This window comes from Carettochelys insculpta, chromosome 1 (genome assembly GCF_033958435.1).
Source record: "Carettochelys insculpta isolate YL-2023 chromosome 1, ASM3395843v1, whole genome shotgun sequence".
Taxonomy (NCBI): Eukaryota; Metazoa; Chordata; order Testudines; family Carettochelyidae; genus Carettochelys; species Carettochelys insculpta.
The window spans coordinates 58,443,601-58,510,179 of NC_134137.1; the positions used below are offsets into that span (position 1 = coordinate 58,443,601).

A 66,579-nucleotide genomic window follows, 5' to 3' on the forward strand; every position below is an offset into this window, starting at 1 on the left:
AGCTACTTGGAGCAACAAGTGAGAGCTGAGTGACAGGCGGGGACCAAAGTGGACGGACTACCCCCGAAGGGGTACGACAAGTCCCTCCAACGGAGGTACTACACCTCCTTGTTCACCCCATACACCCCATGCAGAGTGGTGTTGTAATAAATTGAATGATCAGGGCACTGCCACAGTATTCCTCACAGTCATGAGGAGTAAGGAAAGTTGAAGGGAGAACTTTTCCCATCAACCTCCCACTGTCAATATGAGGTCTGTTCTGGTCTGGCTATGGTCTGAAGAAGTGGGTCTGTCCCACGAAAGCTCACCTAATAAACTATTTTGCTAGTCTTTAAAGTGCTACTTGACTGCTTTTTGTTTTGATAGTGTATAGACTAGCATGGCTTACTCTCTGTTACTATTTGACTAGCATGGTGCTTCTTAGCATAATATCAGAGTATGGGTTCAGCATGAACTCAGAAGAGTCAGGTACCAAATAACCTTCATTTCCTGTATCAGGTTAGTCTTCTGGAAGCATTGTTGTCGCACACATTCAGCCTAATGCTGCTTAACACGTAAGACCTAATTAGAGCTCAGGCCCCAGGGTTGCCAGATGACCGCAGCTCACTGAAAACACATTGGCATAGTGCTACTACACTGGTTCCACAGGGAGGTCAGTGAAAATAACCTGTGACTGGGTGATAGGAAGCTCCAAGACAGGGGTATAAACTTTTTGGAACAGGAAGAGCGTAAAAATCAGTCACTGACTCCTCCCAGGCTCTGTGCACAAGCAGCTCAGGAAGGCATGAGGGGAGGCAGTGCCCTAGGTACAAAAAGTGAGCCTGAAAGGTTGGCTGGGGGATGCACAGCTCTAGATCTGTATTCCTACTCAAGGTTCTATACCAGTGCACAAAGGATTCCTAGTAGGAGCTTAAGAGTTTGGAGTCTATACAATGACTGTTTCTTATCTGTACATAATTGGGCCATTATCTGTCTCCATGTGCCCCCAAGCTCTTCACTTCAAAGAAGTTTTGCCTTTTTATTTAACTTAAAGCACGTCATATTTGGTAATCTCATGCCTGCATGACCAATTAATTAACAAGTCTCAGGATACGGTCAGCCTAGGAACCATGTTTCTGAAGCCCACACTCTTCAAAAAGAACTAGCAACAAAGTGAGGCTTAAATTGTCACTCATCAAAAAGATAATGATGCATTGGCAGAGCTGTGTCATTTGATCACTAGGCCTTGTATTAGCCAAAGAAGTACTTAGAGGCACTATGTGTCAGCTTCAGCAAACAAAATGCAATTTAAGTCTCACAAATAGATTGTGCAGGAATGCACACCAACTAGTCAGGTCTGGAGCAATAAGGGGGTGGGGCGGAAAAATCATCTTGACCCAGTGTTTGATTTCACCCACATATCACTAATGCAGCCTTTGTTCTGTAGATTAGCAATCTTTACAGAGGTACCCTCTGAAAACTAGGGTGTGACAGTTAAACACCCAGAGTTACCAATGTGAAATTTTTTGGGTTAAATGTGTATCTTGCTGCCTCTTGCGTTTTGATTTCCATCAGAAACATCACTGACCAGTTGACTTTTTCCATTGTTTTTGTAAGTCATCGAGGAGTATTTGCTTTCATGAAAGCACTTCTCCAAAAGAAGGCAGAGTATACCTGGACACATTTCTACTAATAACTAGCTCTTGGAATGCATCCTGCAGCGGTAGATGTCAAAGTAATTTACAAAGGAGGCTTAGTATTGGGAGCCCCACTTTCCAGATAAGGAAATTGAGGCACAGAGGATAAAGTGACTTGCCTAAGTGACTTACCAGCAGACTAGTGGAAGAGCTGGAAATAGAACTGGCATCTCATGAGTCCCAGTGCGAAGCTTCACTTAGTACAGTGGTCGTGGCCACTTGTGGCTTGTCAGAGCAAGCTGCTGATGGCCCACCAGATGCTTTGCCTGAGCACCTGTGGGCATAGAGCCCCACAGCTTTCACTGGCCACAGTTAGTCGTTCCCAGCCAGAAGAGCTGCAAGCAGCCATGCCTGCAGATGCTCGGACAGACAAAACACCCTGCGGCCAACCAGTGGCTAAACCTGATGAATCACATCTGGTCCACGGGCCAGAAGTTTCTCCACCCCAATCTAGTAGAACATGTCCTTGCTTGTTTCTGAGAATGTCATGATTTCTAGTCTTGTGGACTATACCTCCTCCTACTCTAATTAAAACCAAGTCTTTCACACAAATGTCATAAGAAGCACACTGTCTTCTGAGAATATAGACACTTGGCTTGCAGACAAGCATTGTAAAACCCCAGTAGAGGAAATAGTCCTGTCCGACCAGATCAGGCAAGTAATGACAAAAGGGGCCATAGCGGGATTATCACAAACATACAGGGATAACCAACAGAGAGCTATTCTGTGAAGCTGATACTTGAATGTCTGTCTATATCCTTAGTCCAAACTCCGGCTATAAATATAAATGGGCATGTGACTTAAGAGCTGAATTGTCACAACCTTGTAAATCCTGTAGAACTAGTCTCTCTACCAGCCTAAAATTGTTTTAGGGAGGGAGGGAAATAAATCTTTCCATGAATATGTTGCGGGGGGTGGGGTGTAAATCAGCTGAACTTTTTCTGGCAAACAGTGAAGATTTGGCACCAGGGAAACCTTTTTTCTGGTGTTCATAGCAAACTGTTTGCAGCACGGATTGTTTTTGTTTTCCTCCACCCCCCAGAATTCATAGCACCCTTTAAAAATCAATTTAACACGCCCCCCACCCACAAACACTGGTCTGTATACCCTCAGTTACTCCTGCTGTATAGAGAATTCCATAGGCAGCTGCTATTTGGCTAGGTGGAAAAGGATTCCCAGACAGCCGCTGGCATTGGTTTTGGAACAAATCCTAGTTAGCATACTAACACAAGCAGTCCCCACTTGTTTCTGTATGGCTCATTAAGTATGTACAAAGAGTAGCTTTTGGCCCTTGGCCACCAGCAATTTCACTTAAAAACTTCCTTAAAGCCCCACTGAGTTCACATGAAAGCTTTTCTAAAGGGGCTATTTTGAGACCTTAGTATTAAGTGCTGTACCCCCAGCTCTGCTAGGAATGGATGCATGACAGCAACATCCACACTGCAAAGAATTGCATCTGTTCCTCCCGTTTACTCCACACCTGAAGCTATAATTACTAACTTACTACAGCTGTTTAATGTGAAGATGACCTCAAATAGTGGTAAGCCCTTATGAAGGACAATGGGTGCCTGCAGCTGATTGTTTAGTTGCCAAAGAACTTTTCTGGATGTAAACTCCCATACAAATAAAATGTAAGTGGTGCTTGAAAACAGTGCTCAGCAACCTTTAGTGCCTCATGGCTCTCTTCAGCACTCATTTCAAGGCACACCCAATGTAAATAACCCAATCTCCACATACTCCCTCAGAGCCTGGCACCCTCAGCATCCTGCTATAACCCAATCCCACCTCTCCTCCAGAGCCAGTCTCCCTCCATATCTCCCAGTTCCCACCCCCACCCCCACGCACACTCCAACTCGGTGCCAGTAACTCACCAGCGCCGGAGATGCTGATGTGCTACCTTGCACTACTCCCACCAAGCTCTGAGGCATACGCGCACGGTGGCAAACAGCGCTCGTGGCGCACGGCTCTGAGGAACAGACATGTTTAATAGCACAAACAGCCCCATGCAGCTCAAAAGCCACAAGCTGGCCACCCCTAATTTATTCAAATTAATTGTGATTTTTTTTCCCAAAATTTGACAGGTCACTAAGCACCACCTCGCAGGACACCAGTTGCAGAGCACTGCTTTAAACAAATTACAGATGTTTTGAGTCAATTTGTCAAACCACTACGTCATCACCTTTCAACTCCTTAAATTCACTTGTGCTGTGAGGCCTGCAAAACTCCTGACATTGGTTAGGCAGTTGATTTGCTATGATTGTGATTTACTTAAGAGAAAACGGAGGGGTGATTTAATAGCAGCTTTCAACTCCCTGAAGGGGAGCTCTAAAGAGCAGAGTGAGAAACTGTTCTCAGTGGTGTCAGATGGCAGAACAAGGAGTAATGGTCTGAAGTTACAGAGGGAAAGGTGTAGGTTAGATATTAGGAAAAACTACTTCACCAGGAGGGCAGTGAAGCATTGGAATGAGTTGCCTAGAGAGGTGGTGGATTCTCCATCCCTTGAGGTTTTTAAGTCTGAGCTTGACAAGTTCATGGCTGGGATGACTTAGTGGGGGTTGATCCTGCTTGAAGCAGGGGGCTGGACTAGATGACCTCCTGAGGTCCCTTCCAGGGCTATGATTGTGAAACTGTACTAAAGTGACTAATTCACTGCTCCTTTATGCTGTTCCTCCCCAAGTAAGGTATTTTTTTTTCTCTTAGACTAGGATTGTAAATTCTATGTGGGGCAGAGAGGCTGTCCTTTTTGTACATGCTCATACAGCTTTGAGCTCATCCTAAATAGTTGCATCCCTGTTCTCTCAGGAACCTATATATTTTCATACCAGTTGCATGAACACAATCTGTTGCACACTCAGGCCAAGCAACCTGCCCTACCTTTGCAGTGGTCTTCTATTCTTGGATCCTAAGGACCAGTTCAGAATTCTGGAGCTTTCAGAACAATTTAGTCCCATTTCATACGAGGTGGCCATTCATAGGATCCCTGATGATCTGTCTGTTTTCTGTATCCTGGGAAAAGGCTAACTTTTTTGCTGCATAACAAAATCCCCATCAGGAAGTAGGATTGGGGATCGTATGCTCCCTATTGGTCAAAAACTGGGACAGCCACCCTATCTGTTCTTTTCTAACATGACTCTCTTCACTACCTCATGCCCTTATCTGTCTGTCTACTTACTCAGACTATGTCTAGACGGCACCATAACCTCCAAATAAGTTTTGAGGCAATTTCAAAATAGGCTATTTTGGCATGTGGCACTGTCTAAACAGCATCACATCAAAATAAAGCCTTGTTGTGAAGCATCCCTGTACTCCTCATGCGATGAGTTTTACAGAGATGGTGGAATAGTGCCTCCCCATGCCTGTTATCTTGAGAACTCTTTTGAGAAAAGAGGTGCATTGCATAGATGCAGGCAACTATTTCAGGGTATCACCGTATCCAAAAATAGTGCCCACCGTGTAGACATAGCCTTAGTGAGTACCAACAAAAGAATCCTCACTAGATTTTATTTTAGACCTAGATTAACGGTGATTGGCCCTAAAGTGCAGCAGCCAGTAGACCTAGGTCTAAAATCACTGCTGCTTTAGAATAAAAAAGGAAATATTTTTTCTGATCTCTCGGAGGCTTGCAAAGCTATTCTTACAGGGACAGGAAGATTACTTGCTTCACAGTAGGAGAAGGTGGGGGAAAAGGGAAACTAAAACAAAAGGAAGCATTTGTAAAGTGCTTTGACGAATGGGATCCATCCTTTTTTTAAAAATAAAAAGGTAATCTACAGCAGTTATTTAACACTTGCTCTTTTAAATATGGGTCAAAAGTTTGTAAGACAAATAACGTGAGATCAAATGATGTAAAATAACATTAGCTTTCACAAAATATCAACCTCCATTTTATACTGGAAGCAGGTAGTTTGAGAGTCATGAGGATAAGATGGGGGGAAGATATTTTTTTTTCTTAGAATTGAGGATGAAGCTAAAATCAAGCTTATAGCAGAAAACAAGTCTGTACTTTAATTATGAAGAGACCAACCTTACTCTGGAATGCCACAGGGGAGTTAGATGCCTTTACTGCAATGTAAGCCTGGGTTTGTGGGACTCAAGTCTGCAGGTTCAGTGCTTTGAAGGCTGCATTTGAGCATTCACACTGATTGGTGACTCTGGTTTTGGAATTTCTAGGTCCAGGTCTCTCAATGGTGCTCATGCATCTCCACTCTGCTGTGAGGACTCAGATCAAACCTGCTTAGCTCAGGCTTGCGAGAGGCCTCCCCAGCTGTAGATGTTCTAGCTCTTTATTCATGGTGCACTGTGAGAATTTCACTGGCCATTCCATGGCATTTCACAAGAAGCTGTCCCCGCCTGCCAATATACCCACCTGAGTCAACTTTTACAGCTGCATGATCCCGGAAACAGTAGCTAGCAATGTGGATGAGGCACGATTTGAATAACTTGTTCTGATCATGCTGTCACGCCTGTTTCAGTAAATAGGCAGAGCATAAGATGCTAGGGGACATCTCAGCAGTGTTTTCTGATCTACCAAAGGCCCCAAGTGCAGAAGGGTACGGACACGGCAGACTCCAGCTCGTGGATCTTGCTCACAGTTCTGTGTAGCCATGTGTGTTCTCTGTATGGACGGCCGCTTTTGAGCGAAGTCTCAAGCACTGATCAGTAGGATCATGTCATCAGGCATAACTATGATAAGAAGTAGCTGCGGAATTTGTTTGGAGTATTTTAATTGTTTCTGGAAACTTGTGAGCAGCTTATTCCAACCCTCCAGTACCAGGACCCATACTCCAGGCAGGCTGAGCTGATCCAGAAGCAGTTTGCTATAAGCAGCTGAGCTGGCAACCCCTGTGAGTGGCAGGTCCATTGAAAGCTGAATTGCCAGCAAACTGGTTATGTGGGGAGAGGCTTCTGAAGCAATGTCTCTGAAACAATTACCAGCTTTATGGGAATCCTTTCCATGCTGATCCAATGTGTCTATTTTTTTTTCCTTTATACCATCCCCTAATCTGAGACCCTGGCAAAAGGAGGTTTCGCCACTGTCTCAGCATGTATTTGGTGGATTGAAGGCTGTTACAGAATCATCTGGATTCCAGTGATACCATATTGACCACACTAACATGGCTTGCTCTCCTCTTCACCATGTTGGTGAAGCCAAGGGTGAGTCATTTCCTCAGGAGTGATTCCCTGCCGATAAGGAGCTGCTGAACTGGTATGCTCAGCCGGAAAATGTCACAACTGCAGGTGAAAAGCTTTTGAGTGGTTTGCTTGGTTTGTTTTATGTACAACTCAGTTATGTCTCATGTCTACCTTAATTTTTTTAAATGCACATTTGACATTTTGCTGGTAGGGACGTGGAAATAAACTACACTGAATTCAAAGACTATTTGTTAACTTGACTGTTACAAAAGGTCAGTGTGAAAAAACAGATGGACGAGTCCTCCTGAAAAGACCACCACAGAATTAAACAAAAATTCTTATCAAACATTGAAATCTGCACCAAAAACCTTCTCTACTTCTGTGTCTCCTATCTCCACACCCCAACCTCCCTCCCCCACCACTTTTTGCATGCACTTGTGAGTTGAGGATTGCCTGGGGTGCATTTGCCCCATACAACCCAGGTTCAGTCCTGATTGTAGGGGCCACCCCTCCCCTATGGAACAGTCCAATTTATTCCTGTCTGCAGGACATGGTAGCGTGAAGGGGAATCAGGCCATACTAATGAGGCAGGGGGTGCTGGGCAAGGGCTGGAGTCCCATCTTAGGAGAAGTTAACTCTAGCTCCAGCCCAGCCCACAGGAGCCCTGAACCTGCCAAAGTCCCAACCCACTCCCCATCTGCCTGAGGGAGTCCCAAACCAGCTACAGCCGTGCTGTGCGTCCCCTCCCCACACCCCTAAGTCCCCTGGGAGAATAGAGGCTTGGCACCAGAAGACACTTACTATACCCCATGCAGGTTTTGTGGAGGTTGAGGGAGTCGGGTATGTGCTACTCAGCTGCCAGGGTATGCCAGTAATCTCTCTGGAGATCCAATACATATCCTGGGTTTTAGGGCCTGGGCCCTGAATCACAGATTAGTATGTTGATGGGGGCAGAAGGAAGTTGTGCTTGAATCTGTGTCTGATTCCAGGTTTGCATTGCAATTTAGACATACGTTTAGAGTAATGGCTGCTTCCACCTGCCTTCCCCTGAGACTGAATGAATCTTAATAACTATACCCCAGTAAATATTTTAGAAAAATCATTACTCATATCTAAATAATTCTTTTGCAGAGTTTTAATATGTAATATTGGCCTTCTTAGGAACTGATAAGTAGCCAGGTATGAGTCAGTGAGCATATCTGGAAAAGCATAAAACACCAGACCCTTCATGCCGTGTGTGCATGAATTTTTGGGAGATCCAGATGCCAGAATGAATTGCAAGTAAAATAAGTTGATTTGGATCACATCAAACACTCAGAACACCTCCTTTGGGCTCCACTGACAGTGGTAAATATTTTGAAAGCTCACTTGCAGAACTCATTGAGCTGGGCTTTGGACATGTGGCAGAAGCTACTGAAATATGTTTACCATGAATTTACCACACTTACGGCATTTCCTTTTCCAAATAATCTCAGGTACTAGACAAAAGCAAATGTTAGCAAGTGATGGATTTTTAGTGTCAATGGCTGCATACAAGATAACTCCCTGGTATATTTCACTTATTTCCAGGCATGATAAGGTAATGAGATCTGCCACAAGAAGTCTAAGACAAACTATTAAATTATGAGACCAAAGACCAAAAATGGTATTAACACTAGAAATGAGGTCTAGTGCAAAAGGTACTGAGCTCTTGTTGAATACCTGGATGGGATACTTCATCTCCAGGTCTCTGTCTGCCATTAATCTTTTAAAGGTCTTGAAGGCAGGCATGGCCTTTCTCAAAGTCCATTTGTTTAACTTAGTATGGCAGTACCAGGTTCTTCTGAAGGTGTCAAGATGAGGTCAGCTTCAAGCCATTGCCTGGTATATCTGTCTTCAAACGAACATAATATAATAGCACCTGCTGGATTTCCGGTAAAAGGCATTTTCAGTATTGCATTCTCTCCCTGTTGTTTTAAATTAGCTGCACGTAAATGTGTTGTCTTAAAGTGGTCACCACCTGCAAGTCCCAGTGGTTAAAGGAACAAAACCCTACAATAATGCTTAACATATGTTGTCAGAGTAAATTAATATCACACTTCGTATTCTGCCTGCATATACTGTCAGATGCAGTTTGTATAGACCATACATTACACTAGCCGTGCTTCTGCTTGCATGGTTTTGAAAATGTGTACAGTGGTATCCAAGTCATTTATTGGTTCAGAAGTACTGTCAAAGCATGTTACTGGTTTCCTGATGTTTCCAGTAGAATAATTTTAATTACCATGTAAAATGTGCACTGTCTGGTAGTAACTAAAAGAGACCTGCTGTCACTCTGTCAAAGCACTTCTGTACCGTTGACTATGACAGGGGTCTACGCATAGACTTTGTGGCTAGAACAGTGTTTTGTTGTGATTTAATACATAGGCTGTTATAACCTATTTTCCACACTTTCTATTGAAATTCTTTTTGAATTGTACTTATATTTGCAATTAATTTTATCAAGTGCAGATCTCAATAGCAGATGAGACCTGGAGTGTCACAGGTCAAGCAGAAGCATTGAAGTTAGGGGTAGAAGGACCTAACGAGCTAATGATTCTCAACCTGTAATAAAAAGGCTCTCCCTGTATGACGTGAATCTTGAATAGGGCAGCCCTCACCTCCATGATGCAAGGTGGTGACCCGATATACTGCCTATCAGAACTCCATTTGATCTCTGACTATGGAAGGTTCCCCCCCAACCCTGTAAGCAGGATGTTTTTCATTTTTAATCTAACCATGTGCACCAGCAAACAAACCTGTGCGTGACCTATGGTGTTGATCTCAAAACTGATCATGCTTCCCTTGACTAGTCGCACCTCATCGCTGCCACCTGCTCCTGTGCTATTTCCCAGCCAACTAGTTGCTACTAATCAGCAGTTTTCCCTGGCTTCCTCAGTCTGAAACAGTGCAACAAGTGCAAATTCATCTGTCTTGACTGCTTCACTTCATTCATTATAGTAAACTACCGCTTTGCTTCAAAGTGAGTAAAGATATGTTGGGTTCTCTTGTGCAAAGCAGGAAGTGTTCCTAGACCACTCTCTTTCTTTCTTGATGGGCTCTAATTGCCCATAATTTTAATGTTTTGTCTCCTTTCACAAAGAATCTCACTCAGCCCATTCTTCCTCGTGTGGGAAACATATTAATGAAAGGAAGCACCTACAGTGCCTAGTACGATGAGATCTGGGTCCAAGACTGAAGTTCCTAAGTGCTTAAATAATATAATGGATAGCAGCACAGGCTTTGAAGCAGGTGGTGAAGTGACTTAAACTATCTCCCAGACATCTGGAATTTTATAAATAGGGAACCTCGGTATGAAATATCTCCATGCCAATGAGGAATATTGTTAGGTCATTTTGAGCAGCTGTCACGAAAGGTGGAGATTTCTGTAGTCTGTGAAGAATGTGAAAGAACAAGGAAATGTTTTCCTTTTGAGCATGATGGCTGGCTCTAGTACAATAAAATTCAAGTATTTATGGGGAAGCAATGCTCTGAAGCAGGAATGGCTTGTGCTAGTAGAAGCGTGGGTGGGAGAAGAGCTTTGTCTTACTCCTAGACACATCTAGCTTCCTCTGACTAACAGTACAAACAGGGTGGGAGCATAAGTAAAATTGCAAATATAAATATTAATCCCTAAACAATCTACATCTTTAACCCATGTATTAAATTAGCTCCAAATAGCTGGCTTGGAGATACAATTCACTCAGTTCAATTGACAAACACTTTAAAAGGACGTAGTGAGAGTTGTCATAAGGAACTAGCAGATCCTTATCTTAGTGGGTGGTGATTTCTAGTTAAGTACTATATCATCAAAATTACTTTGTCAGGATGTCTTTAGCCAGTTCCAGGTACTTAAGAGTTGCTTGGCTATGTGTGAAATTCTGGTTTCTTTCAATCAGAAGATATAATTTTTTTAAGGAGAAAGAGGGAAAATATTGACTATAGGGTAGCTAAGTACTGCCTCCTATGTGGTATGGATGGTGAAATGACAATTTGGCCCAATAGTTTTTAACCAAATTTCTATGACCAGAAGAATTTGTGAGTCTGTCTTTGCTCATTGTCTCTTCCTATACTCCATGGCTACCATTACACTAGCGAGTTTTGCCAGCAAAACCCCAGTTTTGTTGACAAACTAGTGGAGCATCCATGCACGAAAAGGGATTTGTCAACTGTATCGTGACAAAACCCAGCACATTCACCAACAACCTTCCGCCCCTCCCAGATGAGGAAGAGCACCTTTGACAGGTTCTGTCAACAAAACAAAGCTGTGTGGACACTCTGAGGACCCTTCTCTTGATAGACAGGGCATCCACAACAAAGGACAGCCCTGTCAGCTGTCCTTCCAGGTGCCTGTTTTGTCAAGAAAGTGGCTGGGCAGTCCAGCCTCTCTGTCAACATAGAAGGGTGCTCTTCCGATTGGCTTATGTGTGGGGCCACACTCTGTTGACTGAAGGTTTGTTGGGAAATCTCTTCCAACAGTAACTTCAGTAGACAGAGCGCTGTAGTATAACTTTAGCTCATGTGTCTTCTCCTATGTTTGGCTCTGTTTCCTTTCATCTCTTTCAACGTGGCTTGCCTCCAATGTAAGAGAAACTTCAAACACTACTTACACAGGGGCTTCTTTTCTTCCTTTTTTAATCTCCACCAGACCATCTTTTGTTTCTGATTGCCCCTCTTGGCTTTCTTCCCTGTACATTTGTCATTGGAGTATTTTCTCATCTTCTTTCATCTATGACCATTTTATTCCTTCATTTTGATTTACCAACCCCCACCCACCCTTTTCCTATTCCATCCTCCCACAGGAGCCAGAGCCACAAATTCTCTTTTGTTTAATTAACCAAAGCCTGGCTCTTGTGCTTGTTTTAAACTGGTCTCAGCCAGAAATTAGCTTCACTTCTGTTCTGGGCAGGGAGCACCTGATAAACCTGAATTGCTAGGAGGTTCTGCTTAAGCTGAAGTAGTCTGGTGATGATGTTATCTAGTGCTTACAGGTTCCATGTTCTTACAAACTTTTTACAAGAACACTACATCTACACTACCCTGGAAGATCAACCTGCTCAGGGTAAATCTTTCCGGGTTTGATTTCATATGTCTAGTATGGTCGCACAGAATCAAACTCTCAGGGGTTGCAGTCAACCCTTGTATGATGTGAGGAGTAAGAGAGGTCAATGGGAGAAACACTCCTATTGACCTTTCCCAGTAAGATGGCAGAGTTAGCCGAGTGTAGATATGACCATTCTAGCTACACAATTCCCATAGCTAGAATTGCTACTTTGCCTAGTGTAGATATAGGCTAAGTATTGTTCCCAGTAGTGCTCACACTTGACCCCCCCCCCAAGTGTGGGAAATGATGAATCAGCTTGGGTGAAGCTCACAAAAACATGGCCTATTAAATCTTTCTTGATAATCTTACTACAGTTCATGAAGGTTGGTTAGGAAAAGTATAAAGGCAAATGTTGCTCTGCAAACAGTGCTGCTTGAAGTAGAGCAGATTTGAGGCAAATTCTTTAGCTTGAGAGATGTCACCATCTAGTAGCTGTTTTTACTATTTGCTATGGATTCATCCACTTACTACCCTCAGCAGCTTTTTCCCAACCCCTCTCACTTCGTTCCCTGAAACTACTGCATCCTTCTTGGAAAGCCAGTGCTTGCTTACATTTCGGATGGAGATTTAATGCCATATTCAACTATAGTGCAGGTAGGTCCAGCTCCATTTAAGCTAATGGAATTGTACCAGGGGTATTTTTGATTGACAGAGACAAAGTCTAAGACCGGAAATTGAGGGGTAACTTCCAGTGATAAATGCCAGACTTGGAGTGATAGCTCAGTGGTTTGAGCGTTGACCTTGTAAACCCAGGGCTGTAAGCTCAGCCCTTGCAGGGGGCATTTTGAGGTCTAGGGCAAATAGATGTTTAAAAAACCTGTCAGAGCCAGTGCTTGGCCCTGCCAAGAGGGCAGGGGACTAGATTCAACAACCTCTGAAGGTCCCTTTCAGCTCTATGAGATAGGGATGCAATTTGGCTCATGCCACTATAGATCTGTCTCCCCTGATCTGCCTGTAGTAAGACAACAACTTGCATGTAGCCTAAAATACAGATGCTACTTGAAAAGCAAAAATTGGTTTTTTTTTTAGATCACTGAATACATATTATTCACAAGGAGGGTTTTTACTGCAAAATTTTGAGTTCAACCATATTAAACCAATGCTGCTTAAAAATAATGTTTTTTTTAAAATCATAGTCCACAATTTTTCAAAACCCGTAACCAAGGTGGTGGTGGTTGTTGTCGTTTTCATCATCAACCATCTTTCCCTGTCAAGTGCGGAGTGGCTTAGCTGGTATGGAGCTAATCTACAGAAATCTACTATATCATCTACCCATTCTATGTGGGGTCTGCATCTCCTGCTTGGACTGTCCATTATGCTGAATGCTAGGTCTTGATTTTTTTTGTTTGTTGTTCATTGGCATGGAACCCCTACAGGCCTCATGGAGGAGTTAACCATGGTTGTGGCCCTCCCAAAAGGAATTTTCTCAGAAAAACTAGGACAAGGCTAAAGTCTTCCAATCAAGAATGGACATGCAGGCAAAAATTCTTTGAAAATAAAAAATATGTATTTAGAAATGTGTAGTTAATTATATTCAATTCTATTTTCTCCCATTATTGTAAAGTTAAGAATGAAGAGGTGCTGGATTTAAAAGTAATGCAAAATACATTTTTCCAATCAAATTCCCTTTGATTCCTCTATAAGTTCTGTTTGCTTCAACTTGCAATGACTAAGGTAAGAGCACTGTTGGCTGGGCTGCACTGAGGAAGCTGTTGCTGAAGTGACCTTATTCTGCAGTTGCTGCTGCTTTGCAGGCAGTTTCTTTGCAGAGTTTTGTTGCTGTGACGCTGCTTCTTAGGTAGCTTCATCTGAACAGGCATCTTGCAGCTTCTGTTATCAACCAAGGTCCCAACCCCAGTACAGGATTTAGTTTGTCAGCTGTCCCCCTTAAATACTGGTGGCTCACCCAGGCTCAGCCAATCAGCTTCTAGATATTATCATATACTAGTATAACTCCACCCAGTTGCATGTTTCCCTGTGGACTGCCAGCTGTCAATCAAAAGAAGGCTTTTTTGCTGAGTCATTCTCCACTGGAAGTGGAATCTGCTGCTATACCACCAGAAGTGGAATTACAAAAGTATAGAAAATGAGGAAAAAAGGTATTGCTTAAAAAGTGGAAGTTTCATCCTAGTGGGGAAAAAAAATAGAAAAATGCATAAATTCTGTCAAATGAAGTGTAAAAATATAACTAGGAAGGCCAAATAGGGATTTGAAGAACAGCTAGCCAAAATCTTAAAGTAACAGCAAAAAAAAAATCATCAGATGCAGGAAGCCTGCTAAACAACCAGTGGAGCCACTGGATGAGCAAGATGCTAAAGGAGCACTCAAGGATGATAAGGTCATTGTGAAGAAACTAAACGCACTCTTTGCATCAGTCTTCAAGGCTGAGGATGTTAGGGAGATTCCCAAGTCTGAGCCACTCTTTTCAGGTGACAAATTGAGGAACTGCCCCAGACAGAAGTGTCATTAGAGGAGGTTTTGGAACAGATTGATAATCTAAAGAGTAGTAAGTCACCAGGACCAGATGACATTCACCCAAGAGCTCTGAAAAAACTCATATGTGAAATTGCAGAACTACGAGCTGTGGTTTGCTACCTATGCTTCCAAATCATCTTCTATACCAAATGACTGGAAAATAGCCAATGTAATGTTAGTCTTTAAAAAGGGGCTCTAAGGGTGATCCTGGCAATAATAGATTGGTAGGTCTAACATCAATACCAGGCAAACTAGTTGAAACAATAGTGAGGCATAACTTCCCTTTACGGAAACCATGTTGCCTGTTCACCAGATGTGTTCATCCATTTAACACTTCTGTTCTTTACTAATCTACCAGAATTCTTGTGGTGGGGAGATGTCAACAAGCATGTAGACAAGGGGGATCCAGTAGATATAGTGTACTTAGATTTCCAGAAAGCCTTTGACAAGGTCCCTCAAAGGCACTTAAATTGTCATGGGAGAAGAGGGAAGGTCCTCTCATGGATTGATGATCAGTTAAAAAGTAATAAAGGGTAGGAATAAATGGTCAGCCTTCAGAATGGAGAGGGGTAAGTAGTGGGGTCCTACGGGGGTCTTTACTGGGACTAGTCCTATTCAATAGATTCACAAATGATTTGGAGAAAGGGGTAAAGAGTGAGGAGCAACACCCTCACCCTTGGGGATGGCCTCCTCAGAACTTGCCCCATCTCCCTGTGAGCTGCTGGAGGAGCTCCCAGCCCAGGGTCTGCCAGGGTTCCTCCAGCCTGGTCTGGGTCCCCAGGGCTGGAATTGCTGATGTGGCTCCATCCCCTGCCAGCTCCCAGCGCAAGGATTCTTCTGGCTCCAGGGGTGCCAGAGTTCCCCTGGCCCCAGCCAGCTGACAGCCATGGCGCTGGCTGGGTCCCCTCACCACCGGGCCAGGGTTCCAATGGCTGGGGCTGTCAGCGGGGCTCTGCACACCAGTCTGCTCCCAGCCACAAGGCTGGCAGGGTCCACCACCTCCCCAGGCCAGATCCCACAGCTGCTCTCTATTTACTGAAATATTTTAACACCCAGCAACCTCCCTGTCCCAGGATTGCCAGCTATGACAGAGTTTCCTGTACTGTGATCATTCTTCAAAATTGCACAGAAAAAGTTCAGCAGTAAATTACTGGGACCTACAGGTCAGGGTAGGAAAATATAACCCCTGTGTCTGACATTCTGAATTATCACTCACTTTGAGCTGGAATAACATTAATATAATCTCACTTAATTATAGGACTCCCTTTTCTGTGCAGCTTTTTGGTGGTTTTTGTGTTTGGTCCAGATGTAGCATATTCTGTTAATTCTCTGGACTGAAAAAATACAAAACATTTATTGTTGGATAGCAATTAAATTACCATGTTAACCATTCACATTCACTTTATCAACCTCTAACCTTTTTTCTAAAATATAGTCTTATAAAACCCAGCTTTGTAGGAGTTATTTTCCCGACCCTCCCACTCTACACCTCTTGTAGCCTTCAAAGAAATTGCAAGCAAGTAATAGAATCATTTGGCAGTTTCATATATAACCTGTATCTCTTGCAATACTGCAACTTCTTTGATCTTCTGTTATTAAGCAGGTGTTTCAGTCAGAGTTAGCGTACAGCTAAATGACCAATTGCATTTTTAGAGTTAGTCTTGGATGTATGCATAATGTCTCAATGTCAGCAAATGCATGGTCTTGCAAATACCTTTACTTGGCTTTAAATTACTCAGCAAGAGAAAATGTCTAATGGGGGAAAGTCCCTCTAGTAATAGTGTTTTACGCAGAGGGGTCCTTTCCAGAGGATGAAGTAGGGTGGCTGCCCCATGGCCTTCACTTTTGGGGGACCCCATGGCAGTCACCCCAGCTGTCCTATGGACAGGATGGGGAAGGATTACCTGGGTCAGGGTAGGAGCACCAGCAGGGGTCACCTTGCCCAGTCACCCTCCTTCACCCACCATGCTGCACCAGTGGCACCCTGCTTTGCCTGGCTGCGCTGCACCTTCCAGGCTTGTTGAGCCACTTCTCTGCAGCAGCAGGAAATGGGCTCCACTCCCAGCCACCCATGGAGAAGTGGGGCTCGTTGGGCTGGGAGGGCGAGGTGCAGAAGAGCTGAGCAAGCTGCCACTTGTACTGCATGATGACTGCGGGGGGTGTGGGGGCGGAGGCTGCCACCACCACCATTGCCTTGGTAATCCCTGTAGATCAGGGGAGAGATCTGGGGGCAGGGTGGGAGCAGAGGAGGGGAAGAGTGGAGCCTGCAGTATGAGGGGAATGCCTGGGGCCCCGCACCTTGGAAGTGGAGGGGGTTGCCTTTGGCTCTATCCCATGCCTCAGGATGGCCCTGGTTTTAAGGGCTACCATGTATTATATAGTCCTAAATACTTGTTCTAAAGAGTAGAAGACTATGACTGGGTCTACACTTGCCCCTAATTTTGAAGGGGGCATGTTAATCAGAGCGGTGGGAGGTTACTAATGAAGTGCTGCGGTGAATACACAGCACTTCATTCGGCTAACTCTCCCCTCAGCATCTTCGAAGTGTCAAACTTCAAAGTGCCAGCGTGCGTGTACCCACAAGCACTTGTGGGGAGTGAAGGCACTGGGAAGTAGTGCAGGCACTTCAACGTGCCCGTGGCTACATGCAAGCCGGCACTTTGAAGTTTGACACTTGGAAGTTGCTGCAGGGGAGAACTAGCCTATGAAGTGCTGCATATTCACCGCAACACTTCATTAGTAATCTCCCATCGCCCTGATTAACATGTCCCCTTCGAAGTTGGGCGCAAGCGTGACGAGCCCTATCTCTTTATGAAACTACTGTCCAGAACAAAATTAGCTGCAGGCCTGTTCTTCTGGCCCTGTACTTTGTGAAGACCTCAAAGTGAATGCAAAATATCGTTCTGAGGTTGTGTCTACACAAGCCCCCTTCTTTGAAGAGGGCATGGTAATCAGCATGAGTGGAGAATTTGGGGAGTAAGGGCACTTCAAAGTTGCGTGGGTACTTCAAAGTTGCGTGGGCACTTCAAAGTTGCATGGGTAGCCATGGGCACTTTGAAGTTGCTGAAGTTGCTGCAGTGAGAATTAGCCTAATGAAGTGCTGCATATTCATCGCAGCACTTCATTAGTATTCTCCACTCAGGCTGATTACCATGCCCCCTACGAAGAAGGGGGCTAGTGTAGACACAGCCTGAGAGTTGTTATTGTCTTGTACCAACTCTGCACAGAGGTAGATGGATGGCTATCCAAGGTGCCAAGCAAGCAAGAAAAAACACTTCCACTACGTGAAGTTCAGAAATCTGACAGCACAAATGTTTTGCTTGTTTTCATTATGAACAAGTTAGAAACTGACTAATCTGAGCAAAACATGGAAAATGTCCATACACCACAAACGACATAACTGTGGTAATTTAGCTATAGTTGAATGCTGTTAAAAGCCAGAACTCAACAGGTTTACTGGACGGTCTCTTTAGATCTTGTAAAATGACAGGCAGCTTGGCGATCGCTTTTACCCCCTTTCCCCTCAGCTAACCCAGTAAACAAATGCAGGATAAGAGCATTACTTTCACTTCTGTGAGTCCCTGAGCATTAAAGCATGTTTCATTATTTCTTAACTAAGCTTTGATTTTAGTTATTAAAGCATGCGTCTATTAAATTATAGCTCTGATTTTCTGGGTGCAAAGTCCACAGAAGAGTGCCAGAAGCTCTGGGAAACTCTCCAACACTTAACTGTATGCAGCTTTTTTGGAATGGTCCCTTTGTGGGGATAGATAGGTAGGGGCCTGGATGTGAGAAACAGGGAGTATGATCTTCAAACCCTGCAGGGGGCACTGAAGCATAAAGAGCCAGACCCTGTGCACCAAGGGATATGGAGAGTTGCTGACATCGCTTTTCCTGATACTTGCAAAATAGTTTATTAGGTGAGCTTTCATGGGACAGACCCACTTCTTCAGACCATAGCCAGACCAGAACAGACTCAATATTTAAGACACAGAGAACCAAAAACTGTAAGCAAGGAGGACAAATCAGAAAAAGATAATCAAGGTGAGCAAATCAGAGGGTGGAGGGGTGGGGGGGAAGGTCAAGAATTAGACTGAGCCAAGTATGCAGACAAGCCCCTATAGTAACTCAGAAAGTTCCCATCACGATTTAAACCATGTGTTAATGTGCCAAATTTATATTCAAATTCAATATATTCAAAGGGGAAGTCAATGGACGTGATATACTTTGACTTTGATACAGACTAACACAACATTCTTGCCCATAAGCTAAGGAAGTATGGATTCGATACATGGACTGTAAGCTAGAAAACCAGCTTGATGGACAGGCCCAATGAGTAGTGATCAATGGATCAGTGTCTGGTTGACAATCGGTTTCAAGGGAGTGCCCCAAGGATCAGTTCTAGGGCCACTAGTGTTCAACATCTTTATTAATGACCTGAACGAGTGGATGGATTGCACCCTCAGCAAATCTGTAGAGGACACTAATGCAGGCGGTCAGGTAGACACATTGGAGGGTAGGGATAGGGTCCAGAGTGACCTACACAAATTGGAAGTTTGGTCCAACAGAAATTTGAGAAGGTTCAACAAGAAGTGCAGAGCACTGCACTTGGGATGGAAGAATCCCAAGCACTGTTACAGGCTGGGGACCGACTGGCTGAGTAGCAGTGCAGCAGAAAAGGACATCGGGATTACAGTGGATGAGAGGCTGGATATGAGTCAACAGTGTGCCCTTGTAGCCAAGAAGACCAAGTGCATATTGGGGTGCATTAGGAGACACATTTCCAGCAGATCTAGAGAAGATATTATTCCCCTCTACTCGACACTGGTGAGGCCATATCTGGAGTATTGCATCCAGGCAGGAGGCTGGACTAGATGACCTCCTGAGGTCCCTTCCAGCCCTTGAATTCTATTATATAGTTTCTCTGCTTCTTGCCCATGTGCATCTGGAGCTTTCTACCATCAGTTAGATGGCCTTCCACAGAGAAGTGGGTCTCATTGGTCTTGGAGGGTGGGGCACAAAAATGCTGATGAGGCTGCCACTCGTGCTGCATGGTGAGTATGGTGCATGTGTGGTGGGGTCACTGCCTCACTGCTTCTGCCTCTACCACTACTGTTCTGGTAATCTCTGACCCTGCTGGTCAGGCCTAGGATCTGGGGACAGGGTGAGGGGTAAAGCAGGGAAGGTGGTCCTGCTTGGGGCCCTGTACTTCAGCCTGGGGGAAGGGTTGGCTTGGACTGCACCCCACCCCTCATCGATGGCCCTGGTTTTTAGGGTTATCATGTATTGTACAGTCCTAAACACTTATTCTAAAAAGTTCAAGAATATATCTTTATGAAACTACTTCCTAGCTTAGAATAAAATCAGCCAGGTGCCTGTTTCTCTGTCACCGGACCTTGTGTAGTGCTCAGCAAAATGAATGCAACAAAATATAATTGAACTATGCTGTCCTTACAGGCCCTCTCAGTTTGGAAATACATTTATGACACCAGGTAGCTTGATAGCTCAAACCAAGTGAGTTTTTACAGGCATTGGGTGGAGTTAATGAAAACAAGTTTGTCAGAACCTTGAGTTGTGGAATGCCCGCAGGCAAAAAACTGACATCCCTAGTGTTTACAGCACTTATAAAAATGAGTGTCCAAATCGCCTGTGTATTCCCTTTATAGGGTTTAGCAGGCCAAGTCTGTATTGCTCATACATAATGACAAAATGTAGTCTCTTGCTACAACTGAAAGGGATTTTCCATAGTTGCAGGTAAAACAGCTCCCCAAATGGTGACTGCAGGGACAAAGGGAGAGTTCTTCCATTGACCTAATCTTGTCTACTGAGGGGATCAGTTTTACTGTGGTGCTCAGGGTGTGAGCGTGTTACTCCTTTGAGGGATAGTGACCTAGCTATCTGAATTACTAGGGTAGACTAGGCTACAATGACACAAAAGACTACACAGTGTAGCTGTGCAAAGCCTTCCAAGTTCAGTTTCAGGTACTTTGCAATGGTTCATAAACTTGGAAGTTAAAAAGGTTTGGGTTGGAAGTAACCCAGCTTTACTTTGCTCATCTCTCTCTCTTTGATTCAGTCAGTAAGATACAGGAACATGCGAGTACCTGAGGGGTAGCCTTGTTGCTCTGTAGCTGCAAAACCCACAAGAAGTCCTGTGGCACCTTATATAAAACTTGTTCAAACTCTCTTCCTTTCTAGAAGCCTGTAGTATCAATGGTGTTTAGAATAGCATTATGTCTCTTATGTGGATAGTCTATTGACCCTGAGGGAAACATGCTAGGCTCCAGAGTGTTAATGCTACAGGTTTCTAGAAAAGAATAGAGTCTTATATAAAGTGCCACAGGACTTCTTGTTGTTTTTGCAGGAACACACAAGTTCCTGATGATTCTCCGAGTTCACTTTTTCTTTGGAACCAAAAGATTGATGAGTTAAGGAGGGAAAGCACTGAGGCTGCATCTACACTATGAGAAATCTGAATGTATTAATATCAATTTTGTAATTCTGGAATTTATAAATTCAATTTTGACTATCCTCGCCTCCCCACAAGCATCCCACAAAGTCAACTTATTGCTGCCACTCTCAATCGGGACAGTTGCAGTAGTGCATAGTGGGAAACTATCTCACAGTTCCCTCATCCCCGTAGCATTCTGGATATGAGCACCGGTCTTTGACATCATCTTCCCATACTGCATTTTCCTCATTCCCCTCCTGGGCTGAGCAAACATCCATTTTCCCCACTGGAAGAAAGGAAAAGTAGAGCATCCACAGCAATGGCAAAAAAAGTGTACAGAAATGTCTTTCTTCTGTAACTGAATTTTCAACTGGCCATCCACTGAGTGTCCCCCCCCGCCCCCATGATTGCATCCAATCCCTGAAAATAACAAAGGGACCCAAAGAAGCTCGAAGAAAGAGAAACTAGGAAAGCTTCTGAAAAAGAGAGTTGCTGAGGGGAGGGTCTTTGGATTTCCAGTGCATTATAAGGCTTCTGTGCACAGGCTGTGTTCTCAACTGGCCATTCACCGAGTGTCCCCTGTGACAAAGTCCTGAGGTATTCTCTGTGGGTCCTGCGCTTTGTGGCAGTTAAAGAGATGGCTCAGAGGCTCACTGTTTCCCTTTTAGCTCTACCTCACCGTTTTCCCAGGGGCAGGGCACAGCCTGTTGAGACCTTCTTGTCATTGGCACAGTCATAAATGGGGGGAGGTTCCTCGTGGGTGTTGGGTCTCAGCCTGCCCCTTCCAAACTGCCCCAGAAGGCATGGGGTTGTCTGGGGGGAACCCAGTCCTCTGCCACTTGACCTGGGTTCTGGCCCAGTGACCCTAAGTAGCTGCTGCTGGAGGAGCTGTCTCCCTCAGCCAAAAGTACACCAGCCACTTTCCCAGCCACTTTCCCCAGTACCTTCTACCGGCAGCTGCAGCCCTTCCTTCTTTCAGGTTCTCTCCTTCCTGGTCCATCCCCTTTCTTCTTCCCCCCACCTTACCTGAGGGGAAGCCTTATAAAAAAGTTCCACGGGCCTTAAGTGGCTGCAGGTGCTTCATTAACCTCAGGAGTTGGGTTAACCTGCTGCTGCAGCCTGATCGTTGACAAGCCTCAGTCCTGGGGAAACATAAAGGCACTGGCACAACTGTCACACACTTGCCCTCCCTAAGGTCACTATAGTATGCTGCAGTCTGTGATCCCCCACACCTCTCTCCCATGATTGCAGCCGATCCCTGAAAATAACACAGGGACAGACTGTATTTGCCAAGTTAGTAGAGGATAGAAAAGTCCGGGAAAAAAGACTTTTGTCTTCCCTTGTCACTATACGGACATTGCCAACACGGGGGATGGCAGTGAAACATCGTACACTGAACTTATACCAGAAACAGGAATCTCAGCTGGCCCTCCCCACTGTGTTTTTTCGCGGTGGTCAAAGCATGAAGACAGATAGGAAATGTTAGAAAAATAATTTTGTAACAGAAATATCAAACTAGTAGGTGTCTGCAATGGACAGCAAGCCCCCACAAATATTTTTGGTTCCCCCTCCCTCAGTGGAATCAAGCCCCTTAATATCTGTATTCTGGTGACTAAGATATCAATGTGGTTTGAATTCAGCACACTGATCTCTTGGAAGTGACTACTTCTCATGCACTATCACTAGGATAATAGTTCTTTAAAGATTGGAAATTCCTGGATTATCTCACACAGGAAAAAACCCCAAAGTTTAGGCACAAATCAGTTGTTTCAATGACACATAAAAACAAAAATGTGCAAGTTCTCCTACTTTGTTTCTAAAGTTATACTCATTTAATGCCACATACTATTTTAACACTTAAAAACATTTTCAAAATGCTGAAGACAACTTAATTTTTACAATGTTTCCCAGTATTACATTCTTCTCAGTTTCTATTTTTAAAATGGTCTGTTGTCGTGTCAGGTACTATAATATTGCTATCTGTTTCCAATCCTCTGTTTTCTTAAATACCTGGAAAAATTCTACTAGTAGCCAGAATGCAAAACTCCAGATCTCATAATACTTTAAGGCTTTATGAAGCTACCTACGGCATACAGGAATCTGAGCTATCTGAACAAGTTTATAGTTGATCTGTATGAATAACTATAGACAATTCCTTCAACAGTTGATGATACACAGAGTTAAACATCTGTAGTTTTTTGGTTTTCCATGGTAACATACTGCATTTTTACATTATTTAAGATGCCACAGATCTGAGAAAGTTTTGACTATTACCTGTGCTATTTGGAAAATGCCAAAATAGATGGTGACAAGTGGTCATTGCTTTCGAGTCTGTCAACTGGATTTTTGTTTCCTGTACCTTTTTTCTCCACTAGAGCTGCGTCTACACGTGCACGCTACTTCGAAGTAGCGGCACCAACTTCGAAGTTAGGCGGCGAGACGTCGAAGTCGCTAACCTCATGAGGAGATAGGAATAGCGCCCAACTTCGACGTTCAACGTCGAAGTAGGGACCGTGTAGACGATCCGCGTCCAGCAACGTCGAAATTGCTGGGTCCTCCATGGCGGCCATCAGCTGGGGGGTTGAGAGATGCTCTCTCTCCAGCCCCTGCGGGGCTCTATGGTCACCGTGGGCAGCAGCCCTTAGCCCAGGGCTTCTGGCTGCTTCTGCGGCAGCTGGGGATCTATGCTGCAGGCACAGGGTCTGCAACCAGTTGTCAGCTCTGTGTATCTTGTGTTGTTTAGTGCAACTGTGTCTGGGAGGGGGCCCTTTAAGGGAGCGGCTTGCTGTTGAGTCCGCCCTGTGACCCTGTCTGCAGCTGTGCCTGGCATCCCTATTTCGATGTGTGCTACTTTGACGTGTAGACGTTCCCTTGCTGCGCCTATTTCGATGTTGGGCTGAGCAACGTCGAAGTTGAACATCAACGTTGCCGGCCCTGGAGGACGTGTAGACGTTATTCATCGAAATAGACTATTTTGATGTTGCAACATCGAAATAAGCTATTTCGATGTTGGCTGCACGTGTAGACGTAGCCTAGGAAAAACATTTGAGTACATACACAGTCAGCAAAAAGGCAATAATCAATATCAACACAACAGTCAATTAGTATTAATTTGGCTTAGCCCCTGAGTGACACCACTAGAAACCACTTGACACAGCACACAGGCAAGTTCAGGATTCACAGTGTTGTGGTATCACATGGATGTTGTATAGAAGGGCGTAAGTACAGTGTCAGTTGGGCTATATCTACACTAGAAGCATCTGTCTACAGAAGTTACTGTCAGAAGAGATGTTCTGACAAAACTGTCAACAGATCACGTCTACACATAAAAGTGAATCCATGTTTTGATCTGCTCTGTCAACAAAAAGGCCCCAGAGCATCTACATGGCTTTTTTGTTGATAGTTTCTGTTGACAAAACTCATTTTGTGTGTAGGAGCTCTGCCAGTTTTGTTGACAACCCCCCAGTTTTGTCTGCAAAACTCTCTAGTGTAGACGTAGCCTTACTGATTAATAGCTGCAGTCAAGCAGGATCAAGATTCAAAAAGATTCACCACCCCCTCAGCCCCGTTAGAGTAGTAAGTAAGCAGTGCATTGTTTCCATGGCCTCCTGCCTGCTTAAAATTTGCTTGCAAAACGTAGTGAATGTGAAACCCGTTCTTGCAAATGCCTGTTGGTGTATATGCATGCAAAAAAGGCTACCTGCGTTCACAAAACTTCATGTGGAAAATTATCCATTGCAACATGCATAAATAACTGCATTCATGAACAAATGTATATTTCATGGATACAAGTGTATATGTACAGTGTGACAGCTCACATTTTTGTTCCCATATATAACATTTGGATTGCAAAGTCTTCCAGGCAAAGCTATTAACTCTTCTGTCTTGTTATCTTAGTTTACTAATACAAGGGATGATTACTTGTGTTAAAGACAAGAGGTGATAAAAACAGCTATAACTAGAAACTTAATATCCTATTATATGCATAGGAACTTTGTAATTAAAATTGTATGCCTGAGTTACATACAATAAATATATGGCCTGTTTGCTTTGCAGCTCCAGAAGGTGGCCTCTCACACTGAATGAAAAGAGCATTGAAGTCAGAAGTGACTAGATTTCCACACAGAAGCTTCATTTAGCCAAACAAGCTGAAAGAAGATCATCCTAGCTCCTAAGTGTGGGTGGGCAGATACGAGTGTTTGACTGATTTTTTTTTCCTGTGTAATTTAGTCTGACTAAATAATTCCTAGATATGTATATGCAGAGGGGCCCAGTAATTTTGGCTGACCCTTTGGTTATGAATCACTGTGGTTTAAGCTTTCTTTTAGTTAGTGAATCCACAAGCAAACCGGATTTCTGCAAATACTGCTCACAAGTATTCATAGAGTGGAGATATACACACATGACAGAATTAGTAGTCTGTGGATCATCAACGCACTGCTGCTTTGACTTACTGTTATTCACACCTTGTTGTAAAACTTCTCTGACTGGAGCTTGCCTTTTTCTTTTTTTTTTTTCTTTCTTGAAGTCCTGGAGACCAGTTGTAGCAAGAACATCTCCCCCAGTTTCCATCCATCCCCTGCCACAGGTGCACCCATCCTCCAGCTGTTCAGGCTAGAGGAGAACTTCTTGCAGAGATGGGGCCATCAGAGCTGTTTGGGCTGGGGGAGAACTTTCTTGAGAGGTGGGGCCATTGGAGCTGCTCCTATTCTCTGTTTCTCCAGGTGAGCTTTGGAGAGGGTGGGGAAAGGGCACTGTCTTCACAGATTTTGTTGCATCTCAGCGATGATGTGCAGGGAAGAGGCAGATTTTCAAAGAGGGTTAAGAGTGTTGCCAAAATGACTTGGCCTAGAGGTTTCATACAGTGAGGATCAAGAGTAACTGGATGGGGTTGTGTGGCAGAGGGTTGGATAGTGATCATGAATGTCTGGATGTTGGAGCAGATAGCAAGCAAAGTCAGACAGTTTGATAGGACTGAAGGATAAGATTGGCCAAGAGGACTGTCCCTTCAAAAAGGATTCTAGTGCTTAGAGTGAGAGCTGTGTACATGTTGACTAGTTAATTTGGTGGTGAGAGGGATTAAGAGACTGAACTTCTTTCATCAGCTCATCTTCATTTTCTTCTCCTTTTAATAATTTCTCACTCACCTAGTCTATTGTGACTCTTTGGGGCAGTCATGAAGACCTCTCATTTGCTTGGCACTGCGCAATGGAGAAAATTTGAAGAGAATTAAGGATAATGAACACATCTGAATTTTAGGGTAGACTGTGCTGAAATTCATTGTACTGAAAATAGTCAAAAACTTTCCCAGCATATGGGTTCCCAACAGAAGTCATTATGAATAATAGATATGGCCCTACAAGGCATATCTATCAAGCTATTACTAGATGACTTCCTGAGGTCCCTTCCAGTTCTAGTATTCTATTGTTCTTATTTGTTAGAATATTCACAAAATTTCTAATATATACATCCACTAATTTCTTCCTCACATGGATGCTTCCAATGTCTTATGTAAACAGACCATAGATGGGGAAATGGAGAGGGGTGCCTCTGGTCCTGAAGTTGGTGTAGGTCTAGAGATGCTGGATTAACTTGGTCTGAGTATTAGATTAACAGTTCTTTGTAGCATGTGGTGCTAACTTCCAAATTAGTGTGATGAAAATTGGCGGCGGATTCCACTATCTACCCTGAAAATTTCTGCTGGTTGTGATTTAGCAGCTGTAGCATGCAAGAGAGGTAGGGAGGAAGGGATCTCTCTTTCTACCGCAGCTGTGGAAAAAAAGCAACCGCAGCCTCCACTCTACCCTCAGTTGTCTCTTTGCATCATTCAATACCATTAATCACTCCTCCACCACATCCTTTCTTTCCTCGGCTTCTTGTAAACCAACTTCTCCTCCTGTCACTTTGCTCTTTCAGCACTGCTTTCATGGCTCCTCATTCCACCAGAAACTCTGGTATCCTGCCAGTCTCCATGATCAGAGAAGAAGGGAGTCTCTAAAGTTTCTCTGGATGGCTTTGCCCATTGACACAACTCTTGCTGTGACAACTGCCTGTTCACCTTTTCTTCCTGTCTTCCCTATCTGAGCAGTGATCACTTTGGGCATTATTGTAAACCAAAGAAGCAATCTCTCTACTAACTTACCATGAATGTCTAACTTTTTGCACTCCTGCCCTCTACCTCCTAAGTCCTCTGCTATGGACAACACCACTATCATCTCAGCCTTAGTTTCACAACTCTTGAATTTCTTTGATTTCTTCTTTCTTCCTATACTTCTGACTATAGATAAGACTTGCAGTGTTATCCACTATGTCCTTGTCTTAGTCATCTTCAGCCTTGAATTTTGAAACTGTACCAGATTGACTGTATGAAATTCAAAATTGAAAAATTGCTTATTTTTGTTAATTTTCTGATATTTTCCTGCATTAAAAGAAAATTGCAACTCTTATGTGATAAAATTTAATTATATTTACATAAATTTTTTCTGTATATTTTTGAGCATTCTGTTCAGTCAGTTTTTAAAGTATAGGTTGAACCTCTCTAGTCTGGAACCATTGGGATGTGACCAGTGCCAAACGAGAGGACTTACAAACCACAGGAGGTCAGTATTGTCTAGCACCATTACCAACACTTCCACTGCTTACTGGGCTCTTAGAAGACACTTAGGGGCAAATTACAGCTAAATAACAGCACAGAACACTGAGTGAATGGGACTGGTGGCTGCAAACAACCGTTATGGGACTATTGGAAACCTGGCCACACCCATGACTAGTGGACATCTGGCTAACTGCCAGAACATGGATGTTGCCAGACAAGACAATGACAGACTAGAGAGACTCAGCCTGTACCTCAGTTACTGGGGTTTGTACAGCTCATCTTGAGAAGCCAACCCCATCCATTTACAAATCTCATTGACAGAAATAGTGAGACAAAGTCATGTTTAGCCTCCGTTTTCATAGTCTTAAATTCCTCCATTATTCGTCCCTTAAATGATCTCTGCTAACTCTTCTACTTTCTTGGCACTGGTATCACTCAGCTATTTCTTGCCTGTTATGCCCTCCCTTTAGTCTTTTCTTAGCCAAACTAAGCATAATTCTCAATATTTCCTAATGAAAATGATCAGTGGCAAGGACTGATTTATTGCTCATCTTTAACCTGCCTTCAATTTTTGTTTTTCTGATAATGTGATGCTCACAACTGAACTCTTCATTCCAGGATTTTATGACATTAAGTGCATCATTAGATATATATTTTGCCTACATTGTCTAATGCATTTCCATGGTAGGAATTGAAATGATGTGGTTAGAAGTCAGCGGGCTACCTTTTAGAAAGCAAAGCACTACCGGCATTCCATTCTGAAATGGGAATATGGTGAAAGTTTGCTGTAATATGTACAGTGCATCCTGTCTCTGTCTAAACTGACACTTATTAATTGTGTCATCAGCTGGTATACTTCTCAGTGCATTTTACAATTATTTCAGAACATGAGAGAAATGAGGATATAGTGAAATATAATATTGTCTATGTAGTCAATGTGGAGACCTTTCAGAAGAAATTAAAGGAGAGGCACTGCCAAATTAAACAAAAAATGCTTAAATACTAAGCTTTAGGAAAGTCAATCTAATGTAAATAGAAATATTTAAATTGTTAAAACATTTTTGCCTTGAACTTAATATTCCTCAGCAGTGTCTGCAACTCAAATATTGCAGTGTTCTGCTAGCGTACTGGGAACTAGAACATGAAATTGACTAAAAACAACAACATTGCTGTGAGCGCAGGGGACTGGACTTGATGACCTCTCAAGGTCCCTTCCAACTCTGTGAGACATGCATATGGTGGGGAGGGAGCTCAGTGGTTAGAGCATTGGCTTGCTAAACCCAGGGTTCTGAGCTCAGCCCTTGAGGGGGCCATTTAGGGGTCTGGGGCAAATAGATTTAAAAAAAAAATCCATGAGGGATGATAATAGATCTCGCTGGGAGTGCAGGGGAACGTACTTAGTAACCTCTTGAGGTCCCTTCCAGCTCTGTGAGGTATGAAAGTGTATATGAAAATACATAGACTGCTGTTGAAACTCTGTACAATGTGAAAGGTAATCAGGGAGGACACCATTAAAGAGTCAATAATTTGCCATTAAAATAACATGAGGAGGTATCCAACATTAAGGTTATGTCTCTGAGAGCTTGTACACTGCAGGGTGACAGCCCAGGGTACATTTTGACTTTCTTTTGCTGACTGCTATAAAGGATTAAAGTAAATAAAATATTTAAAATTATTCCAGTGTTTCTGAATAATACTGGCAAGAAATTCTTCTATTTTATAGAATCTTAACCTTACTGAGAGAGAACATTTAAATATCAGGCTCTTTATATTTTCTTAAAATCAGGCTAAAGTTGCTCATTTAAAAAAAATCCATAAAGACATAACTGTCTTGAAACTGTTGACCCCCATGCATGGTTCCTTCTAATTCCAAGAAAGCACTACATGAAAATGGAAAAAATTATCGCTGTCTGTGTTTGTATTACTCCATCTCCTTGGAGCTCCAGTCATGCACCAGAAGAAAAGAAAGGTCACTGCCCAAACACATGAGAAAAGAAAGGTCACTGTATCTGACTTTACAAGCCAAGTACAGAACCAGAGACAGCAGCCAGGGACATACAGACACTACTGGTCATCATGAGAGGCAGGAACATCAGACAACCAGCCTTTTATTTTCTGTATGCAAACAAGCACACAAAAAAACAGAAACTGACAGATATTTTGTTACCTCATATTTGGTAACCATGCAGAACACTTTTGTATGTTCACAGTACAATTGGCATTGGAGACCGTCCATATGATCTCTCAAATGAAGTGACAAAGCTTATAACTAGTGATGAAATGAAGCACCAGGATCCAAGATTGATAGGAGAGCTTGAAGCCTTGCAACATATTGACGTGATAGTCTAAGCACAAATTGAGACATTATCCAATTGCCACTATGGTGTTAGGCAACCAGAATGTGATTACAAGGGGTAAAGAAACCCTGCAAGGTCTGGCTTGAACGCATTGACAACTAACCAACTTCTGCACATCAAAGCGAAGATTTGAATTCTATGTATTCACATTTCCAGGAGCTCTTCCAGCCAATCCCAGACGCAGGCTCACAGTGCAATGGGTTTTGAGGCATGTCCTAAAATTTCAGTGGGAGTGTTTCCCATTATTTCAATGCACTTTGGATCAAGCTGATCGTGTTGGTCTCCCTCTGGGTTACATATAAATGTGACATTAAGGGTTATCTGAATGTTAATTGCCAGACAGGAGTCTGACATTTTTTGTTTGACACATTCGTATTGATTATTCACAAAACTTTTTTTCTTGGCTCTTTGGCACTTTGAAAATTAAATCATTAGTGTGGGCCTGTAGCGTACCCATACCTGTAAAATGTATAGACTGAACACACACTAAACTGTACATTGGATAACCTAACAAATCATTGGCATGTGCGTGCTTAACTCTTTCAGGTGCCTTTCTAAAAGCGTCATTATCTGTAAATATTACCATGGGCATTTGTGTGCCTATCCAAAGCAAAGCTTAATTTATGAGGAACCCTGCTGGTGACATGTAGGTCCATTGCCTTTGTGTACAAACCAGTGGTGAGGGAAGGAGCAATACACACAGAAACGTTCATCAAAGGTGGCCTTTGCCATTGTTATAAAGAAAAAAGTAAACTCTGAGAAGATTTCTGTTATAGTCTTCTATATGCATTAAAAAGTGGTTTTAAACTGATGTAATTTTTTCTGGTAGTTTACCAAAACATGATTGTGTGCTTGTGGATACTAAATGTTTGATAATTGTTGTCATTACACAAAAGAGGAGACTTCTCTAAATTATAAGAGTCCATGTGCTATGTGATTGCTTATCTACAGAGACTTCGGGCAAGCTCAAATACAATCATATCCAAAAGAATATTATGTCTTCCTCCAGGGATGTGCTTTGTCATCGAAACATCTTTGTGTTGTCATGCTGAGTAAGCAAGAAACACATACAGGTTTTGAACTACTCCCTTAAAAGATGGTTTTTTTACAGCCAGGTCAAATGATCCAGGCTTATGTGAGTTTTTTATTGTTGATTTTGATGATGTACATGTCTAGTGCAGATCTTATCTCACACTGTGGCACCACCACCGAACAAAAAACATCTTGTAGTTAATCTGTCCCATATTTACGAACGTGATAGATAACGTCCAGCCTGTCTGACAGGAGATACCAGGGACAAAACGACTCGAGGTTTACATAATTGATGCTTTGTACGTGTGTTCCTTCCAGAAATTCTCTGTGTGAGCTACTCAGACTGCAAAGGGCCGACCTGCATTTGCAATGGTAACAGAATAGTTAGTATTACAGTGGATGACCCTTATGACGAACTCACTGGAATGAAGTAAATGGTTTATCAAAGGTAAAAATAAAAAAGGAAAAAGGACAAAAGAAACCCACTTTCACACACATAGTTTAGAAATGTGAGCTACATGGAATTTTTTTAAAATGATACTTTATCTTGCTCATTCATCCACTGCCATGCCTAGCAAATGTAATGTATGACTGCTCTCCAGAGCCTCTTACAAGTCACATCCAGCTCAGTGGCTACCCATCCAGTTTCCTGTGTCTTCTGGCTCCCCAACATACAACCAGGACTCAAGCCAGGTAACAACCATCTTCTTGAGCTAGTTTGTTAGTACATTACTTAAGCACAGTCTTTCTCCAGCCTCTTAATGGGACACACACCACAGTCTTTTTCTCAGTGCAAACGATGCCCTCTCTTGAAGTCTGCTTTATACTGTCCACCACCAACACAAATCTCCTCCTTCTTGTCTACTGCTTCCAGCTCACTTCCCTTTAGAGCTGTGAAGATTCTTCTGGGTTTTTTCCACTGCCCAGCTATCTGCAAATGAATGGCAGGACCTAGTGATCAAACCCAAACTGTTTTACTCAAACTTCATTTTTCGTCATATCATTGGGTCTGCTCCTAGCAAGGAACAGCAAAAAGACCCTTTTTATTTTTCCAAAGTCAGTTACAAAATCAACACTTCAAGAGCCACAGTGCATGTGAATACAAGCCAGTCCTTAATAGTATCAAACCATATCTTTTGCAACCCCTGTTTTCAGAACAGTGCAAACACAATGATTTGTACGAGTTAGAACGTTTAAGTTCCTTTCACCCCTGGGTTGGAAAGCAAACAGGGAAAGGGAAAATACTGTGCCTGGGGATAGGCTCTTAAGCAGGAAGGAGCAATATTAGCATCAATGCTCCACAGCAGTGTTTCTCAACCTTTTTTTTTAATAAAGTACCCCTTTCAAAAAAAATTATAAGTACCCCCATCTCCCCAACTTTAACCCAATCTCTCCTCCTGAGCCAGGCATCCTCAGACGGCCCTCCCCCTCCCACCCCTATAATCCAATGCCGGCGACTCACTGGAGCCCCTGCCACCGTCACTATTGTCACGCGTTTCTCCCTTGAAGAGCTGGGTAGGGCATGTGCATGCAGTGGTGCATCGTGCTCCTGCAGCTCAGAGCATCTGATTGCACAAAGAGCTACATGCAGCTAAGGTGCACGTAACCCTGGGCTTCTCTCGCACCCTGGGGTCGGCAACCTGCCGACAGAGCAGAGCACAGAGCAGAACCCTGAGGCAGCTCTGTGGCCAGGCCTTGCCAGGGAGCTGCAGAGGAGTCAGTGGCCGCAGCGTCCGGAGTTGCAAATGACTTGTTAAAGAGCCACATGCAGCTCCAGGGCCACAGGCTGCCAACCCCGACCTATAACCTCCAACACAGTACCAGAGATGTATCCCCTTTGGCATTTAGCTTGTTGATTAAATTCTGATTAACGTGCACCATACAATGGAATCAGAGCGTTGGTATTTAGGAATGACTGGTTTTCTTATTTTGTCCGAATCCCTGGGGAAAAAAGTCTGTTAAGGCTAGCATGTAAAAGAATTGTTCTCTACCACATGGTGGTCCTTTTCTCTTAAAACCCTGTTAAAAAACTGAAGTCCACACAGTAAAATATAAGCTCTTTGTTGGCAAAAGAAACTTGTTTTAACGCATGATGTTGTCTAAGTATCCTAGTGAGTTTGTCTGATGTTAAGGGGGTTTTGCTGAATGAAATCAAACAGGAGAAGCTCTGAATTCTATATATAGTGTGAATAAAATAAAGTCCTTTCAACAGCCAAACTGCCTACGCACACCAGCAAACGTTAACCAATGCTGCATGTTACAGGCATTACAGAATGTGAAACTCAGCTGTTGATATCATGGGATATAAATTTTTGGCAAGGTGAGAGGCTTTCCAGGAGCACAATGAACTGCTCTGTCACTTGAACATTTGGGAAACTAGGAGATCTAAGAACCTACTCCCTACTATTTATAATCCTAGAAAGATCCCACAACTAAACCGTCAGTGCTGTCGCGTGTTCTCAGAGGGCTGAACATTTGTTGCTTGACGAAAGAATGGTCTGAACTTGCCCCATTATTACCATACTGTGCTGAAGCTGTTGATTATAATGGCACAAACTAAGGGCATCTAGAAAAGAGCTGTACAGAATTATTACGCTTTCCCTTTGCGGGAAAATTCCAAGCAGCAAGGGCCACAAAAATATCAGTCAGTCTTTAGAGTGAATACAGCTCCCAGTGAATCTGCATGGGTGTATTGGTGCAAGAACAGAGCCCTGAGGATCTGTATGCTTTTGTTTCTTTTAAATGTAGAGCCAGAAATCAGGCAGGAGGGACAAGGCAAACTTCCAGACAGAAAATCTACAGAGAGAGAGTGTGGTTTTAGGGGAAAGAGCAGATCTTATTCTAGTAAGTATCTTCTGTGTACTAGTGTTGCGTGATGGATTCTGTGTTTGTTTGTATTTTATGCATTCAGACATTGGCTGAAGGGGCAGAGCATGGGCACATACAAACAGACAACCACAGGAGCATGTCATCAGTGGGGTGGAGCTTGCAGCTGGAAGCTCCTCTACACCCACTCTCCTGACTGTTATGGCAGCTGGGGCCCTGGGATTTTTAGTCACTTGGGGCTGCCAGGCAGAGCTGGGGAATGTACAGGGAGGGAGCATGTGGGGACGGCAGGTGAAGCTGATGAAGAAGCCCAGCCCCAACCTTTGGTGGAGCAGAGGACTCCAGGCCAGGAATATTCCAGGTGCCTGGGCACCACTGGTACATATACTCATTACCTGTGGTTCCAGATGTCCTAGCTTGTCCCACTGTCCTGGCTGATGTTGCTGCCCAAATTTGTGAATGTTTCTACACTGGGGACAATATAACCCTCTATCCATACTGGTACTGATGAAGCATTGTTAAAGGCAATGATACTTGTCTTATTGAGGCTGACTTTCAGTTCAGTTTGCTGGCTGAATGCACTGAGTTGAGGTTTTAATGCAGAGATCATCTGTGAAATCCAGGCCTTGTGCAAGAGAAGCATGTAATCCTTTGACTAAGGCACACATGCTCCATGGGTGTTGGGTATTGTAGGCAGAGGAAGGCAATGCCTGTTCAAACTGCCTCATCTGGCATTGCCCGTGCTCTACCAGAGCCCCCCAGGCTTCCTCTCCCAGTCTGCTCTTGTGAGTGGAAGAGCCTGGGGAGACAGACTGGGTGCCAGGTGGCTGTGCCACACATCGACTTCCCAGAGCTCCAGAACTGGTGCTGGCTGCAGCCTTGCCACCCCGCCAGCTCCCTGGAGCTCCATGGCCTGGAATGCAGCAGCCCCACTGTGTTTGTGGAGGGGGCGGGCTGGATGGTGGCTATTGTAGGGGAGAGAGCAGAAGGAGCATGGCTGAGGGCAGGAGGTGTCTTGCACCCCCAAGCCATGGGTTGCTGTTCACAAGGAACTCAGGTGTGAGTTTCCATTTAACAGTAGGATTGTAATAGATTGAAAATACTGCGAATTTCATGGCATTTAGTGAAAAATGCCCCGAGGCACTTACCCTCTCATGGAAGCATTCTGAACTGCTGTTTGGAACATACCAGTTTTTGAAGGGTTAATTGTATATCAGTGGGGTCTTTCAAAAGATGCTTTGCTTACGGCATTTACCACCTGCTTCTCCATCGTTCACCTTCGGCCATGTGAAGTGATCGGAAATAAACAGTTTGTCAAAAGCAGAGGGATTTTATCATTTGCAGTTCAGACTGTACTCTGACCTATTGCAGCCATAGCATAAGGGGCGAATGTGAAGGTAGAAGGGAAACATATGAACGTATTTGGTGTTATGTTCACCCCACTTCTCCCCTAATCATTGTGAGTTATAGTCCCGTGTACATAGCTGAACTGCCCCATGCCCCTCCAACAGCTACCAACACCTGCCGCTTCTGTGATAAGGTCTGCGGCTCCAGAATCAGGCTGATCAGCCAGCAAGGGACTTACAAATAGGAGGGTGACATGAAGAAGTCTTACTTGTTATCGAGTGACTGCCAAAACGAAGCAGCAGCAGCTGAGGGGCAGTAACTGCATGAGCACCTTTTCCCTGGAGAGATTTAAGATTTGTCAGTCCAGAAAATGCACACAAAGGGTAAAATTAAACAGAATTCCCCCGTCCAACCCCCCCCTCAAAAAAAAGTGAGGCCGTACCCCCTTTTAGAGAGTTTTCTTTCATTCAATGGCCACAAGTTAAATTGATAACTAGCTTGTAGCATTTTTTCTAGTCTTTTAAAGGGGAGATTAATCTTAAAATCCAGTGAGTTCACATCTGAGCTATGTGCTGAAATATGTCTTGTTTGTGAGTTTAAGCCCTTGTCTATAATACCTAACTCTATTATGGACTCAGGCCAAATGTAATGCCTGGATGCCAGCTCTCCGCAATATGGGATGAAGACGAGTTTTTCAATAGCATGCTTTTACAGGGCTGCTGTCTTCAAATAATAAGTTTGTAGTTACCAAGGGAGGCATACAGAGCAAAAGTGACTGTCTTCTGAAGTTACCTTTCATCTTTATTGTATAAATCAATATATAAAAGCTATGAGCAAATTAGTTGCCAGCAATGTTCCCTGTAAGCTGAGCGCACAACCAGCCATGCCAGAGTGGTTCAGATGCCACCCAGCTGATTAGCAGAGCACCCACAGTGGGCTGCATGTGTTTCCATTGGTGGTGCACATCTCACATGGCTTAGTGCACCTAATAAAATTTATTCTGCCCACGAATAGAAAAATTAGAGGGGACACTCTTTACCAATGTAGTCCATTGTGTCCTAACCTTCCAAAAATCGCTTCAGGTGCTATTCTTTTTAAATGGATATGAAATTTTAACCATGACTTTCTTTCCTATTAATAAACAAATCACAGCCCATTAAAGGATTGCCATAGTCTTAATCTCTGTAAAATGTTGCTGAATTATTTTTCAAATTTAATTAGAATCTGAAAAAAAATCAGTTTAGATTTGCCTGGTTAAAATATTTTTAATATTTTTAAAAATCCTACAACTTCAAAGTGAAATTTTTACATTATTTAAAATGATCAAATATATTCTCAAATAGTGCATGAATTGTCCTAGAAAAATGGGATAATTCTGCCTGAGTATCTTTAATCAATGTAAAAAAATTAAACACATTTAGAAATTAATATCTTTGAATTTATCCCTGTAGTTGTAAAAGTAATTCATACTCATTTGCCTATGCTGGACTGCAATGAAAACCATTAATATCTACTAACAACATGGACATAGTTCAAACCTCAAACCATACTACAAATCTAGAAGAAGTTAACCTTTCAGTCCTTTGTGGCATGTCCTTCAAGGTAATAGTGTAGAAAAGTTCAGGTCTGATCATTCACACATTCACAATGCCAATAAGGTGTATCTAATATTACATATTTATACACAGGAAAACCCCAGTTTTCTGACCCTGAGTCATCTAACACTCCATTTTATCTGACACCTCCTGAGGCAGTGTGGGATGAAATGGAATGTTGGATAACTGGGGGCTTGGATAATTTCCCTCAGCACCCTAGAGCCAGCTGCCCACCTAGGCTGGTTGGGGCTCTCCCCTTCCCGCTCGCCATCTGGCTGGGGCTCCACACCCTAGGCTAGTGGGGGCTCAGCGCTAGCCTAGCCACTGGGGCTCTGCCACTGGCCCCACACTTCAGCTGCCAAGGCTCTGCGGCAGCTGATCCCCCATGGCAGCCAGCCCCATGTAATCCAGTCCCACCACGGCAGCTGGCCCTGCATTATCCAGCCTTTACAGTTATCTGACCATCAGTCAGTCCCGTTTAGGTAAGATAAACAGGGTTCTCCTGTGTGTAATATTAGCTATACCTCATTATAAACACAATGGAACAAACTATTCCAATACGTACACAGTCAAGTTTGGGCATTGGAGATAAAGCACACCAATGGCTTTTGGCATAATTGCTAAGTGACATTACATCAATATGTATTCCATTTTTAACCCCCTTTTTGTCTGCAATTTTAGGAGTTTAATTTTAAAAAAATCATGAGTTGCTCTACAAAAACAGGAGATACTCGTTGGGTTTCTTTAAACAAGATTTTAGAGTTTTACCAGGATTTTAAGAACATAAGAATGGCCCTTCTAGGTCAGGCCAAAGGCCCATCTAGCTCAGTATCCTATCTGCTGTCAGTGGCCCATGCTAGGTTGCCCAGGTGGAGTGAACAGAACAGGTAATCATCAAGCGATCCATACCCTGTTGCTTATTCCCACCTTCCCATAAATAGAAGATAGCAACACTATTCCTGCCTATCCTGATAAATAGCCATTGAAGGACCTATCCTCCATGAATTCATCTAGTTCTTTTTTTGAACCCTGTTGAAGTCCTGATCTTCACAACATCCTCTGTCAAGGTGTTCTACATGTTGACTGTGTATTGTGAGAAGAAATACTTCCTTTTGCTCATGTTAAAACTGGTACCCATTAATTTCATTTGGTGACCCCTAAGTTCTTGTGTTGTAGGAACAAGTAAATAGTTTTTCCTTATCAACTTTCCCCATGCTAGTCAGGATTTTATAGACTTCTGTCATATACTTGTAACACCAACAGGCCTGGGTTGCTGACACCAGGGACAGAACCTGCAAACAGAGGGTTTAAAGCCCTGCATTAGCTGGGAAGATCTGCTGGAAGGTCTTGGAAGCCTGAGATATGCTTCCTCAACCCAGGGAAATGTAGTACCCAGAGGCACTGAGCCCTCATCTGGGGTGAGTGAAATCTCTCCTCTACAGCCTTAGCTGAGAGCCACCTGGCCTTTAGCTCACATGGTAGAGTGCAGGGCTTTAGAATCTATGTTTACAGGTTCTACTTGTGGTGCCAGTAACCCAGGTCTGTCAGCATTACACACTTAGTCTTCATTTTTCTAAGCTGAAAAGTCCAAGTGTTCTTCCCTCAGATGACAGCCATTCCATGCCCCTAATCATTTTTGTTGTTCTTCTCTGAACATTTTCCAGTGCCCAGATACCTTTTTTGAGATGAGAATACCACATCTGCATGCAATATTCAAGATGTGGGCATACCATGGAATTATATAGAAGCAATACAATATTCTCAGTTTTATTCTTTATCCCTTTTCCAATGATTCCTAATATTCTGTTTGCTTTTTAACTGCTGCTGAAAAATTAGTGGATGTTTTCAGAGAATTAGCCACAGTAACTCCAAGATCTCTTTTGAGTGGTAACAGATAATTTGGTTCCCATAATTTTGTACATATATTTAGAATTGTTTTCCAATATGCATTACTTTGCACTTATTAACTTGCAGATGAAATTTTGTTGCCCAGTCACCTAGTTATGAGATCCTTTTGAAACATTTTACAGTCTGCTTTGTAATTAACAATCCTGGTCAGAACAAAAAGTAGATCTGTAGTACTTTAAAGACTAACAAAATAATTTATTAAGTGATGAGCTTTTGTGACTGCTTATTTGTTTTGTGAAGATACAGAATGACGTGGCTATATCTCTCAGTATTTTGATCAGGTTAGTATTATCTGCAAATTTTGCCTCCTCACTACTTATCCCTTTCTACAGATCATTTATAAAGATATTAAATAGTATATATAAATATAATGATTAGGTCACAGTACAGATCCCTGCAGGACACCACTAGTTACCTCTCTCCGTTCTGAAAACTGACCATTTATTCTTACCTTTGTTTCCTTTCTATTAACCAATTATCAATGCATGTGAGGACATTATGTCTTATCCCATGCCAGCTTATTTGCTTAAGAGCCTTTGGTGAGGGACCATGTCAAAGTTTTTCTGAAAATGTAAGTATGCTATATCCACTCGATTTGCCCTTGTCCACTTACTTGTTGACCCCCTCAAAGAGTTATAGTAGATTAGTGAAGCATGATTTCTCCTTATCGAAACCACAGTGCTTTTTCCCCAACAAATTTGTGTTCATCTATGTGTCTGACAACTGTTTTCTTGTATATAACGTCAACAATTTGTCCAGTACTGATGTTAAACTTACTGGCCTGTGATGACCAGGATCACCTCTAGATCCCCTTTTAAAGATTAGTATCACATGAGCTATCCTCCAGTCATTTGGTACAGAAGCTTATATAAAGGGTATGTTACAAACCACTGTTAGTAGTTCCACATTTTCACATTTGATTTTTTTTAGAACTCTTGGGTGAATGTTATCTGGTTCTGGTGACTTTTTAAAAATAAAAGGTTACATGCAACAGATGAGTATTTGGTTTCCACAGCAGACACTGGATAGGCTTATTTACAGCCTGAGGACTGGAAAGTGGCTGAAGTCTTTTTACATTGGTACTCTAATATAAAGTCACAATTCACTTGAAGCCAAGGTTACTAATGCCTCTGTCCTCTCCTGTACATGAAGTCACAATCCAATGCAAATTCCCCATGCATTGACCAACATGGTATGCACAACAGCTGTTGTCTCACCACCCGAGTCCAACAGGGCACCTCTAAGATTTTGTTGCTTGATAAATCTACTGCCCAGCCTTCCCTGCTTTCAGAGATGTCTGCCAGCAGCGCTGTTCCGCAAGCAGTTAGCAGCAGGTGTGACCAGTGCTGCGCTGTCAGCCAGTAACGCACACAATAGTGTAGATCACTCAAGCAAAAGTGGCACTTCAAACCATTGTAGATCTGGGCACCAGTCAGTTGCATATTGTCTTTCTCATTTATCATCAGCCTGCTTTTCTCACCTTGGTATCTAAGCCTTTATTATATTAAATGGAGAAAGCATATTGAAAGCCTAGAATGGGTAACATTTTTTCTGACTGCTACTATAGTCTACCAAACACTAGAAGTCTGATTCATGGCAGTGCTATGCTAGGTTATTTGTAGTATTACATGCCAAGATACTACAAAGGCATATGCTATCTACAAGCCATAAAGACCAGAAATAACTTCGGCCTTACATCAGATCTCATCAGTTAGTAATGCATCAAGTTTTTCCATTGTATCTGGTATATATAAACTACAAGGTGGCATTTCTGAGAGCATGTCAGAATAAAAGATTATTTCTGTGAGAGCACAAAATAATTACTGACATTTGCCTATTAGACATGCATAGGTTACTAGCATTCTTAAAAACCACTGTGCTGAATTCTTTTCTCAGAATAGCAAAGCCACTGATGTAACTGAATGCAAATTAATGTTTCTAGGAATTTCCCACTCTTATAATAAATATCTGTGTACCATAAAGATAACAGTGAAAATATGCCGTTATTACAATACGGCATCTTATCTCTTTGTGTCTTCATGGCCGTGCATAGAAAGCCTGACTCAAAACCAAGTGAAGCACATTAAATCTTTGTCTTTAATGTATTATGGATAAGATGCAATCCAAGTAAGGTAAAGCTTCAAAAATACAGGCTGAACCTCTCTAGTCTGGTGCTCCCTTATCTGGCAACATGTGTAATACAGCATGAATTTAGTTTGCTGGATGACCTCTTTCATGGGTGTGGCCAAGTTTCCCATGATCCTATAAAGTTTGTTTACAGCCACCAGTCCTAGCTCTCAGTGTTCTGTGCTGTTATTTAGCTCTAATTTACCCCTGAATGTCTTCTAAATGCCCAGTTTGCAATGGAAGTGGTGGTAATTCTGCTAGACAATGTTGACCACCCATGGTTTGGCAAATTCTCTTGTTCGGCTCCAGTCTGGTCTCTGGGGTTTACCCTGTACTGCATAGCTTGCTAATTGTAGAATACTTCAGTTCTTCAGCAGGCAACTTTCTGTAGTGATTCAAGTGTTTTTGTAGCCTTATTGGTCCCACGATATCAGAAATACATGGTGGCTGAGGTAATAACTTTTCTGTCAGTGAAAGGAACAAGCTTTTAAGCTTCCACAGAGCTCTTCAGTTCTAGTGATTCTAGGCCACTTTGTAGATTTATCACTACCTCCAATGTTTCACAGTACTTCATAAAGTATTTGTGTGTGCTTTTCCTCTTATTATTTGCATTTTATGGAGGGCTCTTTGTATAGTACTGCAGAAGGGTAAGTGTAAAATACCACTTAATGATGCAATTCTTGGTTAGTTCTGTAGGCAACTTGTAACTTACATGGCTCATTAGGCTAGGAAAATTCTAGTTGGAATTTTGTGTTTTTTCAAAGGCTGTTTTCAGCGAGGGAAAGGCCTGGAACAGAGAAAAGCAACTACTTTATGTTGAAGAGGAAAACTGAAACATTAAACCATGGCATTGAAGAGCTCAATGTGGACTTAGTCCTAAAGTCTAGTTGATGAGCAGTATGAAGGGCAAAGTATTAAGGAGGATTAAGTGAGCAGAATCCTTGCTAGCCTAATCCATTTGGCACCAGTGAACTGTGGGGAGGCCTGGATGCTTTGTAAGTAGTGCATTTATCAGGCTTTAGTAAATAAAGATTTAGTGAATTTAGTTGCTAAGATGGCTTTTGATGGTAATTGAATTAAGTGACTGATCTTTTTTTAAAAAAATCATGTTGAATGTTTACTATCGGCTTGATCACAAACGCTGCACTGTTTCAGTTTAATGTATCTACACATCAGAAGAAACATAGACTCAAATATAAAATATTGCAAAGCTCACCTTAATGAAAAATCAGCATTTGAAGGGCAGAATTAAGGTTTGTGATTATGTTCTGTGTGATTATAAATTGATTATAACCTTTGCTCTTGATAAGTTTGGACCCGATCCAACTTGAATAATCATTTGAAATATTCCCATTGAGTTCAGTGACAATTAAATTAGACCCTTAGCCTTTCAAATGATCTGAAATGCAGCAAGTTTTAAAGTCAGAAATACAACTACAAAATGGCAGGATGTGTATTGTAAGTTAGTTCAACACAAGAAAACAGAGTGAGAGAGAAAGAGAGAGACTGTCTCTAAGAAATACAGGGCCAAAACTGCTTATAGCTGTATAAATTAGCACCAAACATCACCGAGAAAAAAGTGGAAGCCATGGTAGGCTACAGAGCACAGGTGTGTGTTCCCTAGCCTACATGCACTATCAGTAGGCATGAATTCTTTTTTTTTAAATTTGTTGGAATTTTTATTAATATCCATGTTTACCTTTAAGTGGTCTTTCCTTTTAAATGTATTTAAGTTTTCACAATGTGGAAAATGATGGGTGTGGGTCAGATAATTATTTAATGGTATCAAGCATTCAGATTCAACAAATTGAAGCTTTATAACCATTAAAACACTAATTGCCAGCAACACGTCAAACTATACAAAATAAATACCCTTCAGTCAAACACTAGTAAGTTCTCAAGCAACATTATTTTCTTGGTTTATCCATATATTTTGATTATTACCAATGGAAATACAGTTGCTTGTGTGTACAGTGAAAACAACCACTTAGCAATATTTACTGATAAATTTCAAATCCTTCCAAGGCTAAATACCAATGGACAGTTGTATTCCGTACCACCTAAAATATCTAGGTGGCATTCCGTGATGACTACACTACAGCAATCTTCCAAAATATCATCTTCTGGAAGATCATCTTCTTTCAAAAGAGCACGTCCACACACAAACACGCAGATCAAAAGATCGATCTGCTCTTTCGATACAGAGCATCCACACAGCCCTCGCTCTTTCCAAAGAATGGGCCATGAGGACAAAATCCGGCACCATGAGGACTGCTCTTTCAAAAAAAGGCCCACAGTGCATCTACATGTTTTTTTTTTGTTTGGTTGTTTTTTTTAAAGAAGCTTTCAAAAGGAAGCACTCTTCCTGATCCAGGAGCAGAAGAGGGCTTCCAGAAGAAGACATGCATTCTTTTGATTTCAGATTGAAAGAGTGCATTTTGTACATGGATGTGCTGCATGTTCTTTTGAAAAAGGGACTGACTTTCCAAAATAACTTGCTAGAGTAGACATGGCCTTATTTTTTTATGTGCTCCACCATACTAATGCAGTCTGTTGCTGACTGAGGCCTTGTCTATACTACCACAAACCATCAATCTAAGTTGTGCGACTTCAGCTATGCGAATAGCACAGCTAAATTTGATGTACTTAGATCCACTTACCCCAGTGTCTTCGCTGCGGTAGGTTGACAACGGATGCTCTCCTGTTGCCCCTGCTTAGTCTTCTTGTTTTGGTTGAGTACAAGGGGGGATGGGAGAGCAATCAATGGCTGATGTATTGCATCTATACTTGATGCGATAAATCAACCCTCGCTGGACTGATCATTGCCTGTCAGTCCAGCGGATAGCAAACACATTGCCTTGGCACAGTTATCTGGGGGGTTTTTGTCTCAGTTCTGTGAGAAAAGCTCATTGGTTCCCTGCTAAGTCTAGAAGGAGAAGAACAGTCCTTACCATTCCTGCTACTAGGTCATCCTGGAGCAGCACAGTATCCAGCTAGGCTTCCAAGCTGAATACTTCAGTGATCATCTGACAAATACGTGACCATATATTGTGATATGCTTGTGGCAATTTGCCTTGCTCATGGGTAATGTGCTACCACTTGCCTCATGACTTGACATGTTCTGATGCTTCTCCAGAAAACAGGAAAAACCAACCAAGCAAACACACCACCTTTTAGGTTGCTTGAGCAAAGTGACTCGAGCAAATATATTTAGATTATTTTTGTAAGTTGTTGAATGTCATCATCACTGCAAAGATGGTTGGGCTCGAAAGCTAATTTACAGAGATGACAGCAGTTAATTTAGGGATGACTCGATACCCACAAATCTTTTTCCTTCAGGGATATGATATCTGAATTGGGTTTTCAGAATGAAAAATGCTAACATGAAACTAAGAAACTGCTTTGTGGGTAGGCGGAAAAAGTGAAAATAATGTATTAAACATCGGATATTTTCATCAGTGTGACCTAGAAAGAAATTAGAGCTATGTGAAGGGAAAGGAAGCAAAATGAGAAGAATTATTTCTTTTGAGACGTTGTTGGAGAGGATTGCTCTTCAACATATCATCCGGCTGATCATTGGGTTGTACAACTAAGGGATCATTAGACCTACATCAGTACACGACATAAGCGCTCCTGTTTTGTAGCACATCAAGCATGCAACAAGCTACATCTGAATTCCCCAAGTTTAAACAATAGCCTCTTGTTTGTAGCTGCCTCCAGTTCATTTAGTAGAAAATGTGTAACTGTTGAAGTTTTATCAGATCCAGTTGGAAAGAGGAGGTACTTTAATATTTCCTGTGCAAAGCAGAAGTTCTTTGATCCATTATCCTGCTAATTACTAAGGGGCTTGACCTTTTCCTCCATTCTTCTGCTAGTGCTCCCTTTTTCTGGCTTCCTCTATTTCCTTAATTAGATACACACATGAACGCTCCCACAGTTCATTCCACCTTGTCACATATTGACTTCATCTGCATGGGTCTTCTGCTGCTTTCTGAATGGAAAACCAGACCTGCAAAGGGGCCTGATTCCAAGGTTGCTATACCCATGGGATTCTTTCAGTCATTACGAATGACTGCTTTCTCACCTGGGGAAAATTAGCAGAGAGGAGAACTGCTAAGCTACGAGTATCTTGTTCATGGAGGCTGTGTATCACTCTGAACACAGTAACAGAGAGGTATTCCTGCTAGTCTGTATTCTAACAAAACAAAGCAGCAGTCATGTAGCACTTTAAAGACTAACAAAATAATTGATTAGGTGATGAGCTTTCATGGGACAGACTGATCTGAAGAAGTGGGTCTGTCCCACAGAAGCTCATCACCTAATCAATTATTTTGTTAGTCTTTAAAGTGCTACGTGCCTGTTGGTTTGTTTGTTGTTTTTTTTTTCTGAACAAAGTGTTAGGGTTGTTCTTTCCAAAGCTTACAACTGAATTGACTTAATACACCTTTGAAACTTTAGTATGCAGAAGAAAAGTGATGATTTTATCATTCTGAATTTTAACATTCTGAATTTAAATGAAATGACACAGAAAAAATTTCCTTGCCTTGTCCCATCTTTAAAAAACAACAACTTTGTTTTGTTTAGTAGCTTATGTTTAACTCAAAGAGTGCTGTAATTGCTTTTTTTTTTGTTTCTGCTGCTGCCAAATTGCATACTTCCAGTTCCAAATGAGGTTAATTGGTCAGTTTGTCATTCTGCTGTTCAGAATTCTGAGGCTCTTCTGCAGTGATGGGCAACCTAGGCTAGTGAGAGGGCCACGTGTGGTCCTGCTTCATCTCAGTCGGCCACGAGATTGTCGTAACCAAGATAGTCTACCCAGACAGAGCATTTTTACTAACTGCACTTGCATACCTAGAATTTTCAGGCAATTAAAGCAAAGCAGCACTTTGCATGAAGAGGGAACATACGGCTCTCACAATGTTGTGTGCACTCAACACGCACCTCACATCACATGCCCTTGCTTTTTGTGTGTGTCACTTTTGTGTCACCAGTAGGGGAAAAAAAAACCTACATGGTTGAAAACCAGCAGAATCTGGCAATCCTGCAAATGGACAGCAGTAAACAAAATGTCTCATGGGTCACAAACAGAACCTTAATGGACTGTTTGCAGCCCTCAGGCCAGAGGTTGCCTACCACTGTTCTACTACAAGCCACTGACTTCAGCTGGCTTCCATCGCCTGAGGAACTGCTCCAAAGTGTTTGAGTTCCTTACAGTGGGAACAGTCCATGGAGTAACATGCTACATGTGAGAAAGGGTGGCAGAAACTGGCCCTTGGTGAGCATCATAAGCATTGGACAAAGCAAAAGTGTTTCAACAGTTGTGCCTGATAATAATGAGCTCCCATATAAGTGAGCTTTATTAGTCATAGATGTCCCTTCTAGCCATTTACCTCTGGTTTGTGTCTAGCTTAGGGATGTGAATGATCTTAGCAGAATGGATCTAGCACTGGGCAGAGCTCAGAGGAAGCCCAGAGGACCACCCACCTGGGGAAGTATGCAGATATGTTCTTCTTCTCTCTGGAGTACAAAATCTGGATGTAAGGTCCACACAGCCAAGAAAAACCCACAACTAACCTCTGCCAAAAAACTCAGTGTCCCAGGGTTCAACTTGCAGGACTGTTTCACTGCTGTGTTAACTTCCAGATGTGGGCTGGAGACCAGGCTCTGGGTCTTCTCACCATGAAGAGTCCTACAGCTGAGGCAGAAGCCTGAGGCTGGAAGTCTACATAGCCCCCTAGCTAGGGTGCCCATCTGTCCCAGTTTTCCTCTACCTTGTTTAAGCTGTCTCACAGGTGTCCCAGCTTTTTTAAGAAAATGGGCAAATTGTCCCATATTTTACAGGGCTTCTGTTTCTTGATGACTTGGTGTCTTGGGGCTGCAGCCACCCCAACTGCCAGAAAGCTCCTCCACAGGGCAGCTGTCTTGTTCCCCAGTGCCCTGTCCCTTGGGGCAGGAACTCCTGCTGCAGGAGAGCTTCTCCATGGCCCAGCTGCCCCACTCCCCAGCACCCCACAATGGCAACCCCTACTGCCGGTGAGCTCTGTCACAGGGCAGCTGCCTCATTCCCTGGTGTCCCATACCTAGGGAAGGCAGGTTCTGCTGCCAGGCATCCCCCAAATGAGGTGAATACTTCATTCCCCAGCATCCCCACCTTGGCATGGCATCTTCTGCTATGTGGAAGCTCCTCTGGAGAGCAGCTGCCACACTCTCTGTCCCCTCCTTCCAAGAGGCTGTAAAGCCCCTGTTCTTGGCACACCCATGCCAGAAATTTGTGGAGCTCCCATCCTCCACTCCTGCCTCATCAGGAGGATGGGGAACCCCCCATCCCCAGTGCATCACCATGGGGTAGCAGCCCGCAGTGCTGAGAAGCCCTGAGATGAGACAGCAGCTTCCCATCCCTGGAGACCAGTGTGCCATATTTGCCATAGGGCAATATGGTCTACCTACCCACAGCCCAAGTCAGCTGGCATGGGCCAGCCATGGGGTTTTTTTTGCAGGATATACATACCCTGAGTGCCCACTACTACAGGACATTGTAGGGTTTAACCTGCTACAGGGTGGGCTCTGTTTGCTAGTCCATGAATGTGTAGCACATGGAGGACTCCCACAGTCTGCCAGTCTCTAGTGTAGCCATAGCTTCTATGACTAGGTTTTGTCCTCTGTAAATCAGATGCTGCCCTTCGTTTATTGCTGCACCTGGGTATAGCCCAATTTGCCAACAGATAAATGCATCAGGCCAACGTATCCCTCTCAGGAGACACAATGAATCAGTTGAGGCTGCACAATGCCCATGCATAATTGCTAACATGGAAGAAATAGAAGCCTCTGACTTGGCTGCAGAATGACCCTTTCCTGTCATCAGTCCACTCCATACTTATTAGCTCGAGGTGGAGCTCTCACCTTCCCACAGGGGCGTTCTATTTCTCACTTACCCTGGTTGTTTGCTGTCATAAATTACTGGCTTATTTTATATAGCAGGTGTGCATGCTTTGGGAGTTGGCATGATGTGAGAAGCAGGGTTTTAGGTGAACCATCTCCCTTTTTTTTCCAGTGACAGGATGGGCTCTTGTCAGATAACCATTCATCCATATTAAATAGCTGCTGGATTTCAAGCAATATTGTGCAAGCGTGATGTCTTTGAGGTAGCTGGCTTCTATTCATGAGTTTTGTGCATGCACTGGGGCAAGGAACATCAATATTTAATCCAAGATTCTAAATTAATATTTTGGAAAATATCTAAATGTGGGTTTTGGTTTCATTGTATTTGGAAGTTTCTGCTGAAACTGGTAATTCATAAGTGATCATGAAAGAACATTTCAGGCAGTAACAGAGTGACTGTAGAACACAGGGCCGTATCCATATCCTGCTGTGACCTGTGTACCTTTCAACCTCTCAGACTTCAATGGCTTCTCCATTTATTTTTATTTATTCTAAAATATACATCTAGAAATAACGTATGACAAATCACTCATCAGCTTCCTTATTTAACTGAGTATCTGGACAGCTGGCTCACTTTTTGCAGGCATCTTTACTCTTGTATGATTTCAGAGGGCACGTAATGCCATGAAAAGAACTGACATTTCGATGAATACTTTGAACATAGTTCTAGCCATTGCCTTTTTCAGTTTAAAAAAAGGCGGGGGGGATTCAGCTGGATTCCCTGCCCCCCCTGTCCCCCCACCCATTCAATCCCATGGCTGGGGCTGCCATGGTGTCAGCAGTCAGTAACAGCAAGTACTGGTATTCAGTTAAATATGAGAAAAAAGCACTGGTTCTAGCTATTTGTGTTCCAAGTGCACAATCTCCATAAGGAAACAATTGCATCCAGCTGTTAAGAACCATAGTACTACACAGATAATATCACCTGGCTGGGTTTCAGGGCAGCATGCTATTTAATAGTAGAGAACACAGAAGTTACCCAGAATCTGAAAATGTGAGTGGTTTAAAGCCTGACAAGAGCCCCCAAAGCTAGAGGAACTGCCGTATTTAATTAGACAGATGGAGTCTCCGCCATTCCCTACTTGTCAGCAGAGCAGGGTAATAAACAAGGAATTGGACTTGCTTATTTAGGAGCATAAATTCAACCTCATTGATTTTACTGATACCCAGTGGGATGATTCACAGGACTGGAATGTAAAACCACTATTTGTAACCTAGTTAGGAAGGATTGAGTGGGCAAAATGGGAAAGGGAGTGGCATTCTATGTTTAAAAAAAAATGGCATTTCCTATTGCTGGGCCAGCTCAGATGCAAATGAATGTGTGTGGCTCTACTTTCTAAGAGACAATGCATAAGACGAGGTACTAAATGGTATTGTCTGTAGACTAACAATACTAGAGAATAGGATGACTTTCTTTGGCTACATCTACACTAGCCCCAAACTTCAAAATGGCCACGCAATGGCCATTTCGAAGTTTACTAATGAAGCACTGAAATGCATATTCAGCGCTTCATTAGCATGCAGGCGGCAGCAGCACTTCGAAATTGATGAGCCTCGCCACCGCGCAGCTCGTCCCAACGGGGCTCCTTTTTGAAAGGACCCCGCCTACTTCGAAGTTCCCTTATTCCCATCAGCTCATTGGAATAAGGGGACTTCGAAGTAGGCAGGGTCCTTTCAAAAAGGAGCCCCGTCAGGACGAGCCGTGCGGCGGCGAGGCTTGTCAATTTTGAAGTGCCGCGACCGCCTGCATGCTAATGAGGCGCTGAATATGCATTTCAGTGCATCATTAGTAAACTTCGAAATGGCCATTTGTGTGGCCATTTCGAAGTTTGGGGCTAGTGTAGACACGGCCTTTGTGTGTAGTGGAGGTGGCATGAGGTGAAGCAACATTGTGACAGAGACTCCAACATCAGAGACATACTGAAGGGCTCATCCTGACTGTGGAATTACTAAATATCCTAGATGACGATTTCCTAAGTCACAAAGGCATGGTCTATACTTGCCCTCAACTTCAAAGGGGGCATGTTAATCAGAGCCATGGAAGATTACTAATGAAGTCTTGTGGTGAATACACAGCACTTCATTAGGCTAATTCTCCCCCGTAGCAACTTTGAAGCATCAAACTTGGAAGTGCCAGCTCACGTGTACCCATGTGCACTTTGAAGTGCCCATGCTACTTCGAAGTCCCTTTACTCCTCAAAATTTTGGGACTTTGAAGTGCCCACGGCTACATGCATGCTGCCGCTCTGAAGTTTGACGCTTTGAAGTTGCCACGGTGGAGAATTAACCTAATAACGTGCTGCGTATTCATCGCAGCACTTTATTGGTAATCTCCTATTGCCCTGATTAACATGCCCCCTTCAAAGTTGGGGGCAAGTATAGACCCAGCCTAAGACAAGTAATGCCAATTACATTATTCATTCTATTATTGGGATCTGTCTTTCAGTTAAGGCCTGTGTTAAGTGTTACTAGAAAAAGAATAGAAATCTGTGTTTAATGCTAACAATACCAAGTGGCTCACATGTAAATCAGGATACATGTAGCAGCTGCTTCTTATTTTCAGTACACTTGTTCCATTTTAGAAGTTGCAATTCCACCAGCTAGCAATTCTAAATGCCACATTAAAATTAGAATAGCTGCAGTTGCACTCAAGCATAATTTCATTACTTCAGAGCTCAAAAGGCATTTGAACAAAATGGATTCAACCATTAAAGATCAAAGGAAGGGATATTAAACTGTAGAATGAAAGGTCTCTTCTGTGGAAGTCATTAAAACTGACTATTTATATTACCTGGAAGAATTGTGTGCAGTATAACTGGAAGAGACGGTGCCCAAAGGGCAATATAAAATGGAGGATATGTCTGAGATATGGCTTCAGTCCCATGAAATTCTGGGCTTGAGGAACTTTTTCACCCAGAAGGCACTAATTTAATATGATTTGGTGGTTTTGTATGAGTTGGTACCCTAACTGGCACCTTTGCAGACAGTGTCGGCAGATAGCCCAAGGATTTAATGAAAATTAAAAATTGATCTTCTCTCTCACCCTTCACTATGCTTTAGGATTAAGGCACATTGCCTAGCTAGTGTGAGGAACACTTTGATGTTACACTGCCTCTGTAGCCACTCTGGGACTCATCCATAAGCACTAAAATTCACTTTCAAATGTTGAATTTCTTTGGGGCATGGTTGGGTCAGCTCACTGACAAGACCAACCAGTCTTTGGGTCCAGCTCAATCTGTTGGGCTCTCCCTCTTAGGAGCCAGGCAGAAGGCATCTCATAATTCCAGAGACTGCCCTCCAAAAGAGCTCGGTGCTCCACCTCTTCTACTTTCTGTCCACCACGTTAATCTCTGGTTCTGCCCACCCTGGCTTCAGGAAGAACTCTTCCACTTCCAGGGCAGGGGAAGGCCATACCACCTCACCACATTCCTCTTAAGACCTGATACTGTTCACTGTTGGAAGACAGAAAACTGGGCGAGATGGACCATTAATCTGACCCAGGATTCTGTTTTTATGATCTATGCTCGTTCTTCAAGAGTGAAACAACAGAATTTGTCCAAGAGGTGATCAATTAATCTATTTCCTCACGGTAGTGTAGACTGCAGAGGATGTCAACTCTATCATGCACCGAACTGCTGTACAGTAACTGCCCCATATGGCTAATGTTGGAGCAAACAAAGTAGTTTGCGGTAACATAGGCCACTTCAAAATAGGACTCTTTGAAGGCGAACAAGGAAACTTTTAGTTTGCCAACAACATCAGGATAGGGAAGTTACAGTGCAACAGTTTGGTCAGTGCTGTAATTCACACTCCTCAATGAGTGAAACCTGTAGGGACATGTAGGCAAGTCAATAATTTCATTTTACTGAGAATGAGATCATAAGCAAAGCTAATGAACTTGCCATTCTGTTGTCTTGTCCACATTTACTGTAACAAACCCAGTTGTTTTCATTACTGTACATGGTACACCTGCATCTGACAGGCACATGAGACTGATCCAAAGACCACTGAAACTGATGGGAGGCTTCCCAATGTTTTTTTTCAGTTGGCTTTGGATCAGGCCCTGATCTTATAGATACAAGGTGTTGTGGTGGGGAACCATCAATGCTGTTCTCTTCCCAGGAATGATGTATGCCCTCTGCATGCCCACAAAGCCTTGCCTCAGACAGACCTCCACCTTGTGGGAAAGCCTTGGGGAAATGCACCTACTCCCACCTTCTTACTCAGGTTTGTGTCTTTAAGGTTTCTGATATTTCATCTGCTGCATCCTTTAGAACTGCTACTTAGAACACCCCCAGTTTTGTTGGGTATAATAATGGAAACATCCACAACTTATTTGATAGGATCACTACGTTGTATATAAAGCAATATTAAACCCTTATGTTTTAAAGTACAAGCCAACTGATAAGATTAGGAGGAATCTATCCCTAACATCAAGGGATACCCTAGTTACACTGCAGTGTTTCTTTCCCCTTCATCTCACAACTCTGGTACCGGCCAGTTTCAGACTGTCTACTGGAATAGATAAATCACCATTCTGTTTTAGTATGGCGTTTCCTATGTAATCGATTTTCCTTTCATATCTTCCCCTCAGCTTCTCCAGTGCTTCAGACCTGCTTCTCAGTTTCTTCTTCTCTTTCCCTGTGTCACAGAAACATCTGTCTGAGGAACATCCCACATTATCCACAACCCTGTCAAAAACAACCAGTAAAAAACCTCACCACACTTTTTCAGAGCAAAGGTCCAATCTCAAAAAGAGCTTGAGATCCTGTCGTTGGATGCTCTCATGGTCTTCAATGGGAAATGAGACAATTGAACACAATTCAAGAGGTGTTTAATCTTCTAAAATCCTCCAACAGCCTGTTAGTATTCAAGACTTTGGAAAAAATAGTGAAGGAAAGAATAATGAAATGCATGAAAGTAAGTGGGATGTAATCAAGTCAGTCTGGAACAATGTGGCTGTGTCTACTTGTGTCAGATCTTCCAGAAGCCATCTTCAGGAAGATTATCTTCTGGAAGAGAGCATCCACACACAAAGCGGCATCCAAAACAGCTGCCCAGTCTTCAGGAATATCGCGCCCACACATGCTTTCTTCCAGAAGAAGGCTTTATTCCCCTTACAGAAGCACAGTTTGGGATCCAGAAGAAGTGGCGTGCTCTTCCAGATTCCTTCCAGAAGAGCACCTTACATGTGTGCACGCTCTCCAAATCTTCCAGAAGAAGCCCGTCTTCTTCTGGAAGATCTGACACGTGTAGATACAGCCTGTATGTTTGATAAACCCTTACCAAACATACATCATTCCGGACAAACTTGATTGCCTTTTCTGAGAAAAATTTGTTGTACGTACGAGAACTGCAGTATATGTCAAACAAACGTCAGTAAAAGCACTTGACATACAGTAAACTGTCTCATACCTGGCATTCTATCATCCAGAACTCTCAAATAACTGGCATTTTAACCATAAGTAAATTTTAGTTATGTTTTCCATAAATACAGTATAGTGAAAGTAAATACAAATAAATACATTGTAAGTTTACAGTGTACAATACTGTACTGCTGTTGTTAGAAGTACTTGGCATGCATTTTTTTGTTTCTTAATATCTAATCTTGTGTTTCTTTAGTGTTATGCCTTGCTAGGTATACCTCTCAATTATCCAGAATATTTCAACATTCAGCAAACTCCTAGTCCCAGAGCTGCCAGGTATGAGAGTGTATTGTAGTACCATATGTAAAGCATATAAGAAAGCGGATAAAGGGCAGAAGGTAACTGCTGCAAGGTGAAATGTTGGCCTGAATGGAGGTGGAATTCATCAAGGATTGATCTTCAGACCAATTTTAACCAATCTGATTATTAATGACCGTAGCACAAAAAGTGAGTCTGTACTAATGGAATCTGCTGGTAGGGAGTTGTCAGACATTGCTAATATAGAGATGGAGCAGAATTTTGTACAGGAAGATTTGGATCACCTTATAGACTGGAGTGGCAGAAATGGGTTGAAATCTAACAGAACAAAGTGCAAGGTCAGGCATTTATTAATAGGGTCTAATAATATGAACTTCTGCCATAAGCTGGCAGCTTGTTATTTGGAGGTGACTAGAGGAAAGCGTATGTGGACTGATCACAGAATGACTGAGTCACCATTGTGTTGCAGCTGTGTAAAAGGCAAACATGCTTCTTTGATACTGTCAAAACAAAAAGGCAGTCCAGTAGCACTTTAAAGACTAACAAAATAAATTATTAGGTGATGAGCTTTCGTGGGACAGACCCACTTCTTCAGCTCATAGCCATACCAGAACAGACTCAATATTTAAGGCACAGAGAACCAAAAATAGTACTCAAGGTTGACACATCAGAAAAATATTATCAAGGTGAGCAGATCAGAGAGCACTTCTTTGATGTATTAGCTGAGACATTTCCAGGAGTGGGAAGAGAGGGAGAAGTCGTGATGTTCCTGAACAAGTCACAGGTAACAGACCTCACTTAGAATAACGTGTACGGTTCTGGGAATCCATGTTGAAGAAAATGGATACAAATTGGAACAGGTGCTAAGAAGTGCAAGGATTATCAGGGTTAATGGAGGACCTATTTTAGAAGAAACTGGAAGAACTTGGCTTGGTTAATGTACGTGATTACCTCCATAAACACCCAACAAATGGGTGTGAATTGACCACAAACAAGTTCAGGTTCGAACGTAGAAGAAGCTTTCTAACCCCCATCAGAGAGCTGAGGTTCTAGAACAGTAAGGAGTTCCAGCAGCAAACAATGTAATTAGTTAAATACAGTAATATATATGAAGAAATATATGAATGATTGTATTGTGGGATTGCTTGTGATGATGCTGGGTAATACTCAGCCACTATGACACTCTCTTCTGAACCCCTAGGGAAAGGTGGACAATAAGTGGTCCATGGGTTGGATGAGATTTGCCAGGGTTAGCCCCTGCTGGGCCGCTGCATGCTTTATTTACCTGTGCACCTGCAGGAACGGCCACTCACTGCTCTCATTGGCCTCTATTTGCTGTTTTCCACCAATGGGAGCTGCAGAAAGTAGTAGCCTGGCCCATGCTGCTTCCCACAGCTCCCAGTGGCCAGTAATGGTGATCTTCAGCCAACAGGAGCTGCAAGCAACCATATCTGCAGATGTATCTGTGGGTTCTCTGCTAATCAGCCAGATGGCATTTGAATCTCTCCTGTGTGAGTCCAAGCACTCACCTGACAGACAGCAGCAATCTCAAGCATTGTGCACTTTGGACCCTTCCGTGCTCTGCTTGTGGCACATAAAGGTCTGGTCTCCAATGGGCTGTAATACCTCAGTCTACTTTCAGCTGAGCAGAGTGTGCCAGTGCTGGTTGAAGTTGAAAGCCTGTGCTATACAGAAAAGCAGATTAGATAGTCTGGTAGTTTCTTCTGGCTTTAAACCCTGACTGCAGGCTAGAGTGATAGTCTGCAGTGCTTAGAGGTCAGCTCAGAGCCAAACAGGACTATGCCACAAACATTAATCAACGATGCCTCAGTGACTTGAAGTGCCTGTGTAATAGCAATTTCTCCCCACCCAGGATGTCAGGCTTCGCCTTTCATAGGTGTGTTAAACAGAGCATCACAAATAGCATTCACAAAGAAACAATGTTCACACTGAATTTGGAGCTCAGGTATTAAAAAAACTTATCTGGGTCGCAAATCTTATAAAGCTAGCTTGCAGATTCACAATGGCATGAGGAACTGTGCCCTGTCCACTTTGGCTACGTCTACACGTGCAGCCAACATCGAAATAGCTTATTTCGATGTTGCGACATCGAAATAGTCTATTTTGATGAATAACGTCTACACGTCCTCCAGGGCCGGCAACGTCGATTTTCAACTTCGACGTTGCTCAGCCCAACATCGAAATAGGCGCAGCGAGGGAACGTCTACACGTCAAAGTAGCACACATCGAAATAGGGATGCCAGGCACAGCTGCAGACATGGTCACAGGGCGGACTCAACAGCCAGCCGCTCCCTTAAAGGGCCCCTCCCAGACACAGTTGTACTAAACAACACAAGATACACAGAGCTGACAACTGGTTGCAGACCCTGTGCCTGCAGCATAGATCCCCAGCTGCCGCAGAAGCAGCCAGAAGCCCTGGGCTAAGGGCTGCTGCCCACGGTGACCATAGAGCCCCGCAGGGGCTGGAGAGAGAGCATCTCTCAACCCCCCAGCTGATGGCCGCCATGGAGGACCCAGCAATTTCGACGTTGCGGGACGCGGATCGTCTACACGGTCCCTACTTCGACGTTGAACGTCGAAGTAGGGCGCTATTCCTATCTCCTCATGAGGTTAGCGACTTCGACGTCTCGCCGCCTAACATCAAAGTTAACTTCGAAATAGCACCCGACGCGTGTAGACGTGACGGGCGCTATTTCGAAGTTGGTGCCGCTACTTCGAAGTAGCGTGCACGTGTAGACGCAGCCTTTATGTTACATTTCAGTCTTGTCCTATTCCAAGATGTAGAGCCTCCTGCCAGAACAATCCTACCAGAAAACTAGCCACAGAAAAAGCCAATGGAATGGAGTTTTGATTACCATTGCTTAAAAAAAATTAGTTTCTGGAGTCTGACCAGTGTGCATTAACTATTCAAGCATTCCAGTTAGAGAACCAGGCAGCAGCAACCACTATTATGATGACAGGATCTAGACACATCACATGATACTTTTGAGGAAGAGGTAAAGAAAAGAAAGGACCTGAGGGAAAGCGATAATTCACTCTAAATATTTTGTTTATGAGTTAGATTGGGATTGGCCGTTATACAGAGAAATAAAATTAAGGCAAGGAGCAGTGCCTCTTTTTTTAACAAAAAAACAGAGGAGCTGGTACTCAGCCAGCTTCCTGCCCTCCCCACAGCCAATGCCACGGCTGGGGCTGCCGAGGTGCCAGTACTCAGTACAGGCAAGTACTGGCACAAAAAAAGCACTGGTAAGAACAATCTACGTGCCTATGTATGTGCAACCTGGCCACAGCTGCAGCCCTGGTGCTTGACAGAATGCAGCTGCTGTGATCCAGGGGTTTCCCTCTGAGACTGTGACTAGGCTCCTCCTGGCTCCACCCTTCCTTCACCCCTACCCAAGCATTTCCTTACCTTTGAGTGGTGAGCTTTAAAACTCTAACCCTGTAACGTATGAAGGGGAAAATGTAATTTTCTAGTTTTTTTAAAAAAGGAAACATGTTTCATCATGCAGAAGCATATTGACCTCAGCATGGTTCATCAATGGGATTTGGACCTTTAGACCCACTGCACAGATCTCTGCCACTGGAGCTGAGTAACAGACTACAGTAGTATGTTGTTGTCCTATATGTGGATCAGCCACGAGAGGAAGGGGTGCAGTTTGCCAGCAGATTCACAGCTAATTGCTGACTGATAGTACAGGAATGCTTAGACTCAAGATTACTAGATTCAGTTCCACGTTCTGTATTTTATATTTCTGCTCTATTCGCCCACTCTTAAGCCGTGTCTACATGTGCACGCTACTTCGAAGTAGCGGCACTAACTTCGAAATAGCGCCTGTCACGGCTACACGTGTTGGGCCCTATTTCGATGTTAACATCGACGTTAGGCGGTGAGACGTCGAAGCCGTTAACCCCATGAGGGGATGGGAATAGAGCCCTACTTCGAAGTTGAACATCGAAGTAGGGCACAAGTAGCCGATCTGCGTCCCGCAACATCAAAATAGTGGGGTCCGCCATGGCGGCCATCAGCTGAGGGGTTGAGAGATGCTCTCTCTCCAGCCCCTGCAGGGCTCTATGGTCACCGTGTTCAGCAGCCCTTAGCCCAGGGCTTCTGGCTGCTGCTGCTGCAGCTGGGGATCCATGCTGCATGCACAGGGTCTGCAACCAGTTGTCGGCTCTGTGGATCTTGTGTTGTTTAGTGCAACTGTGTCTGGGAGGGGCGCTTTAAGGGAGCAGCTTGCTGTTGAGTCCGCCCTGTGACCCTGTCTGCAGCTGTGCCTGGCTCCCTTATTTCGATGTGTGCTACTTTGGCGTGTAGACGTTCCCTCGCAGCGCCGATTTCGAAGTGGTGCTGCCCAACGTCGATGTTGAATGTCAACGTTGCCAGCCCTGGAGGACGTGTAGACGTTATTCATCGAAATAGCCTATTTCGATGTCGCTACATCGAAATAAGCTCCTTCAATGTAGGCTTCACGTGTAGACGTAGCTTTAGTTCTAGCTATCCTAGATTCCTCCACCTGATCTTTCCCAACTCACCACCTGCCACCAAGTTCCTGTCTCCCTCAGCCTACACCTGTTCTCGTCTGAGTCAGGCTTTTTCCTCTCTCTCTCTCATGGCCTGCGCATCAGCAGGGGCAGCGCTGAGAGCATGGGAAAGAATCTTCCTTCTCACGGTCCTGGTGCCATATCCGTTCTTGGCAGCGAGCAGGAGCAATTGCAGACAAAGTCCTGTGCAGTCCCCAGAACCTGTGGGATGACAAATGTCCAGCTGCACACAGGGGCAGTGTGGAATTTCTGCCACTTCAGAAAATGTAGCTGCCAGCTGCTGAGTAACCTGGAAAGAGCGTGTAACGTTCAGTGGCTTATTTGAGCAAACTTTTCGTGGTGATGGCCAAAGATACCTTCCTGTGGTATAGTAACAGAGAGGGAGCTGTGCTAGTCTATACACTATGAAAACAAAAAGCAGTCGAGTAGCACTTTAAAGACTAGCAAAATAGTTTATTAGGTGAGCTTTCGTGGGACAGACCCGTGGGTCTGTCCCACGAAAGCTCACCTAATAAACTATTTTGCTAGTCTTTAAAGTGCTACTCGACTGCTTTTTCTTCCTGCGGCAGAGTGACTCCACTGTCAAATTTGAAGCCCCTGCTGCAAAGTTAGGCGGCACTAGAGTGTTTCAGTCCAGCTGACAAAATTTAACATAAGCCAACAACATATTGTCCTAATATCTCTCCTGAAAGTGGCTTAACATTTCCTGCTGAAACCTTCCAGAAATATTCAGCCTGAGGCAAGCAGCTAGAATAGACATTTCAGCCTGAACCATTTCAGTTTGGCAACTCTATAAGCAACTAAAACCAGGTCTTTGAAAGAAAAGTGTTACGGTGCTTAGTGCTCCAGGCATTGCTTCTAGGGCTGTCTAAAATTTATGTTTTTCATTTTATTATTTCTGTTGTTATAGTATCTAGGAGCCCTTAACAAGGACCAGGCCACCATGTCACTCTTATTACTAAAACATGTACATGTTTGCATTCACTAAATATATTTAGAAAAGTAGCAAAGTATAAAAAACATTTACCTTGTGACTTAAGAAATGGGCTACCTCATGCTTACCTTATTTATGAAAATAGACACTGGAAAAACTACATGAGACTTCCTAATCAGGTGGCTTTTTTATTCAAATGAGAGATCACTATCCCCTAAGCATCTAAAATATCATCATTTATAAGTGATTTCATTTTGATAAATATGTTGGGCAAAATTCAGACTTTTGCTTATATCTTAAAATCTGTAGTGATGCCACTGAAATCAATAACTTCAAATTGATGCCACTGAAATGAATGATAACTTCAAATTTACACCACTGTAAGGGAGAGGTCAGATTCTGGCAAATTCACTCTTCAAACAGCCCAGATTATTTCTAATGTCATCCAGAACATTAGCAAAACATTGTGACATACATAAATAATATTCAGATTGAGCTGATTAATGCTTTTTAATCTTTGTCACAAGAAAGGATTTAGGGTGTTCTAGTTCCAGGTCTTACTGGAATATTTTCTTTTTCAGATCAATTTCAACAAACTAGAATGTGCATGGATCAGGTCTGATAAGGCTAGCGTTTGAGAAAAGGATCTGCCCCAAGGAAGCAAATGACTGACTCTCAATCTCCCTTCTCAGTCCTGTGCATCTCCTGAGATGGGGGGTGAACCGCACAGTCCACAAATAGCACAAGATACCCTGCCTGAACTGCTAATATGCATATACCTATTATATTCTGGAGGAGGAAAAAGCAATCTGCCAGTTCTCCTCCCCTCCACTTGTGCTAGGAAACTGGGATGTAGTCATTCTATGGAGTCTGTGGTGTGTGCGCACAGGGAAAAGCATGTGTGTACATGTGGAGAACATACAGAGTATGACTGGACTGCATAACTTCTAAATATTTTAAATCATCAGACTTGTTCCAGAATCCATAAATGTACACCTTAGTTTCTATACAAACCTGAACATTCAATAATTCGAAAAGGAATAAATCAGGTGAGAGAGTTACGTAGTAATAACTTAGGAGCAATTTACACAACATTTTAATTTTTAGTTTTCTGTGCCTATTTAGTAGTGCTAGGCAATTACATTTAAAATAAAGCCATACGATCTGGAAATGCTGCAGGAAAGAATGCACTCCTCACCAGCAAATTACAAACAATAACAATTTGGTTTTAAAATGCCCAGAGCCTCAGCAGATCTTTTTATTTCATTAAAACACACGTTCCTGAGCCCCTTAATGGAAGAAGTCTCTTCGTATATATTTTACATAGCCCGTAACAAGGATAGTATGAAATAGAACATAAACCAAGTATACAAGTGTAAGAAACATGATCCACAGAGTAGCCTGATGTTAACTGTGCCATAAATCCGCATGCAGCAAAATACATGATTCTCCTAATGCCTGTTGATTTCTGGAGCTGTATTTTTGATAGAATGAACTTACCACACTTCCTAGACACACAACTCGTTAAAGGAAAGATGAGGCTATTTCCATCGAACAGTATCAAGGAAATATTTGTAAAGCCTTAAATACTAGAATGCTTGCCATGAACATTTGAACACCAACCTTAACTTCACAAATTTTACAACCAAGGGATGGATAACACTAGTTTGAAACACTTCCTCTTGCATATATGACTTTCAAAAATGTTTTGACTGTATGCTGTATTACGCACACAGTTACATTAAAATAACATTAGAAAGGTGGCAAAGTCAAGAATTCAGAAGTTAAGCATTAAAGTTACCCATGCATGGGTATAACGGTTACAATTTAACAAAGTTATAAGCTGTGGAAAACAGAGCACCATGATGGGAAGTGTCAGGCAGTCTTAGTGGTAAGTAGTTACTGGTCCCATGCGTAATAACCCCCACATTTCCTTCTAGTCTTCATCCAGCAGAAGAAGGACAATGCTGTATATAAAGCAAGTCACTAACTGCTTTGCCAGCTAGGAAGAAAACATTTTCATCCCCTTTCCACAAAGTAGCTGTGCCAAAAGAGAGAGAGGGAAAAAAACTTGAATGTAACAGCAATGTACCTGAATTGTGTAGGAGCTGGTGCCCAGGTGAATGCCTTACTCACCCACCCCTAAAACCAGATTTGTCTGGTTATATATTGATCGTCACAACATATATCCTTAAGATCTGGATTCCACGTTGGAAAAGGCTTCCAAATTTGTTCCCAGTTGATTATCAAGTCTAACTTTTTGCTTCTAATGGACCATGCAGAACCCAGGCTGAGTGAGAGAGGAATTGGAAACAATAGGGTTGCCAACCCTTTAGAATTGTCCTGAAGTCTCTAGTAATTAAAGAAATAATAATCTTTAACTATGTAAGTCACACTATTATATGTCCAGGAATACACCCAGCCAATATTAGCAACTCTACTCCACCCATATCTCCTTCCTTCCACAAATTGATACTTCTTATTCCTTCCTCTATTAGAGTACGGCAGAAAAATCTGAATCCAGCAGTGGTAGCAAAGTACAGGGAAGCCAGAAGTACAGGAAGACAATTGTACCTGTGAGAACCCTGCAGGAGGTGATCTGAGATCTGGAAAGAGGGGAGGAGCTGCAGAACTGGCTGGGGCTAGGGCCTGACTTTGTCTGAGGATAAAAGAATTACACTGCTGGAAAAGCACCTTGGTTTCTTGCTTACATCAGGGTGAGAGAGCTCAGTTGGCAAATCTAAGTTGGCTTACATCAGGGTGAGAGAGCTCAGTTGGCAAATCTAGGCCTTGCAGACTGGAAGAGGGAGACCTAGATATCAAACCTCCATTCAGTGAGTGGAGGAATAGTTTATCAGCCAGTGAGCCAAGAGGGCTGTGGGAGGATGTTAGTAGTTTGCTATCCGCAATGAACGGAACAAGTGGGTCTCTGACTCCATAACTCTTCCCACCTATTGGTCAGATGTAAGATTGCTGCCGGAACCTTACTGCAAATTTCTGGAGTTTCTTGCATTTGTCTCTTTTAACGTTAAACAAAACTGCTTTCTAGGTCGTATATTTTCAGTTTTCAATACAATGAGCCTTTATTTTAATGTGGCAAATGTAAAGTAATACACCTTGAAAAAAATAACTCCAGCTATACATACAGTATGCTGGGGGCTCATTTAGCTACACATAATCAGGAAAAAGATCTGGGAGTCGTCATGGATAGTTCTCTGAAAACATCCACCCGGTATGCAGTGGCAGTCAAAAACGTAAACAGGACGATAGGAACCATTAAAAAAGGGATAGAGAATAAGATTGAGAATATCTTCTTGCCTTATGTAAAACAACAGGACGCCCACATCTTGAATACTGTGTACAGATGTGGTCTCCTCATTACAAAAAATATATATTTGCATTACAAAAGGTTCAGAAAAGGGCAACTAAAGTGATTAGGAGTTTAGAACGGGTCTCATATGAAGAAAGATTAAAGAGATTAGGACTTGTCATCTTAGAAAAGAAGAGACTAAGGGGGGATATGACAGAAATATATAAAATCATGAACGGTGTGGAGAAAGTGAACAAGGAAAAATTATTCCCTTGTTCCCATAATATAAGAATTAGGAGACACCAAATGAAATCAATGGGCAACAGGTTTAAAACAAATATAAGGAAGTTCTTCATGCAGCACACAGTCAACCTGTGGAACTCCTTGCCAGAGGAGACTGTGAAGGCTAGGACTATAACAGGGTTTTTAAAAGAGCTAGATAAATTCATGGAGGTTAGGTCCATTAATGGCTATTAGCCAGGATGGGTAAGGAATAGTGTCCCTGGTCTTTGTTTGTCAGAGGCTGAGAGAGGTTGCTTGATCATTACCTGTTTGGTTCACTCCCTCTGAGGCACCTGGCATTGGCCATAGTCCACAGACAGGATACTTGGCTAAATGAACCTTTGGTCTGACGCAGTGTGGACATTCTTATGGGATATGCAAATATTGCTAGCATTTCAGTTCTTAACTCTGCCTTAAAATTTTGAGGGTAGAATTCTTTTACCTTTCCTTTCCCTTTTTTATTTTTTAAAAAAAAAGTAAGGGAAAGGAGTGCATGTGGGAGAAAGTTGCAGAAGAGATATTACAGAGGTCCACTTCTGTTCACAGGAGTAATGATCTTCTCTTACTATGCTGACAGAGGTTAATCTGTGTGGCTCTCCAGAGCTATGTTTGTGTTCTGTGATTATTTTAGGGATTTCATGTGATGGCACTGCAGTCACTGGAATCCAGGAAGAATCATTAACACAGCTGGGCAGTTTTAAGCAGCAACTCTAACTAGAACTCAATTCTCCAAGTAAACTGGCATCATTTCCTCTACCTGCAAATGGACACGGCCAAAGTCCATTCACAAATGAAATATTGCAGCTTTTGAAAAGACCTGCTTCACAGGTTTTGCTCTGCACCAGGTACACAAGGTAGCTGCCACAGAAACTATAAAGAAAACGAATCTTACTAGGAAGATCAACATCAGCAATGAAGATTAGTGTAGTTGCTGTACTTAATATTTAAACAGGAATTGCAATTCATTAAGCCAATTTACATTTCAAATATTGAGAGAAGTTAATAATTACTTTTTACTTGCTGCTGAGGAATTATTATTGAGTGAATAATGAATAGTACCACCACTAAGCTGCTCCCTAGTGATGTCAGTAGCACCTAAATTTTAAAGGATGGCAATAGTGACTATTACTATTAAAATTCAGGTCAGCTTTATTCAGTGTTAAAATCAGGTTCTAATTCTGATCTCACACCAGAAAAAAATCAAGAGTAGTCCTGCCAAAATCAACAGTTTCAATCATCTAAAATCACTGTATGTCATTGACTCCCATGGAAATATTCCCCATTTACATTCATTTAAGTAAGGTTAGAATCAAAGGTGAGACTCTCTGAGCTGGGGTAAACCACCTGGCCACTCGGTCAAAGGAGCATAAATGACACATGATGGGGCAGAACACCAGCATCCCTGAATATAAGTGCAGGGAAGGGGTGGCAGGGGAGGGGGCATGCTGGGACTTTTCAGTGAGGGATGGAAGAAAGAAGGTGTGGCAGGGGATAACATAACAACAGGTTTGTAAACCAGTAATGAGCCTGGTTTGATTAGAACAAAATGAAATGTGAACCTAACTTGGTGATAGGTATAGTTGGTTAAAAATTTTCTGAAAGAGGACTTCTGAAAATTCTGATTTGATGAAATTGAAATGTTCCCAAGGAATATACCAATTCCAACAACACTCTTTAAAAAAACATTTCATTTCAACAATATCCAAGTGATTCATTTCGACTCTCACCTCCACTGTTATATTGTATTGTACATTATATTTCGACCAAACATGGTGTTTCAAACAAAAGTTTGGATAATTTCTTTCAAGGGAAATTCCAAAGCTTTGTCTTCACTTTAAATCAGAATGAGAAGTCAATTTTGAAACACTAAAATCCCCCACAGTATGGACGTTCTTTGTGGCTAGCTATAGTCTGTGTAATCTGTTCTCATAGCTCCACTAGGGACATACACAAGACACAGCTGCACAATCACATAATGCATCAGTTATGGGGGCTTATTTTTAATAAAAGCAGGGACACTTAAATGGAAAACTTACACTAGTACAACATTGCGCTTTCAAATGTCAACACGAGTCCCCTTCACAAACTAGGGTTTCAACAGTGAGCCTAACTTTTCCTAAGTGCATACATAATAACTTTAGTTCCCCCATAGATTGTTAAATGTCTGTCTAATGTGTAAACCAACTGTTAATGTGCCCAGCTCTCATGATTTGATGATGTCTCATAATATTTGGTGAGCTTCTTAAAGCCACAGCTCTTGGTATCATGTTCTGACATGGGAGTCTGTTTCCATGTTTTAGAAAGAAATGTTTCCAATCTCCATGGTTACTGAGACAAGCTTGAAAATGTGAGCACAAATGGTGCTCTCAAATCATAAGGCAAATAAAAAGAAAACTATTGTTACTTAAATCTTTTGATTGTAAGTCAATCTGATGGTCTTTTTGGATGCTTGGGATTGGCAATATTTGTGTTAAATCTGCACCATTAGGGCAAAATCCTGCATGTGTTTCATGGGAGCACTTGGGGCAGCAAAGGGCAATCAAGGCTAGACAGTGGGCTGCATGAGTGGTCCTCCTTCTCAGTGGAGATTGAAATTGGTCATGTGCACTAACCCTGAACACAAGAATAAGATTACCTACATGAACAACAAAAAGTCTTGTGGCACCTTATAGACTAACAGATATTTTGGAGCATAAGCTTTCGTGGGCAAAGACCCGCTTTGTCAGATGCATGAGTGGGGGCGTGATCTGAGTCGGGGGGTGGTTTCAGAAACCAGCCCCCCCTCACTCATGCATCTGATGAAGCGGGTCTTTGTCCACGAAAGCTTATGCTCCAAAATATCTGTTGGTCTATAAGGTGCCACAAGACTTTTTGTTGTTCTCAAAGCGACAGACTAACACAGCTACCTCTCTGATATTTATTACCCACGTGGCACGCCAGATATTCCAGAACCGGCAGCAATGCTTTAATCATTCACATATTAATTGACCTGTCATCTACTTCAAACAATAAAAGAAGAAACATTTATGCTTACTTCACACTGCATCATACACAGTGTGACTTCTGGTTGGATGTGTCCTCCACAAGCTTTCTTAGATTAGGAATAAGGGCTCTTTAGATGCTTTGGAATTCAGCACTGAGGTTTCCAGACATTACATCTCTGCCCGGCCGCTTCCCTGCCTCCTCTCTTAAGCATATCATATCCCTGCTCCTCTCCCTAACAGCTCTTCCAGAGCACCATGAATTGGATAATGCAGAACATAAGGCCCTCTTGAGCACTACAAGGAGATCTGGCACCTCAGATGGCACTCTGGGACTTGAAGCAATCAGCTGGCTGGAGACACAGCCAGCCCCCAACCCTTCTAGCCACATGTTGACATCAGCAGGTACTGAGAGAGGTAAAACCGTCCTTTTCTGTAGCACTATTGCGCAAACTGTGCACTTCTAAGACCTTTTGTCCTTCAATAAAATGGCACCTGCGTCTTCTATTCAGCTGCCACCGTTCCATTCCTGACACTGAACATTGGTGAGGCCATGGTGGTGACATCAACGTTACATTAATGTGGGGTGGTTTCTTCGCTTAATTGACACAACAGACTTTGCTTAGAAAGAAAGATCTTTATTCATTCTATCCATTGTTTAATTTCTTTCAACTCTTGCACGTAATAAACCAAACCCCCGACCTGTCCCCAGATGAAGGGCTGGAGTCTCTAATTTATTGTGCATTTCCAACGGCACTGGAAGATCAATGTATATGCTGTACTTTTATGAACGGCAAATCAATCCTTTAAAATACGTTTTTGTTCAACAAGCTGAGCTTCGGATCTATTATTTTTGTCATTTCATTATTTCTGTTGATTAAGTCAATTAATTACAGTTTGTTAGGTTTAATTTCAATGCCTCATTAGTCTGAGATGTTATTAATCATGAGACTTTCTGCTTTTCACCAACATCAGGCCAAGTTTGTTATGGTAGATGGTTATGTACACATCACAAATCATGCAGCACAATTAACCTGCTCCAACTTTTTACAGCTTGGCAATGGGGTTAAGTAAACCTTAGTAGGCTACAGTTATACTACAGCAATCTGTCAACAGAGTCAGAAGAGATTTCCTGACAAAATTTCAGTCGACAGAGTGCAGCCACACACAAAAGCCAATGGGAAGAGTGCTCCACTCTGCCGACAGAGTGGCCAGACTGCCCGGCTGCTCTTTTGACAAAAC

The 66,579-nt window shown here is 42.8% G+C and overlaps 1 long non-coding RNA gene across 1 annotated transcript; it reads right to left on the reverse strand.

Moving 5' to 3' along the window:
• Positions 1-31,226: 31,226 nt before the first annotated feature.
• LOC142004834 (uncharacterized) lies at positions 31,227-60,378 on the reverse strand. The gene is made up of 4 exons (XR_012643035.1): positions 60,265-60,378; positions 54,797-54,947; positions 35,283-35,352; positions 31,227-31,772 (listed from the first exon to the last, which is right to left on the reverse strand). It is a non-coding gene; the product is annotated as an uncharacterized LOC142004834 (long non-coding RNA).
• Between the last annotated feature and the right edge of the window lie 6,201 nt (positions 60,379-66,579).